The sequence below is a fragment of the Diadema setosum genome, chromosome 18 (genome assembly GCF_964275005.1).
Source record: "Diadema setosum chromosome 18, eeDiaSeto1, whole genome shotgun sequence".
In the NCBI taxonomy this organism is placed as follows: domain Eukaryota; kingdom Metazoa; phylum Echinodermata; class Echinoidea; order Diadematoida; family Diadematidae; genus Diadema; species Diadema setosum.
In genome coordinates, this window is record NC_092702.1 from 6,282,652 (window position 1) to 6,354,740 (window position 72,089).

Genomic DNA, 72,089 nt, shown 5'->3' on the forward strand with positions numbered 1-72,089 from the left:
TATAGTTTAATTTTTCTAGCATAATGAAAGAATCCTTAACTTACCTCGTTAAAAGGCAGAAAGGATCGCGTACCCTTAGCATGTGTTACTGATAACTCGAAGGAAGGAGCTTTTCATTGAAAATTAAAATTTTGTGGAAATAACTTTCCATAAAATAGCGTGTTAGTGATACCATGTATTTCATTATCTATGGTATATCATTTGAAATTGATGTTTGATTTTTGGACATGTGACTTATATACATATATATATATATATATATATATATATATATATATATATATAATTATATAAACTCCTCAAAAAAAGTTTGGAAATCTGACTTCAGTTGTAAATTTCTCCAGTTTGTAAGCACTATACAATACAATGTCATGTTTGATATCAATAGAAAGAAAGATTATTAAATTTTCTTTGAAATGATATCCTACTCATTATGATTATGCTATCAAGTAAAGGGCTGCACTCAATAGTGTCTGATAAAGTCTGCACTGAAAAGTTGCAAAATGAACAAGAACGGTCCTAATGAATGAGAATGGTCGTGAGGATGAAATAGCGAACATGTTCTGTTGTGGTATGTCTTTTGTTCTCAACTGGTCAGCCATGAAGGCAAATTTCAATAGGCATCTTAACTTCACATTCAAGTTTTCAGTGGTGTCATGCCAGGCAATTTTGATAGCTCATCAAGTTTTATGGTTGTACATCATGCCACGTGTAAGCAATGTTCAAAAAGCCCGCGCCATAGGGCAAATTGAAGAGGAGATGCTTCAAAAAGATGACAACGCAAGACCCCATAGAGCGAATCTTGTGCGCAACGTTCTCGAGAGAGAGGGCATCACTAGAATGGACGGGCCTGCATTTGGGATCAACTTTGCCGAGCTTTGCTGAAGAGGTCACAAATGCAACGACACTGGCAGGACCCCGTCAGATACTGGTTGACAAGTGGAACGCCATTCCTCAGTAGCGAATCACGAAGCTAATCAACAGCACGGTGCCAGGAGCAGTCAGTCCGCAGCACCTGATAATTCGCTCGTATTTATTCAACTCGTATGCAAGCCCGCTCTAGGCTTGCATACGTAATGAGCTGCGTAAGGGGATTTTGTCCTTGGGCTTTCGGCAACAAAAATACACCTTATGTTCACAAATTTGGTATCAAATTCAAGGAAAATATGTAAACTATCGTCACATGTTACTCAAATTATTGTAAATGAAAAATATCATAGCGTAATTTAATTGAGCTTGAAAAATGATGAAAAAAGTAATTCGTGCAGTACACGTTCAAGACGTTCAAAAAATACCAAATTCACCTTGCGTCTCAATGAAAATGCTTTATATGGTAGTCCATCTCCAAATCTTTGTATCCATGTAAATATCTTGACAATTTGTTGCTTAATCCGGTCAGGAACCAGTAAAATACACATCGATGTCAGTGCTGATCAGCTTGAAACCGTGCAATCTCAAGAGTAAGCTCTCTCATTGGACAGCGCTTGCATTCAGCGCTTGCATTACGTTATTACGCTGCTACATAACGGTTTCATGCCACTTGTGGTTTCTTGGCACGAGTGTAGTTCAAACCAAGTTCAAGTGCTGGATGCAAGCACTGTCCAATGAGAGAGCTCTCTCGCGCCACTGTACACTTTGTGTGGAGCATACTTCCGGCTTAGGAGTGAATTTTACAGACATTTCAAAACGGAAAAACTAGTATAAATCATGCTTGCGTCTCCTTGACTCCAATATAATACTATGATGAGCATCTAAGTTTCCTCTCTACGAAAAACCCAAAATCAGAAACAACAGTTTCTTAATCCGGTCAGGAACCAAAAGAGAACTTTAGACGACAAAATCTTCAGTGAAAAGCAGGTAAAATTTACGCAAATTCAACTGATTATATAGTCATGATAAGATCCGATGTTATACGCAAATTTAGTATCAAAATAAAGATCAAAGTCTGGAGAACAATTTACCGTGACTTGTAGCCATGACGAATGTATGTACAAGTCGCTACACTGTGAAAACCATAGCCCTATCAAAGTCTCGCAAAACCACGCACGACGAGACACCTTTCGAACGCTAACATCGTCAACGAGAGTGCTGAATAAATCTTGCCGAATCGGCTCATTAGCATATGTGCTGCGGACTGACTGGGAGGTGGTGCAAGCACTTGTTGAGTTGTCCCAACGGCGTAGCCAGGATTTGATTTTAGGGGGGGCGGTTAGTCTGCGAGGGAGCGAAGCGACCGAGCCCGAGCGAGCGGAGCGAGCGAGGGGGGGGAGGGTGTGGGAGGGGGGTGTCCCCCCTCCCACGGTAAGAACTTTTTGCATTTTGATGTTGTAAATGGTGCAATTTGATGCATGTTTTTGCGCGTTTTATCGACGAGAAACAGTCCCACTTGTTTAAGGTAGCAGTATATTTTGATGTAGATTATTATTGAACAATATGCCTATAAAATGGTATAATTTTAAATACACTTCTTGTATTAATTCTTTTCACTGAATATCATGAACGCGACTGAACCCGAGCGAGCGGAGCGAGAGAGGGGGGAGGGGAGGGTGTGGGAGGGGGGGTGTCCCCCCTCCCACGGTAAGAACTTTTTGCATTTTGATGTTGTAAATGGTGCAATTTGATGCATGTTTTTGCACGTTTTATCGACGAGAAACAGTCCCACTTGTTTGAGGTAGCAGTATATTTTGATGTAGATTATTATTGAACAATTTGCCTATCAAATGATACAATTTAAATACACTTCTTGTGTTAATTCTTTTCACTGAATATCATGAACGCGACTGAACCCGAGCGAGCGGAGCGAGAGAGGGGGGAGGGGAGGGTGTGGGAGGGGGGTGTCCCCCCGTCCCACGGTAAGAACTTTTTGCATTTTGATGTTGTAAATGGTGCAATTTGATGCATGTTATTGCGCGTTTTATCGACGAGAAACAGTCTCACTTGTTTAAGGTAGCAGTATATTTTGATGTAGATTATTATTGAACAATTTGCCTATAAAATGGTACAATTAAAATACACTTCCTGTGTTAATTCTTTTCACTGAATATCATGAACGCGACTGAACCCGAGCGAACGGAGCGAGAGAGGGGGGAGGGGAGGGTGTGGGAGGGGGGGGGGGTGTCCCCCCTCCGACGGTAAGAACTTTTTGCATTTTGATGTTGTAAATGGTGCAATTTGATGCATGTTTTTGCACGTTTTATCGACGAGAAACAGTCCCACTTGTTTAAGGTAGCAGTATATTTTGATGTAGATTATTATTGAACAATTTGCCTATCAAATGATACAATTTAAATACACTTCTTGTGTTAATTCTTTTCACTGAATATCATGAACGCGACTGAACCCGAGCGAGCGGAGCGAGAGAGGGGGGAGGGGAGGGTGTGGGAGGGGGGTGTCCCCCCGTCCCACGGTAAGAACTTTTTGCATTTTGATGTTGTAAATGGTGCAATTTGATGCATGTTATTGCGCGTTTTATCGACGAGAAACAGTCTCACTTGTTTAAGGTAGCAGTATATTTTGATGTAGATTATTATTGAACAATTTGCCTATAAAATGGTACAATTAAAATACACTTCCTGTGTTAATTCTTTTCACTGAATATCATGAACGCGACTGAACCCGAGCGAACGGAGCGAGAGAGGGGGGAGGGGAGGGTGTGGGAGGGGGGGGGGGTGTCCCCCCTCCGACGGTAAGAACTTTTTGCATTTTGATGTTGTAAATGGTGCAATTTGATGCATGTTTTTGCACGTTTTATCGACGAGAAACAGTCCCACTTGTTTAAGGTAGCAGTATATTTTGATGTAGATTATTATTGAACAATTTGCCTATCAAATGATACAATTTAAATACACTTCTTGTGTTAATTCTTTTCACTGAATATCATGAACGCGACTGAACCCGAGCGAGCGGAGCGAGAGAGGGGGGAGGGGAGGGTGTGGGAGGGGGGTGTTCCCCCTCCCACGGTAAGAACTTTTTGCATTTTGATGTTGTAAATGGTGCAATTTGATGCATGTTATTGCGCGTTTTATCGACGAGAAACAGTCTCACTTGTTTAAGGTAGCAGTATATTTTGATGTAGATTATTATTGAACAATTTGCCTATAAAATGGTACAATTAAAATACACTTCCTGTGTTAATTCTTTTCACTGAATATCATGAACGCGACTGAACCCGAGCGAACGGAGCGAGAGAGGGGGGAGGGGAGGGTGTGGGAGGGGGGTGTCCCCCCTCCCACGGTAAGAACTTTTTGCATTTTGATGTTGTAAATGGTGCAATTTGATGCATGTTATTGCGCGTTTTATCGACGAGAAACAGTCTCACTTGTTTAAGGTAGCAGTATATTTTGATGTAGATTATTATTGAACAATTTGCCTATAAAATGGTACAATTAAAATACACTTCCTGTGTTAATTCTTTTCACTGAATATCATGAACGCGACTGAACCCGAGCGAACGGAGCGAGAGAGGGGGGAGGGGAGGGTGTGGGAGGGGGGGGGGGTGTCCCCCCTCCGACGGTAAGAACTTTTTGCATTTTGATGTTGTAAATGGTGCAATTTGATGCATGTTTTTGCACGTTTTATCGACGAGAAACAGTCCCACTTGTTTAAGGTAGCAGTATATTTTGATGTAGATTATTATTGAACAATTTGCCTATCAAATGATACAATTTAAATACACTTCTTGTGTTAATTCTTTTCACTGAATATCATGAACGCGACTGAACCCGAGCGAGCGGAGCGAGAGAGGGGGGAGGGGAGGGTGTGGGAGGGGGGTGTCCCCCCTCCCACGGTAAGAACTTTTTGCATGTTGATGTTGTAACTGGTGCAATTTGATGCATGTTATTGCGCGTTTTATCGACGAGAAACAGTCTCACTTGTTCAAGGTAGCAGTATATTTTGATGTAGATTATTATTGAACAATTTGCCTATCAAATGGTACAATTTAAATACACTTCTTGTGTTAATTCTTTTCACTGAATATCATGAACGCGACTGAACCCGAGCGAGCGGAGCGAGAGAGGGGGGAGGGGAGGGTGTGGGAGGGGGGTGTTCCCCCTCCCACGGTAAGAACTTTTTGCATTTTGATGTTGTAAATGGTGCAATTTGATGCATGTTATTGCGCGTTTTATCGACGAGAAACAGTCTCACTTGTTTAAGGTAGCAGTATATTTTGATGTAGATTATTATTGAACAATTTGCCTATAAAATGGTACAATTAAAATACACTTCCTGTGTTAATTCTTTTCACTGAATATCATGAACACGACTGAACCCGAGCGAGCGGAGCGAGCGTAAAGGGGGAGGGGAGGGTGTGGGAGGGGTTTTATCGACGAGAAACAGTCCCACTTGTTTAAGGTAGCAGTATTTTGATGTAGATTATTATTGAACAATTTGCCTATAAAATGGTACAAATATACTTCTTGTGTTAATTCTTTTCACTAAATATCATGAACGCAACTGAACCCGAGCGAGCGGAGCGAGCGTAGGGGGAGGGGAGGGTGTGGGAGGGGGGTGTCCCCCCTCCCACGGTGAGAACCTTTTTGCATTTTGATGTTGCACTTGTTTAAGGTTGCAGTATATTTTAGCGTAGATTATTATTGAACAATTTGCCTATAAAATGGTATATCATTTAAACAATCTTCTTGTATTAATTCTTACACTGAATATCATGAACGCTGTCTGCAGTTCAGCAATCAAACAGAAAAAGCATGCACACGATGGTGTAGATAGGGGCATATCCCCTCCCACACGAAGGTGATTTTGCGTTTTCAGACCTGAAATTCAGCGATCTGGTGCAAATTTTTGGTGCAATACTTTTTCATCGAAGTGTTAAAATTACGGAATTTAGCTCTTATTCCGAATGTGCACCATTGTGTGTATGTATAAAGTCTAGTGAGGTAGAGCTTAGGGGAAGGGGGATTCCCCCTCCCGCTCGCGGAGCTTTTGCGTTTTTAGAATTGAAATAAAGCGATCTGGGTATAGCCACAGTCTACTTCTATGCATGGCGGAAGGGGGGGGGGGGGGTAGGGGCGGGTGAGCAGGGAGAAGGCGTGGGCGAGTGTTATCTCCACCCTTCCCTTCCGATGGAGCTTTTGCCTGAAATTGAGATATCTCGTATACGCATATTTGATGGAATCAACATTTGGGAAATCACCAAAAAAAACCAAAAAACAAACAAACAAACAAACAAAAAACTGATAGGAGGGGGGGGGGGTGAGGGAGGAAAGGGTCGATTAAAAGGGGAAATTCCCCTTATACATGAGGGAACCTTGAGTTTTCGGAATATAAGTGATAAGTCTTGTGCACTCAGAATTATTCATATTTTTTTGTGTGTGTAAATCTAAAAAGTGTACTAAGCTAGGGAAAGAGGCACAGAGGGGGAGGGTTTGGGAGGGGGATACCCCCTCCCAAGCACGAGAGATTTTGCATATTTTGAATTGAAATTCAACGATCTGGTGCACACTTTGAGTGAAATATTAAAAAAAAAATATCTTATTTGATGAAAGGTTGCAGAGGAGACCCGCTTCATGTGCATGCATATATACACGCATTTTTTTTTTCCGCCTCCCAAATCCCCGGTCCAAATCGTAGGGGGGGCGACCGCCCCCATCGCCCCCCCCCCCTGGCTACGCCAGTGAGTTGTCCACCAGATACTGAGCCCCGATCATGTTCATTGACAATATAAAGACAAAGTAAAAATAAAGTAAAGACAAAATAACAACAAAATGAAGACAAAAATAAAGATGAAACTCCAATAAAATGAAGACCATGCCATTTCACTTCTTTATGTCTTTGTTGTGGTTAATGTGGCGAGGTTCTGTGAGATAAAATGGTTTGAGTCATGATCGTTTGTGTTTGTGTGTGTGTGTGTGTGTGTGTGTGTGTGTGTGTATGTGGGTTGGTGATTGTGGGTGTGTTTTAGGTTTTGGTGAATCGGGGGTTGGTGGGATGGGGATTTGATTTGAAGAAGGATAATTATAATTATTGTATGAAAGATATTGGTATAGGATTTAATATTTAGGATAGATGTAGATTTGTTTTGGTTGGGAGGGGAAGGGTTGGTTGGGGGATTTTATGAATGATTTCATACTAGATTTGTATAACAAATTTGTTTTTTTTATGTATATGCCCTTGTAAGTGAGAATGAGTTACATGATTCAATATATTCAAGGGATATAGGTTTGGTACATGTCAATACTTTCTCGTGAAGAAACTGTTAGTAGGGTTGATTTATTATAACCGAGTTATCTATGTTTAAGAGAGATTATTTGCAATATGAATTGACAAATGGATTGTTTGTGTTTTGAATTGCATTTGTACCGTTTTTGTTCATGTTACACCCAGAATGGGTTGATTTATGAATGATTTGAATGAAATCAACAGATATCAAGGAAAAAAAAGTGTGTGCTACATGTCTTTGTACAATGTTTTGTTTCGTTCTCTATTATGTGAATGTGAATTTTGTGGCACTGAACGAAATTCGAATAAAGAATTTTAAAATAAAAGTGTACTGAAAAGTTTTGAGCCAAACATTGGAAAGGATTAAGGTATAAAAACCAAATTTGGTCAATGAAATCTTTTACATAATATTCCTACCCTGCCATCAAATTTCTTGGTCATAGCATATAATTTCCGATTCCCATCCATATGCATAATTATGTATACCTTTAAAAAATTCATTTATTTTGATAATACACTTTTTTGAAATTATTACAAATATGTTCTGTTAATGCACTGTATATAATTTCCCCTGTTTATTTAGTGGAATAGAAAATAAAGTTGAATTGAACTGAATTGATTATAGTAGACTATAACTCTAGATCTTGAAGGGTTGTACCAGAAAGGTGTAACAAAGCCCCTCCCTAGTTTTACTATCAATTGACAATACATTGTACTTTAGACTACTCTGACCCACTGTAAAAGCGCCTATTATGGCGCGAGAACATCAAGAAAAAGAGGGCGAGAACGATCACAAACATTCATTATATATTATTATGGTGGTTGCGATGACAACCATTCGAGACTGTGGCTTCCAATTTGTTCTCCATCACCCACCATATCACCAGACATTTAGTCCCGTCGTATACTTCCACCTCTTCCCGAATCTCAAAAAGGATTTGGCTGACAACGATACACCATGCAGATGAGGAAGTCGAGGCCTTCAATTCCTAACCTGGAGGATCAACCTCCTCAACCATACTCATACATGCTTGTTCCAGATTCTCGGAGACACCCCCTTTAAAGGGAACCCAAACCCAAAGAGCAATGTGAATTGAGTGAAAGCAGCTGGCAACATTAGTAGAACAATGTAGAACATAAGTGCAAGTTTGAAGAAAATCGGACAATCGATGCAAAAGTTAAGAATTTTTAAAGTTTTGGTGTTGGAACCGCTGAATGAGGAGACTACTAGAGGTTGTGACGTATGTGCGGACCACAATATAAAGAAGATGTAAAGAGAATTCCACAAAAATTTATTTTTCATGAATATTACACATTCCATCAACTTGATACTGACATAACTATTATTCCCCCTGCTTTGTGAAAGCGGTTAGTCAAGTGCTCTTTCATTACGCTAGAAAAGTGAATTTTTGTCGAATTCCCTTTATATTTTCTTTATATTGTTGTCCACACATACGTCATAATCTCTAGAGTATAATAGTCTCCTCATTCAGCGGTTCCAACACCAAAACTTTAAAAATTCTTAACTTTTGCATCGATTGTCCGATTGTCCGAAATGAACTGAATTGAATTGAAAGTATCATTTTTGCCTGTACAAATCCGTAGAGATCAGTGATTGTACTACGAACGCACGCGTACGTATGCGTACGTGTACGTATCATTGTGCGTGCTGGGTAGAGTATGCCTTTAACACGTGGGTAGACGGCGATGTCGCAATCACACACGGAGCAAGCTGACCACGAGCTGCACAGGACAGGTGCATAGTCCCACGCATGCAAAAAGTAAAGCGTATGAACTCACTGCTGAGCTGGGTAAACTGTGTGTGTGCTGCATGTTGCTTCTGCGTGTGGAAGTTGCTAGTTGGTTGCTCCGTAGAACGTTCTATATCACAAGCAATTTAACATACTGACTGGGTAAGATCGCATGCAAAATTTTAATTTTATGTATTAGATGTGTACATGCTATAAAATGGGCAAGTTTAAATTCTGGCAGAATGCTGGTGAGGACATAGACAGACAGCTTGGTATTCGCAAAATGGCATTGGCCATTGGCTTGCCATGCCATGGCCCATGCCCATATAAACATGATATGGCATACTTGCCAACTAGTAAGATTTTATCAGATTCAGTAAGATTTTTTACATTGAAAATAGCAAAATCAGATTTTCTGTCAGAGAAATCAGATTTTTAAAAAATATTTAGATGTATCTTTCATGTGTATTTTCTGAAGATTTGACCGAAAGTAAGATTTTTAACTTCAGTTTGCGTAAACGAGCCATGTGTCTATAGTACATTAGTAGGTTCTATAGGGCCTACGATTTTGCAATCCACGAGTAAGATATTTCATCTTGAAATGTTTATTGTTGGCAAGTATGATATGGTTCTCCGTGCACGGCGTCTCGTACGGCGGGCTAAAATGATGGCATAATAATGATCCCGAGCGGACGAGTATGTTTTAGATCTACGACGACGTGGATACACGAACACATTACGCCGACCTAATGTTAGACTTCTAAACGTTTACACCTGAGTGGTACGGTCAGTGGTAGGCGAGTGTCAGCAGTACAATGTAGTAAGTAAGAGTCAGTTTATCTAGCCCGACCAGTGGTCCAGAGGCTGTTACGTGGTTACTGTTAATACGCTGTGCGAATACAGCTGTATGGCTACGTACAGCGACTGGGCTGTGTATATCATGTAATACTAATAGGATGTATATAGTTAGTGTAATTCATATTGTGACAAATATGGACCTATCGCCCCGGAAATTACATTTTTTCATATCTTTAAGTAGCTCTAGGTTACTAACTAGAACTTCTATGTCCTGATTTCGATTGTCATTTGTGCAGTGTTCTTAACACTGATCCTGAACCTAAGTGTAAGATTAAGCACACTGACCTGAAGGAGTATACGAGTAAGAAGAATCTAGATAACCATAACCATTTGGTTGATTGCTCATCACGTGACGCACAGTTAAAAAGGGCAATCATGCACTTTATGGCAGTATATTATCGGTACCTCATTCCCCGTACGCCAAGGTGATATCCCATGAACCACTAACCACATGCAGCCGCTGTCGCGAAGCGACAGCGGCTGCATCTGTACTCCTTCGCAGACGTTATTTTCAGCGGTGGGTGTACGTTTCCTTCATGAATATCTTTATTAATCGTGGAAAACTGAAATATAAGGAATCCCCGTAATGTATGATAATCATTCAAAAATCGGTATGCATATTTTTTTTAATTACGTCAAAAACCCACCAAAATCCGTCCTTAAAATCAGGTCTGTAAGCGGCCATATTGTTTCACTCCTCATCTTCTGCGTGTTATTGAATAGCAATCACTCTCCTATACTACAACGTAGCTAGTCGGAGCGGAAGTGACATCAAATCATGAGAGCAGCACGCGCGGAAATACATGTACGTAGAAGACGACAAGCTTTACGTAACACAAGAAACGCACGGGCGTACGTAAAATGCTACCACGGTACCTCGGGTTGAGCGTTCCTGGTAGTTCGTTGATTTTGTGAATCATCGCACAATCTACTCCGAAAAATTCAACAATAAGGTTTGGATACCAACAAAACACCAAATTCAACTCAACCATCAGCAAAATACGATATATGTGGGTGGTATTACTGTTAAAATCAAACAAAATAAAAGACATTTTTGTGGTCTTGCCGTCAAAAGCAACGGTCGTTTACAACGTTTAAACACTAGTACATGTCAGACTGCTGTTTGCATGCACAGTGGTCTGGTCAGGCTAATGAACCACTAAACACCATGCACTGAGCATGCTGTATGGAATGCTATTTGACAAGTGATAGGGTCACGAAAAGCCCACCTCACTCACTGCGCTTCTAGCTACGTAGCAGACACATCAAACACTGTGTGATAGTGATAACTGATATCTCATGCCTTTGCTCTCCACAGCAGGATTATCGAGCTTTACGTTTGTAATGTTACATTGCAGAAAATTGGCAGTACGTCTGTGATACAATAGCTTCCATTTCTGAACATCCTGGCTAGCCACAACAGTTACGTGTATATTTTTATCCCTCCGACCTCCGTCATCCATTCCAACCCCATCACAAATCGTGCAAGCCACCCACACGGGGGAGGCTTATGTGTGTGATACACAGCCCTGTCGCTGTACACAAGTGTGTGCTTCGCACGGCGTCTGGTTGGGGCCGATTGGGTAACTAAATCGGTAACTGTGTAGACAATATAAACACAACAAACTGACGAATAGGGATAAAATTTTGGATTTTTTTTTCATTATTTCACAGAACAGTTTCGCTTAGGCAGTGGACATAATGTCCTCTGTGGTAGGTTAATTGTTGATCCCCTGCCTAAGATACAACGCAGCATCCATTCATTTAAAATCATGAGTGAAGGACAAAAGTTTACAATGTACCACTGGTTGCATTCTGTTGTGTGCCAATGCACAGCACCTTGTTTGGCTCTTCTCAATCACACCGCGCAGGGAAGGGTGTTCGAGCAACCATGTGGCATACTGTAAGTGCTTTCATTACGCACACACACGTTGACACATACACACACTGCATCCCAACCCGAAATTTTACACACATGCACACAACACAGTACCGGAACACATGCTTTCGAACCCGCGGTGCCTGATACATACTCAAATTCGCACGCACTGCTCGATTAGGGTAAAATCTCATACCGATAATATAGGACTGTAAAGCGCACAATTGCCATTAAAAGTACCACTGCACACTCGCGCTGTTTAGCTGTGCATTTTTGTTTGAGCGAAAATGAATAGCGTATGTCACCAATTTCCATTGAGTCCTTTGTTGAACTTAAAACTCCTGATCAACTTGTAATTTTTGTTCCATTACACAGCTCTGCACTGCACAAGGAGTCATCTCTGCGCTTTCATTCCGAAATTCTTTGCAAGATTCAATGATGCAACAATTAGATTCATGAAATCAACACTTTATCAATGTATTGATTGATCAATCAATTCACCCATTTTATAGTTTGAATAACTAATCCATGCTCCCAAGGAGACAATTTTCTTTCGTTTTTTTTTTTCTGCCGAAAGATACAGGCTACCATGCATACATTTCCTGAAAATTTGCCAAAAATTTCTGCCAGCAAGTGGCACCAGCAACCCGATTGTTTAGCAAAAGCTCTGTGACTTTGCCACTCAATCGCCTTTCAGGAAAAAAAAAAAAAAATGGTTGCCATTTCTGTACTATTAAAGATCAGGAGTCTGTGTGGACCACACCTGTTGGCATCTGAGGTGTTGTATAAGACAGATAGTACAATGGTATATAGTCTTTTATTCTCACGCAGCATGCAGTGGAAAGAGATTTTGCACTCAGTTAAAGATGGGGCGCACTATTCATTTCGTCTTCACCTCGTTTAATAGAGTTCCTCTTACTTTACCCACTGCAAAATTTATACCATCACACTTGTGACCATTGCATTCACAAATTGTATAATAATTACCACGTGGTAATCAGCATGACATGGATGTTAAAGTCTTTGATTTAACCCTAAAAGGGCCGGGGGGGGGGGGGGGGGCGGAATCCGCCCCACCCCCTCGCTATAATTCTGTAACGCGAGAAGGCCTCATCGCGAGGCTTCTTGACTTTCTTCGTTCAAGTCTCGCGCAACTTTTGAGACCAAATTTGCAACGTCCGCGCATACTTTTGCGAAGCCACGCCCATTTTTGTAACGGAATGTCGCTCCAAAACGGGCACAATTTTGTGATTTTGTGTACATTTCCTATGGAAAACAGTGCTCTGTCATGAAAGGCATAAAAACCTGATTATTTTTACAATTAATCACTTTCATTGATTAATTTTGTGCTAATTATGGTAGAAAAGTGGTCAGTGACAATTTCCAATGAAAAAACAAAGAAAAAACAAAAGTTGAAAAACAAAGAAATACATAAGAAATTCTGAAAACAATAAAATACATAAGAATTGAAATGAGTTTTGGAAGTTTTTGTGATGTACAATTGTTGAATATGCTAAAACAGATTTACAGATCAAAAATTAGACTCTGAATGCTTTTAATTAAGCTAAAATATCACCTTGAGCTTAATTTGCATAATTAATTAATTAAAATTAGAAATTGATTGTTTCAAAAAATCTTATAACACAATCTTGTAGATTATGACGCGGGTCTCACGCATGCAAAATTTCATCGCGATCGCACCACCGATGGCCGAGATCTCGGGGGGGGGGCGGAATCCGCCCCCCGGTCTGAGCATAGCCAAAAAAGCCCGGCCCCTTTAGGGTTAAGCAGGCCAATGTCACGCTTGTGCCTGCCATCCATGAATCTTCCCCCTCCCTCCCTCTCTTTCTCTCTCTTTCTCTCTCTTTCTCTTTTTTATTTGTGAATGGCCAATATTAGTAGTAATAGTAGATACCTGGGGATTGGAGAAGGACACTTTGGTCGTAACGACAACAATATTGATCTTTGCAGATTGATTTGAACCTGCCATACAAGATGACGAAAGGACCCGGTCGAGTCAGGCTGACCCGGGGGAGTGCAGGGAAGGGCAAGCGATGGAGAAAAGGCCAGAGCTGTGTCACCAACCCCAAGAAGTCAAAACACCGAGAAGCTGCCAAGCAGAATCGGTTTCTTCCAGGAAATTTCAGGCAGGCTCAGAAACCCGCAGGTGAGAAAGTGTCAGTTGATGCACGATAGTGAAACATCCAACACTTCACGGCGGGATAATGATCATAATGAAAATAACGCATTCATATTTGCCTGTCTTTAAAGGGTACGTAGCATTTGACAAACCGGTACACTATTCCATGTAAGTGTAAAGTGAAATGTTTAATGTGTGCTGCAGGATATGATTTATTTTGAATTGGAGACCTTAGACACTGTATAAAGCCATGCCCAGCAACTGGTGGTCTTTAGGATGGACCAGGGTATCCAAACCATCAAGGAAGGACATCTCCAAGACCTGGATGAGGAGGAACGGGCGTGGGAGAGGAGACGGGACCCAATTTCTGCTGTCGTTTGCCTGCATTGCGGCCGTTTGTGTGCATCTGACTTGAGGCAGTGTTCTCGTCTGCTGCATCACTGACGTCATTGTCATTCATGATAAACCTCGGACACACAACAGATATAAATATTTGCAGAAGAAAAGATACAATACCACGGGATGTAGCTGAGATCATCCATGACAACAGTGGCAGTTGAATCTTGGAAACGTCCCTGCAACCTCCCCAAAGTTCTGTGTCACTTCCCGTATTTTAAATTTTTAAATCTGATACTCTGTTGCTGGCCCACATTCAGCAAAGTGGGGACTATGAAGACAGTGATGGTAATGCTTGTAATTTGTAATTTGAATGACAAGTGTTGAATAACATCATTGTAACAGTCATTTTCATGGGTGCTTTACCAGTTTATATGCACATAACAATGAATAGATGGAAGTATTGGTATCACAGAATTGCATCTGAAATATTTTTAAAAAGAAGTTAATGTGGAATATTTATGGGATTAAAGACAAAATAAATGGAAACAATTTGATGTAGAGCAGAATAACTTCTTGGTCTTGCAAGTTGCAATATCAAACAAAGCTGTTTGACCTGTGTGCAGTTCTTGACTCTTCATTTGTCACTAGCTCCATCCATATGCCAAGCTTCTTAATGTGTTGTGTGATGACTTTTTGAAGTAATGTTGACTTATTCAGCTGTATGTCCCCTTTCTCCAGGCTGATGACCTAAAGATATGGAGTACATATATTTTTCAGAGTAAGAGTTAGTCCTGGAAAAGCCTGTATGATTTTAAGATGTTACTCTCTCTATTGCAAGGAGTGATTTAGATGGCCTGATGTTGTTCAGCTGTAGGAAAGGTAGTTTAAATAGAGATGAAGAAGGTAATTTCTGATAAATTTGAGACTTTCCTCTTTGTGAATTAGATGGAGGGCTGACGGCCAAGGCTCTTGCACAGCACAACGAATCTCAGAGGGATGATGATGTCACAATGGGAGGTGTGGCCTCGGACCAGGTGTCCGTGGGTGGGGAGACATATGGGACCTTCCTCAGTGGAGTGACGGACTGCTCGCAGCCCGCCTTCAGCAGGGTTCGGCGCTACTGGGAGTCCAGCTCCGCCAGCCACAAAGAGGTACTTAGTCTCTCCATTATGCTCCTGATTTATATCGCAGCTTGTGTGTTTTCCCATCAATGCCTGGTACATGACTGTCAATTCATTACGCTTGAAAATGGTCTGTCGTAAAACAAGTCATCAGAGCCTGAATAGTGAATCTTGAATGATTAGTAATGTTCGAAAATACATTGTAGCATAACAATAATCATGCACTGAATAAAAAGGTCTAAGATTTTGAAGGCATCACCACATGCTTCTCATATGTGGAAACTGCCCTCAACTTGACCATTGCAAAGAGAAATCAATCAGTATTCATTCTTTTGATCTAAAAACCTCTTGTCATTGTGAATCAGTTCAATCTTGAAAATGAGAAAATTTTTCTCAGTAACTCTTGCCAGTTTCTCCAGTTGACATCTGTATCGTATATATTGCAATATGCTGTCACTGTGTTTACATTTAATACTGTGTAAGTTGTCCTTTAGACAAGTTTGATTGTCCCGTATAGAATTATAATACATAATACTTGTGGCATGTTTCACTGTTTGGCAGTATGAAAACTTGTTTGCTCAATTTTAGATGATTCAAGGAACTGCTCTGATAATGAATGTATGTTGTTCACTGACATTAAATAGAGCTTTACCATTCTGCAGACTGTAAGTACTATTTCAAGTTCCTGAACAGAGCTTTGATTGGTTACTAAAATTAGCTATTATTTTTTTGACTGCATATGCCTGTTATACATGTTGTGCATTAGGGTGCGTGAGGGTGTATTGATTCTAATAACCATACCCATTTATTTTTATTTTGCCTCTGTTGTAGATCTGTGCAGTCCTAGCTGCAGTGACCGAAATCATCCGGGAGAAGGGTGGAAAGGAATCTGAAACCGAATACTTTGCGACACTTGTGAGTGCATCGTTCTCTTCTTCTGTCTTGATTATGCTTCCCGATTTGTTACTCTGAGTCTGTGCTGCTTCCCAACACCCTGTATTGATCTTCATGTCTATATGTTACAACGTCCCTTGAATTCGTCTTGGAACTAGAACCAATCTTTGTAGCATTTCAAACCTTTTGGATGGTTAATTTAGTATGCTTCATCTCTTGCCAGCAGTCACAATTAATATGCTGGCTATTGTCATCCCCTTTCTTTCTGTCAGCCCATACCATACCCCACCCCTAGAATTGAAAATTTCCTTCTCCATACTTTTTACCTTCATCTCATTTACATATTTTGCTCATTACCCTGAGTCTTTTATCCCTGCCACTGAATCACACATCAAAACCAATGATTAAGAGCTCATGATGATGGCTGTTTTCATGTCATACGATCATTAAATGCCAAATTTCCAGTTTATGTGCATTAGGAGCATACATTTGAATACATCTTGCTTTTTGAGGATTTTTTTTTACCTGTTAGTGTTCTGGAAGAAAAACTTGTAGCCTCTGATATACTGGTATGTGAACATATCACATCAGCACAGAGAGCCTTTGAGAGCTATTTTTTTTTTTTTTTTTTTGACGGGGGGGGGGGGGGGGTGTGGGGGGTTGTTTGTTTTTAAAACCAGAGAAGAGTCCTGTAATAGCACAGGTAGTGATCACCGTTGCACTGTTCTCATTGTTTCTTTCTCCCAGATGACCACTCTGGACACCGTCAACGATTCAGAGTCCGTCTCTGCGGTACTCTTCCTGCTGTCTTTAGTCATTAAACGGTAAAGTTGTAGTAACAAATTTATTTCCTGTCGTTCTCCCTTTTTGACAAGGTAATCTCAGAAGGGAGTTTCTCAAATGCTTAGGTGTTTTCTAAAAAAGAGAAAGAAATATGACTTGTAAAACTTAATAGGAATGCAGGAATATGTAAGTAAAAGATTGTCCAGGATGTGATGTAAATGCATTTCACTTGTCTAAGCCATGCCTGGTACACAGTAATAATTTGATGTCTCAGTATCTAGCTGTATTGCAATATCTCTTTATTTCAATATCTCTGTCTTTTTTGTTTCATCCTCAATGTCTACCAAGTCTTTGCCAAGATATCCATCACAGTCAGGGCCTATGACATTGTTGTGTGATGATTGTGATTCCTGTGTGTTGTTTGTTCAGAGTCCCCTCGCCTGTCTTGAAGCTGAAGTTCTCCTTCTGCTGCCAGACACTAATGAAGATCCTCGCCGAGCAGTCTGCGTCATCCACGGCAACCACCACGGCAGTGGTGCGGTCGACCCTGACCTGCCTGAGCACGATCCTTCGCGTGCAGGACCCAGGGGTGTGGGGAGATGCCTCTACTCTGCAGGTGTACCATGGCATACTGAGCTATACCACCCACTCCAAGCCGAAGGTGAGTCAGCAGCATCTTAGAGAAAGCCGTTCTAAACGTCAGGACGGAGTCTTTTTCATTTTGTTCTTTCAACAAACTTTCATGTAGTAGGTCTCCGAACCTAACAGTGAACGAAGGCAGAATGAGACTTGCTGAAGTAGGTGTGTACTAAGTATTAAGTATCTTCATATTGGTATACCTTTCTTGGAATAGATTTTGCACACACAGAAGAGACATTGTAATTTGTCTTTTATAAAGTATTAATGAAACTGTGTCCTCGGTCTAATTATGCATCAAGGGTAAACCCTGCTGTCATATTATATCTGTCATAATTCTTGTTTTATAAGTACATGTGTCCTATCTTTTTACGGAGAATCTCAGTATATACTCCTAAAGTTGGATTAGTTTGATCATAGGAAGTAAGAAAACAAAAAGTGCATATGTTCTCATAGAATGCCAGCCAAGATTTTTGTATATATGACTCTCAAGAAAAGCTTCAATGAAGGCCCCCTCTATTTTTTTAACAGCCCTATGTGATCCAAAATTCATTAATGACAGTTCTGTCTTCATATATATTAGGAATTCTGTTTTGAAGGTTGATATTCATTTGTCCATCATCAGTGGCGGATCCAGAGGGGGTGCACCGGGTGCGCGCCCCCTCTTTAATTTTTGTTAAAACAAAAGAAATAAAACGAAAAAAAAAGGGGGCTTGTGCGCCCCCCTTTAATATTGTAAAGGCGCCTCCCCTTTACGGAATTCCTGGATCCACCCCTGCATCATTCATGAATCCTGTGTATGATGTTGTTAGCATGTATGTAATTTTTTTTTTCAAATTAAAAACAGTTAGGTGAAGCACAATGAAATCTGACATTATTCTGTGTTTGTGTCCCCCCAAAAACCTCAGGTGCGAAAGGCAGCGCATCATGCTGTTACTGCCATCTTGAGAGGAAGTAAATTCATGACCTGCCCCGACCCGCCTTCCCATCATCCGGCGGCTGGGGCCACAGCCAAGTTCTGTGTACAGCAAATAGAGCAGCATGGAGGTGAGATACTCTGCTATTTTTAATGTGTCTTTTTCTGCCAGTTTGTCTTGGAATGAAGATGACACAAACACATAAAACCTGTTTCTCCTCATTCTGTATGTGACCCTGCACCACAAAACAAACAAAAAGTCGCCCAACATGGATTTTTAGATAAGGACAGATTCTGAAAGAGCAGACTCTAAGCTTTAAAATGACATATAACTCAAATCAAATGGACTCTCATAACCTATCTAAATATTGGAAAGAAAGCACACACTCAGGAAAAGTGTGAACTGAGAAAAAGAGGCTCTGAAGTACAGTGTCTATTCAAGCGCTTAATCTGTACCAAGCCGTGCTGGCTGTGCGATGAATGGGACAAAAAACGGGATGTAAGCCACCGGAGTAACAACAAAGAAGAGATTATCAGATTAAACTGAAATTGAGCATGCCTTACTAACATACTTTTGTCCATAATTAATGCCAACTTTCAAAGCAGTAGCATCGTCCTTTCAAAAGTTATTAGAGTTGAAAGTGAAGAGTGTGTACAAGGTTTTTAAGAAATGAAAGGGGGATTCTAAAGACACGCCAAATCACACTATTCTACAAAAAAAAAAATGTTCGAGATAAACTGCTAAAAAACACACTTTCCTGTTCGTTATATGATCCCAAATTTTAGCATAATGTAGAAGAAGACTTGCTCTTTCAGAAAAAATAAAAAAGTGAAGATTGGCTAGATTGACCCATGTCTATTCAGTCCTTACACAATATCAGTATGTGTGACTTTTTGTTCATTTTTTGATGTACGGTCACATATGTTGTAAGTGTGCTGCATTTGAGGATTTGGGATGTGGCAATATTCTCCTTTAATACTTACAAAACAGGACTGCTCTGTGGCATTTAAAATTTATAAAAATAAAACAAAAAAAAAGGACAATTATAAGTCAGCTTTCAAGAATCTGTGAAATGTGTTTGTTTGAGTTCAACAGTAATATTTTGCATACCAGGTCACAGGTCGTATTCTTAAAGGTAAATGTGAACCCTTTTGGTGCCCTCAGCAAGGCTCCTTGGGAAAACAAACAAAATAAATGTAGTCATCATCTTCCGTCATGTAGCAAGAAGCAACAGGAATAAGCTGTCCTTTGAGTAGTTACCTTTACAAGCAATAGGTGATAGAAGACAAATAGGGCTCCCAAACGGATAGCCAGAATTTAGCCACTGATCTACCCTCAAATTGCATCAGCCACATTTGAGTGCTCAAGAGCAAACCAAAGCAAACCAGTCCAATATTTACCATACTAAATCATGCTAAATTTGGAGTGTGACTTTTTTCTTTGTGGAGAAAACACACTGCTTGAATGATTTTTATAGGGAGTCACAAAGTTTCTAGCAACAGGGTCATGCACCTGGCACACTTAGGCAACTTACATGTGTCCCAAACGAAGGGAATCATCTCCTTGCACGATGACGTATATGTGTGTTACGTGCATTCTTCACATGCCAACTTCTGGTATGGTAATGGTACGATTTTAGAGCTCATCCTTTAAGTGGTCCACATTTGGCTTGGTATAGTGCAGTATGGTATGCTTACTGTGTAGGAATGTTCGAGCACTCCTCTTAGACAGGTATATACGTACAGTACGCTTAAGTTTGTACCTGATTTAATCAGGCTCAATGAGTTTCACATTCCTAGGACTTTTGTCTGTATTTGTCCATGAGGTTTTTACATATGTTTTTCATGGTGTTGTGTTTTATTGGTGTTTGTATAGGTACTGGGGAGGCGAGTACAACCTGCCATGTCTTGACCCTCTTGAAGGACATCCTGGTGACCTTTCCCAGGGTGCACCTGAAGACATCCTGTGAGACCATCCTGAAGGTCATGACCCTCAGCAATGTGGTAAGAACAGAGTGATGGATAAATCAGTGTGTTTGTGCAGCGAGGCTATTTATGCCATATGTTATTTGCTTATTGAATACTATTTTGCAGATGTGCAACAGAAGTACTGTACCGGTATCATGTTTGTATTAAAAGCAGGACTGCACACTAACCTATTAACAGTACTGGTCCAAACCTTAAATTTACTGGTCCTGTACTATTTTCAGCTTGCCCCAACCATGTTATTTTGTTATTTTACCTGTCGTGTCAGACCAGTAAATCTAGCAATCCCTGAAAAGTTGTTGGTCCGACAGTGATTTTTACCAGTTTGGGACCGTCGACCAGCGCCAGAGTGCAGCGTTGTGTAAGGGAATGACCTAAATTTCATATGATTTGATTTTGTCTTGATGGAATTTTACTGGAGTTTAAAGTGATTATAAAATATATGAGTATGTTAATGCTTTTGAGACTGCAGTAAAGATAATGTGAGTCTGAAATTCAAAATGAAGAAAGAAAGGCGTCTTCAGTTACTTGAGCGTATATGTCTTTTGCAGTACTGTAAGCCATCAATGACACACAATATGCATTAATACGTCCGCGTACATAGTCAAAGACAGCAAAGGATTAGATACATAGAAAATTGTATGTTTGCTGCATGTATGAATAATCCAGAATATTTCTATTTTATGTTTGTCTGTCGACAGCTGGTGACGTCAGTCTCAATGAAGGCACTCCACGGCATGTTTGTCATGAAACCATCTGCAGCTAGTCTCCCTCCAGACCTCAACGCCCAGCTGATCAACGCCCTGTACAAGTTCCGGCCAGACGAGGGCGACTCACAGTCTATGCTGGCCTGGCTGGCCGTCATGCAGGAGGCACATCTCAACCTCTTCAGGTGGGCCACTCTACCAATATCATTTAGTGATGATGAATTCTGTTATACAAATAATGAATGTTTATGAGTGCAATGGACAGAATATTTCATGAGGTGAAAGATGAAATGATCCATTCAATGAGGCACAGCCAAGTTGAATGGATATATCATTTCATCTTTCACTGAATGAAATATTCTGTCCATTGCACGAATAAAAGATATTTATTTGTTTTATATAATGCCTAAAATAGGTCCCTGTCATTTGATGTTTTATGAATTCACAAACAAGAGAGAATCTAAGATCGAGCGAGTGTTCACTGAGCGCTTTACACCAGCACACTGTTGCATATACACTGCAAACGCAAGCATTTTACATGCATAGTGTGCCTAGCTCTTGGCGTGCGTGCAATGGAGCAAATCGTGTGGATCCAAGATTGCAAGGTAAATGGAACCACAATTGCACAAATGATGATGTAATTGTAAAATGGGACAAATGATCAGTAGCAAGCAACCAATCAAATGACAAGGATCTATCTAGGTATTATATAAAATCTGATTGCTCAATCAACACACAATATATCTTATATTTCATACATGAGGTCATCTGACATGGGAAATGCCTAAAAGGTGTTGAAACAGAAATTAAGTTTCTACAGCCTCTGTTCAGAGTCAGTCACAGAAAGACATTTACAGTCAAGCCCAAGTGATACCTTTCATTAAAACTTTATTTGGATAGTAATTTGAATGTACATGTATATCAACGTCTCAGCTGCATATCAACATTGTGGAATATGGTAAGGCTGAAAGCTGATGTACCACCTTGGCAAGTCTTCATGCAACTTTACTAAGTTCCTTTAGGCAGCCGAGTTTGGCACATTATAAACAGACTTGATGTTATCAAGGCAGTAAAGTAGGGATGTATGGGAGATAATCATGCCACAGACCAATACGTGCACCCATTGAGGGCTGTCTGCTGGAACCCAACACAGCAAATAATGGGAGGTGGAGGGGTATTTTTGTCCCCGCCGAACGAGTTCGAGCAGGGGACTATGAAACGGGCTCTGTACGTGCGTGCGTCCGTGTGTGATCAAAATGCTACAAAATGCTACTCCTTTGCCATTTCTAACCCAATTTCAATTCCGTTTGCTTTATGTGATGGCACTATGTGAGGGCTTCAAAACTTCTACATAGAATTTTGACCTTTGACCTTGATTTTTGACCTATATTGTACATTTTGCTACAAAATGCTACTCCTTTGCCATTTCTAACCCAATTTCAATTCCGTTTGCTCTATGTGATGGCACTAGGTGAGGGCTTCAAAACTTCTACACAGAATTTTGAACTTTGACTTCTTTGACCTTTGACCTTGATTTTTGACCTATATTGTACATTTTGCTACAAAATGCTACTCCTTCGCCATTTCTAACCCGATTTCGATTCCGTTTGCTTTATGTGATGGCACTAGGTGAGGGCTTCAAAACTTCTACACAGAATTTTGACCTTTGACTTCTTTGACCTTCGACCTTAATTTTTGACCTATATTGTACATTGGCTACAAAATGCTACTCCTTTGCCATTTCTAACCCGATTTCGATTCTGTTTGCTTTATGTGATGTCACTAGGTGAGGGCTTCAAAACTTCTACACAGAATTTTGACCTTTGACTTCTTTGACCTTTGTCCTTGATTTTTGACCTATATTGTACATTTTGCTACAAAATGCTACTTCCAGCGGGGACATATATTATGCACAGCGTAATTTCTACTTTTCCTTGTATTTGTAAGTCTGCTCATGAGATCCTTGCATGAAAACATTATTGAGGTAGTAATTTGCGATGTACATGTCTATCAACATTTCAGTTGCATATCAACATTGTGGAATATGTGAACTATTGACTATGTAATGGAGCTGCTCTCTAAACCTACTAGATATTATGTAGAACCTACATGTAATTAGTTTGTGAGGAATATTAAATGGCATACATGTAGTTGATCTGTGCAATTTTATTGATGTTAATGATATCATTGTATCCCCCCCCCCCCCCAAAAAAAAAAAGTCTTACCTCTCTGTTTCTGTTGTGTGTAGACTGGACAGCCAGCTCTGCCTCGGCCATCTACCTCGTCTCTTCTTGGCGGCCATCAACTCCTTCCTCTCCCACAAGGCCGAGGTCGCAGTCTCTGCAGCAGGAGTAGTGAAGGTAGTGTCCACGGCAGGAAAATGTTATTTACCCCAACAAGTTTCAGAAACCACATTTTTGTGGTTTTTGTACTTTTTTTTTAATAGTACATGTGGAATTTTTACTGTTTGCTGTAAGTATTTCCTGTTAGGCAGAACAAAAAAATATCCCTCTCATTGAAGCCCTGATTTGGTCACATACTGTGGTTTTCCTCAGTTACAGAATTATTGAAGCCTCCAAATCACTGAATTTATAACTTATTCTTAAATTGGCAACACATTTTAGAAGATTTAAGCAAATATATATATATATATATATATATATTTATATATATATATACATATGTTTTTTTTTCAAATTGGCAATTTTTGTACTTTTTCCTGATATTGTGCAGATTTAATTGAAGTAAGGAGTTCAGTTTAGTCTTCCTCCAATGTAAAATAGGCACTAAAATTCCAAGTTGCCAATTTAATAAGGACAAAGCTCAAATTTTTGGTAGGATATTATCCCAGGACTTAATGGGGTAACCAATACCATGCTTTCTTTATCAGTCAGCATGACAGCTAGCACGTGATCCCTTATCAGCATTGTTCATCGATGAGTACAAATGTCCCCAAAATTCACTGTCACTGAAGAGTGATTTGTGGTCGTATCAATCTGTAGTATGTCTCACAATAATGTGTGTGAGATGATCACATTGAAACATACATTTTTTTTTCTCACTAACATTATTACCAAATCAGGTAGGAAATGTAATCATATCTGTGCTTTTACCTCAGTTCATGCTTTAATGGTTGTCTCTGTCACAAACTTCGAAGCTCTAACACCATCACCAGGATGGGCATGTGAAGTTTGTGATTTCAACATCTTTAGATGTAAAATTCATTTGCACTTCTTGATCACCAATTATTAACTTCATCCTCTCTGTACCTCTCACTGATTCATGATGCCATCAGACATTGCTAAGCAACTGCGTCAAGCCGATGAGGGAATGCTTGGCAGCCGATGTGGCTAGCAAGGACTCGACGGTCAGGAAGATGTTCCAGGCCGTCCAGAGAGGTCTTTCATACAAGTACCACTCCTCCTGGGGCCTGATGATGCAAATCCTGGCCGCCTTCTACGAGGTAAGACTAGAAGTTTAGATTTGACTGGACTTGATGTGCATTTTTAGAATCCACATGAAAGTGTCATGTCATTGAAATTTAACTGAAAAAGCTAATTTATTCATTTCAAGAAAATAAGGAAATGCATACTGATCTTTATCAGCTGTCGATGGTGATGTCATGAAATTGCCTTGGCTTGTTCTATTAAAGCGGCCGCTCGTGTGCCTACAATAGTTTGTGAATTGTAGAGGCGACCATATGAGTCAAAGTAACAGAGATTTACACACATTGATTATTTCTCCAGGATTTGCATGGTTTAATTTCATTGATATATTATGCTGTAATGAAAGAGCATAATAACACATATGAGGTTCTTTTATGAATTATATTAATTCTTTATAATGAAAGGTGAAAAAATAACCTTTTCTGATATTGTATATAAAGAAAAAGAAAAAAAAAGTCCCTGTAATTGTGAAAATTGTGCACAGGATAATTGGTACACCTGTATGTCATCTCTTGCAGGCATTTGGCAAGGAAGGTCACAGCTTCATGGCCAAGAATCTGCAGAGCATTTGTGACCTTCGAGGGTCGCAGCACTTTGCCTACAAGCACGAGCTGGACAAGGCCATGGGGGCGGCCATTTTGGCTATGGGGCCTAGACTTGTGCTCCAGGCTGTTCCTCTGCACATCACTGGAGAGGAGTGAGTAGACCTCTTATCTAGAAGAGTGTCATAAATGATCAGTGTAATCCCATGTGCAGAAACTAGTTGTCAACACAACATGTTCTTTAACCCTAATCAGGCGGGGGGGGGGGGGGGGGGGGGGGGGGGTGGGGGGGGCGGAATCCGCCCCCCCCCCTCGACGTTTCGCGCAATATCTTCGCAGCGCGATAAGCTCCCGCCGCGATGTTTCACAACTTTTTTCTTTCAAGTATCGCGCAACTTTTGAGACCAAAATTGTTGCACCCGCGCGTACCGTTTTGACGCGATGCCCGTTCGAAAAAAATTTGTCAACCCCAAAATTACTCCAAAACGTGATTTTGTGTACAAATCCAATGCAAATTGTGTTTTTTCAATTAATTCACATAAAAATTCATATCTTGACTTAGAATGGACGAAATTAATTCATTTTAGCATAATAAAGCTTCGAAAAATGTCTGTGACAAATTTCGGCCAAAAAACAAACAAAAACAAAAGGTCGAAAAACAAAGAAATACATAAGAAAAAAAAACAATCAAATACATAAGAAATTAATTTCGATACAGATTTTTTTTTATCCTATGTCTCAGGAGAATGATACAAGAAACATTTTTAAAAAGAAATTAGCTTAATTAGAGCATTAATAAGTGATTTAGAGCCCAAAACTGATTTTATGCATAAATTACAATAATTAATTAATATAAAATATAAGAAAAATTTTTCGGAGAAAGCAACCATACATTTTGATAGTATACGTCGCGGGCGTCGCGTGTGCCGATTTTCGGCGCGATCACGCGTTCCATAGGCGAGATCTGAAGGGGGGGCGGAATCCGCCCCCCCCCCCCAGATATAGCATAGCCAAAAAAGCCCAGCCTGATTAGGGTTAAACAGTAAAATACACGGTACATCAGAAATATGAGCCAATGAATGTGCAAAGAAATGATTATACCAATGCATGATTAAGGCAAATAAGCAACCAAAATTGGCAAGGAGCTGTCATTAGTATATCAAGTTTTTCTCAGTAATTCTGTACCGATCACATCATTTGCTTTGAAGTTTACTACAAATTGGCAAAGATGCAAATACAAACATATCAGCCACTACTTTGTGCAGATACATGTAGCTAAAGAAGTTCATATCTCCGAAGACTGAAACACAAGCAAGTTCAGTTTCATGCATATTTGTCATAAAAAGCAATGTAACGTCTGTGCAAATTTTTACTGTGATTCCACAGTCTGTTGATAGCTGTATTTTTTTTTTTTTTTTTTTTTGGGGGGGGGGGGGTGTACATTATCAGCTCACACCACCCCCAGTTCAGAAGATGCAACCCCAGAAGAAAAAAAAAAAAAAAGGAAAAAAAAAATACAAAATCAGATGGGTGAAACGCTTTGCTGACACCGGACCTGGGACCCCTCATGAAAAGTAAAACGAAAACAAACCAAAAAGATACAGGAACCAGCATGTAGATGGCATCAATATTCAGCACAAAAATCGTACGCAAAAGAAAAAAAAACAACAACAACAACAACAACTTAACATTAACATAACAATAATAATAACCCAGTCAGAGACAATGAAAAGAGGCTTTCTTTGTTGGTCATGAGAAATTTGACATATTGCCGTTACAAGCAGGCTAGACAAAAATGTATACCAGTGATTCTGTTACCAAGGGAACCATGCATCGCATAGCATCACAGCAGGTCAAAAATTACTTTAGAAATCACAGAGGAATATTTCTCTCAATTACCACCACAGCTACAACTATGTAAGACCACACAGGAATATGTTTGATGGTACTTTTTTAACAGAGACAACTACGACTTCCCCCGGAGCTGGCTAATTCCTGTCATCAGGGACAACGTGGCCAACACAGAGCTCCAGTTCTTCACTGCGTACTTCCTGCCGCTGGCAGCAAAACTCCGGACACGCTGTGAGTTCCACTTTTGTAACTCTGTATCAGTTGTTTTGCTTTCTTTTGTTTTGTTCTCTTCCTGAATTTGTTTGGTTAACAGTGTTGAGTCAGCTGTTTGGCCTTTGGTATACAATGGAGCATGCAGAATATTTGTCGGGGCAATCACCCTTCAAAAACTCATAGGAATTAAACCTATGTGGTAAATGTAGTCAAACAAATTATCAGCCCTTGTATATCAGATCTGTGAAGATCCAGACAAGGCAGTTTAGGCTGAATATACTTGAGTTTTACATGAGCTCTTGTTCATATATTATATGGTATGTTTGATTTGTTCATTAAAGGAAACCAAAGCCAAAATATAAATGTGAACTGAGTGAAAGTAGCATTATTAGGAGAGCACATCAGTGAACGGAAAATCAGACAGTCAGTTCAAAAGTTATGAATTTTCAAAGTTTTGTACCCTCATCACTGGATAAGAAGACTACTGCATCTCATTACATCATTCTGGAGAATCCATCTTCTCAGATGGAAAAATGAATAAACAAGGGTCAATAAATATAAAGAAAATGTATGGAGAATTTCACAAAATATCATTTTTCATGAAAAGTACACATTCCATTGACTTGTTACTGACAAATGTTGATATAGCCAGTTCAGAGTTCCACTTTGTGCATGAGCACAAAAAAGGGCAGGCATGTTGGGTTTTGAATTCACTGAGATTAACATCTGTGATATAAAGATTATTCTTGTAATCCTTGTAAATGGTGCTTGCTAGTACATCCACCTGACAGCAAGCCTGGTATTAAGTAATATCAATAGAAAAAAAAAAATGCTAATGCATTCAGCGCACAACAATGAAATGGATGCTTCTCCTAGTGTCGTTTGACCTTTCTGGTCCATGCAAGTTTATTCTTTCTGTAAACATGAATTTCATAAATTGTCATGTCGTGCAGGCTTACATGTTATGTCACTTTGAAAACGAGAGAAGTGCATAACCAACTGGAAAAACAAAGAAAGATCATTTGTACAAATGTTCACATGAACTACCTCATAGCTTACTCTCTGGACTTCTTACAGCTCTTGAGTTGATGGAGGGTGGACATAAAGTTCAGGGGAAGGCTTACGATGTACTCCAGTCCCAGATTTGGTCTCTCCTACCTGGATTCTGCAAGCATCCAACAGACCTAGCGACATCCTTCAAAGGAATTGCAAAGATCCTCGGCACTGCTCTCAACGAGAGGCCGGACCTCCGGCTGGACGTTTGCACTGGGCTCCGCAATCTCATCACGACAAACCTAGACAATAGTAAGAATGAAACTCAAGTTATGTGAGATTGAACAGCAATAGAGGGTATTCAGTTGCTTTAAACCCAGACCAACATTCTTAAATTGTAGTGAAAATATAAACCAGTGTTCATAATCACCAAGTCCCTAGTTTGTGAAGAGATGTAAAATAAATGTTAGTTAAATTGGCATGTACATTTGTAGTTAATATGGGCACAACTGAAATGCCTGTATTTTATAGCTTCTTGAGTGTTGCTTAGCTGTTGCAATGGCAATTGCATTGAGTGCATAATGCAGTAATGCCTGAATCTGCAAGGGTTTTGCTGACATAATAGTTGAATTTTTGCCCCATGTTGTTTTACACTCAAAGTTATGGCTTGTGTCAACTTGAATGAGACCATAAATGCCTCAAATAGCTATTATTACATTTTTTTTTAAAATTTGTTTTCATGTAGAAGTTAAGATGTTTGTGCTTGATTATTCAGTCTTGCATATCTTCTGGCACATACTCTCTTGACTTTTTTTTTCTGACTCCTGGCTTGACTGCTTTCTTGACTCCTTTCGACTATTTTCGTCTGTCTTCTTGACTCCTCTCAACTGTTTTCTTGACTCTTTATTTTTTTCTGCGCTCCTCTCTTGACTGCTTTCTTGACTCTTCGTGACATGTCTCTTGACTCTTCTATGCCCTCCTCTCTTTACCTTGGCAGAGGAGAACCGGGCGGAGCTGGCCCGCTTTGACAAGAACTACCTGCCCATCCTCTTCAACCTGTACACCAGTGGCAAGTCTAGAGAAAACCCCAGCCTCTATGCAGTCCTGGAGACCATAAAGGTCTACCTCCAGATTGCAGACCGAAAGGTGTGCCAGCTGGTCTCATTATTCATTTTGGCTATAAAATCCACTGAAAGCCTTTGCAGTGTAACATGTGTTGTAAAAGAAAGGTCATCATATTCACTGTTATTAAAGTGATCTTTGTAATTGGCCTTGATGAATCAGCCATAGATAAGGAAATCTGTATATTCACTAGCAAATTTTAAGAGTTACCCAAATCAATGCATTTGCAATGCAATAGGGTAACATAATTGACATATTTGGATCATGAGGGGAGAAATAATAATAATAATAATAATAATTTTAAAAGAAATCTTCAGTGAAGTACATGTACTTAGCATCCTGATTTTTATGCCTCCGCCACGAAGTGGTGCCGGAGGCATTATGTTTTCGGGTTGTCCGTCCGTCCGTCCGTCCGTACGTACGTCCGTACGTCTGTACGTACGTCCGTCCGCATTCGTTTACGCGATAACTTGAGTAATATTGACCGGAATTTTACCAAACTTGGTCCAAGTATAAAGTATGATGGGGCAATTACTTGATTAGATTTTGGGTGAAATCGGCCAAAGGTCAAAGGTCAAAGGTCAAGGTCAAATCATGAAATTGTATTTGTTTGCGCGATAACTCCAGACTGGATGAAGCAGCTTTCACCAGACTTGGTCCAAGGATGATGTATGATGGGGCAACTAGTTGAGTAGATTTAAGTGACATTGGCAAGAGGTCAAAGGTCAAAAGGTCAAGGTCAAATGCTAAAAATGTTGCTATTTCCCCCATATCTATGCAGTGCCCAAAGGTATTTTCTTGAAACTTAGTGTAGACATGTACTACTGTGTAAAGATTCTCCAGAGAGAGTTTCATGTCATAAGGTCAAAGGTCAAAAGGTCAAAGGTTAGGTGAAAATGTTACAATTTCACTTTTCTTGCAAATGGTTCGATGTATTTTCATGGAACTTGGTACATACGCATGTACTGACTGGCAGGGAACTTAGGGGTCATGGGTCAATAGTCAGGGGGTCATAGGTCAAGGTCAACTCCTCAAAACTTTACTATTTCCCTCATTATACTAGTATATTATGCAATGCTTGCATTATTAGTTTTAAAACTTAATATATACATGTATTACCTAATGGAGATTCTCTGCGAAATTTCCAGCCAGAAGGTCAAAGGTTAAGGGTCAAAGGCCAGGTTTAGATGCAAAAAAAAAAAACTATTTTGTACTGTACTTACACTCTTTCTTCATACCTTGAGAATTACTCAATGCATAAACTTATAAAAGGGACGGTCAGAAGTCAAGTAAAAATCCTCAATTCCCCAAATATGTGTACCTGCACTCTTAGACAATTATAGCAAACCCAGTTCAAGGAAAGTGAACATTCAAGATATTTCTGACAAACCTGTCATTTCAATATTTTGCCATTTATGTGAAACTGTCATCACACATTGTGAAGACATTGTACTATGCACCTATTGGGAGAATCATGCATTATGGCGGAGGCATCAGTCGCCATAGCGACATTTCTAGTTTTTTTTTTTTTTTTTTTTTTTTTGTAATTGACAATGTGATAGGTATAACTCAATTCATTATTGCATTTTTTTTTTCTTTTTTTACAGGTACGGCATATGGATATGTGATATACATTGTATGGTGAACTTTTCAAGAGTGTTTTATTATTTCTTGGCTTTTTTTTTTTACAAACCACTGCTCCTGCTCTTTGTTTGTCCTCCATGACAAGTGTCAAAAATGTTTTCACCATACATCTGTCTTCATGGCTGTACTCTATTGAACAGCTGGCCCAAGTAATATTGGAGATGTTCATGCTATTTTGTATTTTCTTCACTTTGCAATCCCTTGATGTTTGGTTCAGTTGATTGCAACCATGGCTGACAAGGCCTGCCAAAAGCTGGACAAAGAATCACCGGACCAGCAGCATGCTGTCATGGACCTGGTTATCGCCATGACACCCCATGTGGACTCTGATCACATGACCAAGCTGTACAAGATGATCACCCCCATGCTACAGGTAAGATTTTAGTCTTACTTCAGACTGAGGGCTGCTTGTTATAGTTGGAAATGGCCAAAAAAACCAAAAACATGTTAATGTGAATTCATGACACTACTTGGTTACAAAATTTAACATTTCTATCATTCTAAATTGTTTGATTTTCCTCACATTTCATTGATGTACATGTATTCTACTTATGTTGCCATATTTTGTAGTTTGTGTTGAATTGATTTGAGTTTATTCTGGGTCCTCTTAGTGTAGTTACTCTGGTTAGCGAGTCTAATTTTTGTAAATTCCAACAATTTTGCGATTGGTTAAATTTGGGGTCATGGAGTAGAGCAATGTATGGAGAAATTGCGAAGAGCACACATCCATGTACAGATTGGGCATGCCTCAAACTGTATTATCACACACCTTGTTCATGCGCTTTGTACTGTGTATCAGTGCATGTACATTGAACATGTACACATCGCATTCGTGTCATAATTTTGCATGTTGTTGAATTTGCCAATAACACGCAACTCTTGAAATTGGGGAAAATAAAACAAACTGTGAAATATATGGTGTTTAATATATGAAATGAAACAGAGAAATGTTTGGGGAATGATCATTTTAACGTTACATCAGGTCATGCCGTAATGGGGGAAAAAAGTTGTTCAGATGTTTTTACACTGATGCCTGTTCCTTTTCACAGAGCACAGATCGGACGATGGAGAAGAAGGCATACAGGGTTCTGGAGGAACTGTGCGAAGGCGTGTCCGAGGCCTCCCTGGAATTCCTCAAGGTCAACCTGGATGACCTGAAGACTGTCCTCCTCAAGTCTCTGTCCAGCTCATCACCATCTTCCAAAGCAGTGAGTTCCCCCCACGACCACTCTCTCTTGCTCAGAAATCTTTGTCAGTTTTGGTGCAAGTGACTGTAAATACCAAAAACTGGAACATTGGAAGGCTCTTCCTTGCAGTCAGAAATGAAGCAGAGATGATATTAGATGGTTGTTGAATATTCTGTCAGTTGTAAAGAACTTAGATTTCGCCCTTTACAAGTTTTTCTTGCATTAGCTTTACCCAGCTGTCATGCAGTATTCATTCTGGTATTTTATTCATAAATCAGAGGACTAAATCTCCACCCGAAATATGATCTAACATATCCTCTCAAAGCAAACATCTTCGTAATGAGCCACGTGTATGAGAAATGTCCCTGTGACCTTTCTTTTTCCCCACCCCTATTCATGTTGTCATCGTTCCCAGCCTCGTCTACGATGTCTGCATCGCATAGTCAAGAGTCTTCCGGCGGAGAACGAGGCATTCCTGGTTGCTGTGCTACCAGAGGTCATCCTCTGTACCAAAGAAATCAACCAGAAGGCACGGGCGTCGGCATTCGGCCTCCTGGTGGAGATTGGGAACACTTTGCTTCAGTGGTCTACGGAACCAAGAGAAGGTTAAAAAAACATCACATCTCATGTTTCCGACAGAATTATGGTTTCACTTAGCCCCTCATGAACATGTTGCAATAAATGTGTTCCTGCTGGGAAAAAGATATCTGTGGTGGTTGTATTCTAAGAGTGGAGCATCTTCTCAAGTTTGGGCCAGCTAAGAAAGGATGAAGATAGTGCATGAAGCTCATACACTGGCTTTGTACGTGCAAAAGATTAAATAAATTAATATGATTGAGTTCATGTAGTGACTGTTTAGGTTGCAATATGAAATAGTATCAGTGATAGACCAGTAACCATACAAAAAGAAAACTTATGAGACAGGAGACCTGGGCTTTTGATCTTAGCAGAATCTTTGTCATCTCTGATTCTGCTTAAAGCGAAAGCACATGCCTCCCTTTGACTCAAGCTTAAACTCGACACAAACTCAAACTCTCATGTTGTACCATGCAGTGTGCGTCAGTATGTACCCAGAGATATTGGCAGCTGGACTGAATTCCGAGCTTTGAGTCTTGAGTGTGAGTTTTAATTTTGTGTGAGAGTGAGTTTGTTTCATTTCAGCATAACTGCTTTATACTCAAAGTCCAACATGATAACTGTAATCGGTCTCCAGCGAACTCAAACTCAAACACAAACTTTTGCCTTCTACCCTGCAGTGTGCGTCAGTAAGTACCTGGAGATGCTGGCAGCTGGACTAGCAGGGTCCCCTCACATGGTCAGTGCCACCGTTCTGGCTCTCACAAGGATTCTCTTTGAGTACAAAGGTAGGTTCAGCATAATTCTGTCTTATGAGTTGGACCGTCAACGTTAGGAGCTAGATTGAAGGCAAGCGGTTTTAACCTCCTTTCCAGTCACATACAGTATCTTTATACATTTCCACATCGTCCACATTGATGTGATAATTGCAACATTTGATAGAATTTGGATGTTTAGCTTGGCTACTTTCTGGCAAGACATGAATAGTGTGTCAAAGGTTTATGCTGTCTTTGGTGAGCAACCTATCCAGCGTGGCTAGACTCAAAATGGCATCACATGATGTCTACTGATACTTAACCGATAGTTCTTCTTTACTCTGTCATCACTGCTGATGGGGTATTCTGCCTGAGATACCAGTAGTGCTGTGGTGTAGCAATCCTTAGGAGGTTAATGACTCCACTATTATGCGGTTGTCAACAGGGCCTTATCTAAATTGATCAGTGAGTTCCTGATTTATATATGTATTTGTTTATTGATTTAGTTTTGTAATTATTTGTGTGTACATTTGATATTTAGTTACCTACTAATTCACACATTTATTCATTTATTTGTATGTTTAGTTTATTTATCTATTTCATTTTAATTAATTGTTTGTTTGTTTGTTTTTGTCCATCAGACATTATGAGAGGAGTTCTGCTGGAGCAGCTGGTTGATGCAGTGGACACACTCATGAAGGCTAAGGGGCGAGAAGTGCTCAAATCGGCCCTGGGCCTTATCAAGGTCATTGCTACGGTGGTTCCGGATGTCGCCCTCGCTCAGCACGTGGAGAAACTGGTGGGCAGACATCTTACGTATATTGTCTGTCTCTGTCTGTCTATTTGTTTGTCTCTCTCTCTCATTTCTCTATCTCTCTTCAGGGAAAGTCTTGTAAGTCAAAAATTTAGATGAAGTAGAGTTCAGCACAATTTTTGGAGTTTATTTCTTTGTTTTGAATCAAATTAGTGAACTGTAGCCACCTAATCCTCTGTAAATTCCAATCAATTTCTTTGTTGGTACAATGTATAGGTATTTCTAAGTGATGAAGGGATTGAATGAATGTTTTAACTGTATGATAGTAATATTGAAGATATTAGAAGTGACTAATGCACATTGATTTTTTTTTAATCTTTTTTTATATTACTGCTGCTCAAGGAAAGCTTCTGAAATAGGACAGTGTTATGGCAAGGAAGTCAGTACTCTGCTTCTCTTTCTATTGAGTGTTACATAATAGTCATAGTGTGTGGAATTGCTTGTGAACTGATGTGATTTTTTTTCATCCCTGACAGATTCAAAGTATGGCAGGCTTGAAGGAATCCAACAGAAGAAATCTCAGAGTTCCAATCAAAGGAATCTACTCCCGCTTTATTCGCAAGTTTGGGTGAGGATTTTGTGTGCTCTAATATTCCTTGGTTTCTATGTTTTATTTGGTTGTTAAAACTCATGGAGATGTGGGACTGATCCCTAGCTTTTTTTGAGATTAACACAAATGCACAAACAAAGAACAGATGAGAAACAGAAACAAAACAATTGCCATTTGATAGTCGGGCTACACAAATACATACAGTTTGTGCCTTATGAAAGTCGTTGTTGACAGAGTATGTCTTCAGGCAGCGTGTGATTATGATTGATGTGAACACTTGACACAGGCTATTCATGGACATGCTCTGTCACCAACTGTATTTAGATATAATTACGTGTAAGGTGTGTCAGTGATGGATATAATGTCTTGGCCTGGACTTATTCCAAATGGACCATTTTTCCCTCGCCTTATGAAAGTCGTTGTTGACAGAGTATGTCTTCAGGCAGCGTGTGATTATGATTGATGTGAACACTTGACACAGGCTATTCATGGACATGCTCTGTCACCAACTGTATTTAGATATAATTACGTGTAAGGTGTGTCAGTGATGGATATAATGTCTTGGCCTGGACTTATTCCAAATGGACCATTTTTCCTCGTCACCGTGGCAACAGGTTCGAGATGATCCGGAAGCTGATCCCGGAGCACCACCTGAAGATGGTGCAGAACATCAAGAAGAAGCAGGACCGCACCAAGAGGCACAAGGCCATGAGGATGGCAGAGAGACAAGGAGGAAAGGAGGAGGAGGAAGATGAAGATGCTGAGGCCTTCGACGCCCTCGTGCCACAGAAACCCAGACCAGAGAGGTGAGATGCAGATCACTGTAAATGTCTTCATTTTTGTTCAATCAGATTTTCACGCTGAGTTGCTCAGAAATGTATTTGCAGGTTCTTAGATTTGCATTGCACGACTGAATTTGATTCACATTTCTACGCCCTCATTCATTCAAGCGTATGGCACAGTGTGTGCCTGGTTGATACCATTTGCTGACTATTGCTAGTCACCCGGGGCGAACCTTGATGGGTCGACATCATTCGCCCGTTTTCTACGCCTGAAAACCAATTACTATTTAAATGCACAACATGTGTACCGATGTTTGTGCATCATGCCTCGCTCTAGAAGATGAGTGCTATACATTATGCATTACACAAGTACCTGAAGTACACACATTTGATGACTGCATATGCACAAACATCCATTAGAGTGTATGGCCAGCACAGAAAGCTACTAGCTACTAGCTGAATGAATACACTCTAAGGTATGACTTGTATTGTACTAGTATTTATCAGGTGACAGGGTGCTCAATTCAATATGTTCAAAATGTGCATTGAAAATAGTGAAGATATTTTCATCAGTTTTAGAATAAGTGCTGTCCAAAAATAGCGTGTAATTAGCAAAATTTAGTGCACTGCAAATATTTGTGATTTTACAGTACTCCCTTGCCAAAGAGTTTGTGATCAAATGGAGCTATCTTAAATTGCATTCAGATGAGACAAATGGCAAGGAAGTGTGGCATTGGAGTTTATCATGGTAATCTTGGAAAAAAAAATTATGGGGGAGTGAGAAAATATTTGAGAGACATATCGATCAGAAAGAGTAGGATCAAGATCGAGAAGCTACGATGACCATGGTATAAGGAGTGTCATCGCAAAATGGCTGAGCACCATTTTTTTACATTTTAAAGTAAATCCATAATCAGGTACAGTAAAATAAAACCCTTCCATTGATACCTGACTTGTAACATTAGGAATATTCTTGAAGTTATGATTAGAATACCTCATATTTTGTTATTTTCTTTGTTTTTTAGCAGCTTTAGATATTTCAACTTAACAAGAATGGATGTAGCTTTTTTATCCTTTTGTGATAGATGCATCACAGAGGAGAGCCAGAATGTAAAATGTTTTCTTGTTGTTTGTTTGTTTTTCAATGTAGCATTGATGAAATCCTGCGAGAGACCGACTCAGAGGATGATGAGAACGACGAGGATGCCAAGGACGCTGCAGCCAGGGTCAAGGGTCAGAGGGCAAAGAAACAGGCCAGTCACCAGCGGGGCAAGGCGTGGCTGAAAGAAGGGGAGCAAGACGACACCCCACTCGACTTCCTGGATCCTAGCATCACAAGGAGAGTTCTTGGTAAGATGGTTGACCCGTCCACATCATTAATTTATGTGTCCCCCCCTTTAAAGAAATACAATTAAGCTAGAAAAGCACTCGGAGAGCGCAAACCTCTGCCAAGCAGCTCATTTCTATTTATACAAGCATGCTGAAAATCACTAAATTTCCCAATATAGTGTATATGCTGTTATTGTCGCATACAGATATTTTCATGTACAGATACTTTCGTGAATGAGGAGGTCACAGTATTTTTCGCGAGATGTTGTTTTTGCGAATTGACACCTATGCCAATTTAAATGTACTATTACTCTAGCGTCTGGCAACATTTTTGTGTGTTGTAAAATTAACGAAATTCGCGAAAATAAAACCCGTGAAAATAACAGCTTATACAGTAGAAGCCCTTTTTATGTCACGCAGCTTCCTGCATGCTGTGCAGCGCCTTGAGCAGAGCACGCACTTAGAGTGCCTAACTAAACCTCAAATATGTGCAGCTTGAACTCCCAAGTTCATTGACCCTATTTGCCAAAAGATCAAAAATCTCATGTGGTGATCTAGTGTTCAGTGTTGTTGAGTTTCTGCCACAGTATCAATAGCAAGTCAAATCCACGGTTGATTAACTGAGTAGACTGTTGCTCATTCTCCGTATACCTGTCATATGGTTTTCTGGACCCCTCGGCAGTGTCTTGTAGGCACTGTTGAGCAGGTCAATCCAGCCGTATTTCAATTAACTTGTATGATTATGATTTGTGTATTTTGTATATTGATTTTATGCAGAAATAAATGCAATACAATACAATCGTGCACTACATTTTGTTTGCTGAGTACATCACTATTGTATCCACATGGTATGCCAGGAAAATTGACTCTTCATATTTTGGGCCTAAGTTGTGTCTCATGGTGATTGTGATGGGAAAAAAAATGAAAATATCAAATTCTAATGGTGCAGGAAGTGTGGTTATTGCAGCATTCACTACTGTAAAAATTATACATTTTCACAAACTATTATATCATTGACAATATACATGTATAACTTTGTTTTTAAATATGCGTAAATTCCATTGATACATTTGATACACAAGTGTGACGTGATTCCCACTAATTTGCATAAATTCCATCGGTACAGCCACCAAGCCGGATGCTTCGAGGGAACCACAGTCAGCCGGACACATCAAGCACAACTTTAAGACCCTCCCTGATGGCAGACTCCTCATCGCTGAGATGGATGACGAGGAACTGGAGAAGAAGGATGGAGGGAAGAAAGAAGGAAAGAGGAAAGGAAGAAAACGTGGTGGAGGACCGGGAGATGATGATGATGATGAAGGAAGGATAGATGACTTGGAGGAAATGATGGACGAAGAATTTGCCAAGGTAAACTCAGAGGATGAATGATAAAAAACATCCCACCACTCAATTTAGACATCGAAGAGTTGTGAGAAATAAAGGGATAATCGGTCAAGTGTACAAGAGGATAGTTTTGGGGTCTAAACAGCAGATCTAGTGTAGAGTGACAGATAGGTATAGAAGTGTTTGTTTTGTGTGTGTGTTTTATTAATATGTAATAAAATTAAAAAAAAGAAATTGGATGTATTCACTTTTTCAGCTTTTTCAGCTCAAAAAAGAGAAACTTGAGAAAGTGTGAATATAGTTATAATATGTATAGTCTTTGGTGCAGTGTGTAGTTATTATTTGCTACTGATCAGAGAACATTTTCTTTTTTTTAATGCACTTCTCTGAGCTGGCATTTTTGTCCCCTTTCTTTTGTGGCCCATGCAAGTCAGAAATTGAAGCATGTGTTTGGATTGTTGTATGAATATATATCTTCCCTTTGTGTCATGTGTGGAAGATACAATGTCATGTGTGGAAGATACAATATGACAGTGAAAAGAGTAATACAGGATTAGAGATGCAACATATGTTTCCAGGAGATGAAATGTATGTTTTTATTTCACCATTGGAGGGGCATTCAGAGTATATATGACATGACAGTAAGATTATTAGTATTACTACAATGATCTTCTATAATCCCTTTGCCTTTTCTGCAGTTCCACAAATCCAAGAAGAGGAAGGTTGAGGACCTGAGTGTGTCGGATGACGAGGATGAGAGTGCCACAAAATACAGAGGTTGGTTTGATTTCCACAAGGTTTTCATTGCTGCCACTTGAGGTTTCCAGACTTTGTATGCACATGGTACTGGTAATGGGAATATTTTTGTGAGATGAACTTCTGTGCTAAACAGCTCAAAAAAGCAGGTTCTTGGATTCACACTACCTACACAAATTGCTTCCTTGTATGTTTTTATCCTATTCACAGAAAAAAAGACTTTATTTGATTTGACATTTTTTTGTGTGAATATTGATATATGTGCTTCCCAATCCATTCAGATGTACTCCCTGCACAGAAACTACTGCAAACACATATATGGTGAAATGAATACCATTGATAGCACTGGGGTACATGTGCACACACATACTCATACCAGGTAGGCACCCCTGACAAACCCATGATCCAAAACCCGTTCAAAAAGTGCAGAGAAAATCACTCAAATATTTTCATGGACTTAGAAATGCAGAAAATTAATGTACCTTGAATATTTCCACATTTACAGTAACAAATGCTCTTGTAGTTGACAGAGTTTTGAGTTTTGCTTTTGTTTTGTTTTGTTTTGTTTTGACAATTAGATGTTTCAGTATAAGACATAATGAATTATAAGTAGAGTGCATTATATTCAGTAAGACAAACAAAATCTTGAAAAGCCTGAGTTTAATTTGAAAAAAAAGAAGAAATCTTCATAGTGGAAATTTGCCACATGTATGTTATATGCAACAGACATCGATGCAAGAACAATGTAATGTGTAATGTGTGTGTGTGTGCGCGCGCACCTTAGTTATACAGGTGTATTTTGGGCAATTAAATAGCCATTAATTCGCTTTGGTTTTATAAGTTTCATTAATGTATTTTCTTCTTTTTTTTTTCTGAACTTTTCATTTTTAGCTGGAGGTAGTGGCATCCACAGACCCATTGGTGCTGCTGGCAAAGAGAAACCAGCATCTAAACCTGGTGCAGAATATTCATCAAAGGTATGTAATGTATACTGGAGCCAGTTAAGACATGTGTCAGATCTATGGAAAATGGAGATTTGTACAATAACTTGAGAAAACTATGGAAATGCTGATGTGTGCTAAAATATGTATCATGATATGTGGGAAATGGATAAAAATTACTATTATTTGCAATCTTGTCTCCCATAGTGTATATATATTTATCAAATTGTCAGGATTGCCACATTTGGAATATGTGGGTGTGTGATGTGTGTGTAAGTTTGTGTAGGCGTATATCATGTATCCATAACATTGTACGTCTGTTTTGTTTTCACAAACATTCTTGGTTTAAAAGCATACTAGTACTTAAATAAACCATTGTGTAAGATGATATATCGTCGCTTGGGTGACAAGACCTTGTATCTGCAATTTTGGTGAAAATGACTTTTTTGGATTAATGGTCAAATAATGGGTTAAGTGATGTCCTGTCCAAATCCCAACTGTCTTACTCCAAAAATGAAGCCACCACGGCATGTCAAAGGAAAGGCTATCCCATTCGCCACTGTGCTTTGGCCACCATGTTTTTTGGCTCTCCTGAACATTTGACATTTTGTAGATACGAGGTCTTGTCGCCCCAGCGACGATATGCATTAGTTAAAAAGAAGTTGTCTTCATCCATTCTACAATGTGAATGTTTTGATACAGTTGTAAAAAAAAAAATGCTAAACTTGACAATGTGGAGGTAATGGAGTAGAATTGGCCATTTGAGGAAGGGCAATGTGTTTATGGCCAGCACTACATGTATGCTGGATTGTGCTGAGTTTTGATCATGGGTATTTAAATATTCTTTGTCATTTTGTCATCTTTGCTATTCCTATTGTAGAAGGCTGGTGGTGATGTGAAGAGGAAAGGAAAGCAAGATCCGTACGCCTACATACCTCTCAGCAGGCAGCAGTTGAACAAAAGGTAACATATTTTATGATATTGCATGGCATTTTATGATATTGCATGACATACATTTCTCAGTGTGGCAATGAGCCAGTTATTTGGTTAAAGCAATGATGCAGAAGAGGAGCTTTTCTTGGATATGTCTGTTTATGCATCTCATTTGCTCAGGCTTGTAGCAAGCTGACTTCTTTAAGTTTTTTCTCTTGGAAACTAGTGAGAAGATGCTTATTTCTGTTAAGGACATAAGGTTTGTATTCTGTCATTTGTAAAGCCAATGTGGAATCTAAATATTCACTTTATTCATGTTTGTTACTTATTTCTCATAATCTTAAGAAGTAAATATGTACTTGCTTTTAGTATTTGTCACACTAGTTATGTTATGTTTGAGCAAGTTTAGATACAAAAGTAAACAGATTCCACAGAAAGCTATAATGGTGTTCCATCATTAGACTTTTCAAATTCTGTTTTAAGTAAAGAAAAGAATGTTGCATCACACGCAACATGTATTTCCCAATGGAATATGAACAGCAGTATAAATCCATGAGTAATGTGAAAGATAATTGTTCATACTAGAGTATAGCTAATTAATTCATTTGTGTAAGTTATCATTTCCTTTATTATTAGTTCTGTTTGCAGGTTAATAGTATATGTCATAGTGATGTCAGTAGTGATGTCAGTGATGGAATGCAGATTGCATTAATATTGTTATGGATTTAGTAGCTCATTGGCTCCCGACTTCTACACTTAAATATATATATATATTTTTTTAATCCCAGTGAAATTTTCTTTTTTGTTTTCTCTACTTCTATCAGGACGAAGAAGAAGGCATCTGGGCAGTGGGCAGCTATGGGCAAGGCGGCAAAGAAAGGTGCCCTCAAAGGGAAGAGAAACAAAAAGAAGCATTGATGAGGACATCTGACTGACCTCTGTGGAGTTGGATGATACTCTGACTTCAAATTATGATACTTTGACTGTTTGAATGAAATGGATCTTCAAACAAAAATGGACGAGTGTGCTCCTGAAAGGTGTTGCACTGAATTTCAAGAAGCAGCGGCTGTGGTGTGAGAGCTACGTAATATTATTCAAACTGATCAGACATCAGTGCCCCATGGCAAGACATTTAATAACATCCCTCTCCCTGTTTTTTATTTAGTTGTTGTTGCTTCCTTGTTTCTTTTAAAATTTTGTTTGAATTCCAGCCAAAACTTACTAACAAGAGAGGAAAGTGACTTTGGACATAACTGCACTTTGTAGGGGGGAAAAAATCTCTGCTGACGGGTATGCATAGTGTATGTTGGTTGATATGTTGCAGTATTTTGATTTTGATTTTTGATCATTTGGTAATAAATGGCATTTTGCTGTACATCATATTTTGGTGTATGTAGAAAATTCGTAGCCATTTGGTCATTTTATGGTAATGTGATGATGTTAAGATATGAGGAAATAACTTCTAAACTCCCAAGTGAAATAGATGACTCAGTATACATTGTACTGCTGTTGGTCAGTTGAGGGATAGTGTGCAATGTTGAAGTGATGTCACAGTAGCTGTTTTAAATAAACGTGAGAACTTTTTTCACTGCCACAGGGGTTTGTAAATGTTTTGGCCAAGGTGATGTCTACTTTCTCCATCAAATCACATCAGAAAGTTGATTCTGAGCAGTCTGCATATTAACCTGCTGTATACTGACATACATTGAATAATGTCTTATGTGCGTGGAAATTTTTAGTCAACACGTTGATTTGAAAATGAAGACATGACAGTCAAATTGCAATATCACTAGAAATCACAATACAATGGACTCCCATTATAACGAACTCCTCAGGACTGGCAGTTTTCTTTCATTTTATCAAAATTTCATTATAACTGAACAAATAAACAATAAAAAAAAAAAATAGAGAGGATATCCTTGCGCCCGTAATTCTTATTTCGTTATAACCGGAATTTGTTTATAACCGTGTTCGTTATAACGGGAGTGCACTGTATAAGCAACGTCACAATGACATCATCAAGCCATGCTTGGGGACAAAAAATGTGTATGGATGGCCCCCGTAAGTAAAAAATGTCATGAATTTGATTTCACCTGTTGTATTCTGACATATAATGAATTATATCTGACGTGCTTGGAAATTTTTTAGTGAACAGGTTGACTTGAAAATGAAGACATGACAAATAAATTGCAATGTCACTAGAAACCACAATATAGACAAGGTTCCAATGATGTCATCAAGCCATGCTGAGGGACAAAAAAAAAAAATGCATATGGGGGCACCCATACACGTTGGCAAGCGCGTAAGCATTACATCCAACGTCCTGCATGGCATGCAATTTTTTAACCCATTGAAGACGGACTGATTTTGCTACAACACGCATTTCCCGTAGACACCTGCCCGAGTATACTCGGGACTCGTCCTTAACGGGTTAATCAGGCCAATCAGGCAGGCTGGTATGTGGTACGCATACCACGCGCTAGAGCTATGCGTTTAATACACATGTGATGTATTTTTGCCCCTCAAGCAACGCGTCATTTGACGTCACGGAACCTCATCTATTGCTTTGTGAAGCAGCAACCAAAAAGATGTCATTTTCTGTGAGTAGGAATGCTGGTTTTGATTAAGCAATACACACTCACACACACATAAAAAAAGAAAAAAAAAAGGAAATGTGCCTCAGGAAATGGAAGAGCTATTTTACTTAACGGGACTAAGAGTGTAGTCGGTACATTGGCAATGTCCATACATTGCCATAATGCTTTTTTTTGTCTAACTTTTGGGGTTGTTCAAAGACTTTCACTGCTCAGGAGTATGCATTTATGTACATAATAAAAAAGAAGAAAGTGTCCTAGCTGCCCTACGCTGTGCACTTGGCTTCAAAAGCTTAGATGGGCTTTCAGCTAGTGATGTGGCCTAATGACACTAATGTTAGGATTTATTTACGTAATTACCAGTATTACTCCTTTGTATGATTATCTGGTTCCATGCAGTGAATAGTCAGCAGTATACTCTTTACCAATGTGGACTACGATAAATGTATACGCATGGAATTACTGCATGTGATTTACACTAATATGAAGTGTAGAATTAAATGTGTTTACATCATTTTACTGGAAGGTTATATTTGTTCCAGTGTAGAACGTAATGCATGGAATATAAAAGCATAAATGTGTACACATACACATCAGTCGGTTGAAGTTTGATAACCTTCGATCAAGATGTGTGCTTTGAGTATTTTGACAGAATTGAATATTTTGTCTATTTCTATTTTGTCCCTGGAAAGCATAGTAGTTTTTCTCTTGTAAATTGTGTATGACGATTTTCAAATAAAATGACAAAGATTTTATGTTCAGAATGTGATTAAGGGTAACATATTGTGACTGATGTATAACTATGTGTGTGTGTGTGTGTATGTGTGTGTGTGTGTGTGTGGGGGGGGGGTGTTTGTGTGAGTGTATTTATTGTGGATGGCAACTCCACTGGGTAAAAACAGGAAGCATGCGATGACACTGTAGATAATTCATGTCTAGACAGTCCTGACCTGGTGATCATTAATGATAACTGTTTTGTCCATTTTTATATAAAAACAAAACTAAAAAAAAAAAAAAATCTGGGATCCAAAACATTGACATCATAAAGATGTCATGTGTACCAGGTTGATTTCATGTGTATAACAAGCAATTTAAGTATTTTTTCCTCTTTTTCTTTTTTTTTTCTGCTAACAGGCCCAAGGTAATTATATCACTCTGAGTCTCTATGATATATGTAATATGAGAAAGATCAGAGTAATCAAAGATCAAAAATTGAATGTGTTGGGGAAACAAACTGCTGAGATGGACTGGGTAGAGGTTCACAGGATTCTCTGTATAACATGTATATGTATTTGCATTTTACGGTTTTGGGTTTTTTTTTCCCCAATGGTAAACAGAGTACCAGAATGTCTCCTTTTATTTGATTTATTATTACTATTTCTTTTTTATGAGAGTCTGTTTTGGCCAACAGCATGACAAAATTTACCTATGTGGTGGAATTGATTAAAGGACAAGTTCACCTTCATTAACATAAGGATTGAGAGAATGTAGCAATATTAGTAGAATACATCATTGAAAGTTTGAGAAAAATCGGACAATCCGTTCGAAAGTTATGAATTTTTGAAGTTTTTGTGCAGTCACCGCTGGATGAGAAGACTACTGCAGTGTATGATGTCACATGCGTACAACAATATAAGGAAAATATAAAGAGAATTTCACAAAATCTCATCTTTTGAAAAAAGTACACATTCCCTTGACTCGTTCTGACATATGTTATGGGTAATATTATTCCCATTGCCTTTAGAAAGAGGCAAGTCAAGTGCTCTTTTATTATGCGAAAAAAGTGAAAATATGTTGAATTTTCTTTACATTTTTGTTATACTGTTGTACTCATATGACATCACAAGCCTCATTAGTCTCCTCATCCAGCGGTTCCAACACAAAAATTTTAAAAATTCATAACTTTTGCATCAATTGTCCAATTTTCCTCAAACTTTCACTGATGTGTTCTACTAATATTGCTGCATGCTCTCAATCCTTATGTTAATGAAGGTGAACTTGTCCTTTAAGGATCATAGAGGGAGAGAGAGAAAGAGAGAAAGGAATGCGTAGCGTAGATGCATGTGTTGAAGTGCAGTGATGATTGCATTTTATGAAATGAGTGATGTTAGTTATTCCAAAGTTAACAGAAAAAATTGATTAAGGTTTATTGATATGAAAGTTTATTTCGAAACACAAATTCTATACACCTAGATGTTTGTTAATCCGAAAATGAAATAAGGTTTGATAATCCACACATTTGTTTCGTCATTCCCAAGGTTTGTTGAGCCAAAAATGAAAAAAAAAAAAAACAGTTCATTATCTTTTAACTTTCAGAAGTACCAGTATTTCGTTTTCTGATTTACGAGCGTCCAGATTAACGAACCTCCGAAATAATGAACTGAAACCAAATGAAACCATAGCAGAGCTTAATGAATAGCAGAGCTTAATGAATATGCCAAATATGAACATGTAGGTACTTAAATACTGAGACAAACAAGGTTGCTTTAAGAAAAAAAAAAAAAGATTGTTGGATGATGATAGAGTGGATGGAAAAGCACTGTCAAGGTGGTGTATATACAGTGTATTCCCATTATAACTTAACACGGTTGTAATAAAAATCTCTTCATAACGAAGTAAAAATCCAATTCCCCAAATTTTAAAGGAATGGTTCAGTTATGGCTGAGATGCATGGAGCTTCAGGTTTCCATCTTCTTTTGACGGTAATTTCTTGAGATAAGAAACCTCTTACGAAATATGAAGGAGCACATATTTCAAGAGGGATTCAAAGTTTCATTTGATCAAAATTGGTCTTAAAATGGCTGAGATATCCAGAACAAAGCGATCCTAATAAAAGGTGGGACCCACCTTTTATTAGGATCGCTTTGTTTTTGGATGCCTCAGCCATTTCAAAACCGATTTTCATTAAATAAACTTTGAATTCCTCTTAGAATTGTATGCTCTTTAACATTTCATAAAGTGGTCATAAAGTATCTCGCAAAAAGTTAAAAGCTTAATCCTCACCTCAACCAATACTATACCACACCTTCAATCTAGATGTAGGTACCCATCTTTATTTTTTACTGTTTGGCTATAACAAAATTTCGACAGAACAAAAGAAAACTGCTGGTCCCGAGCACTTCGTTGTAACGGGAGTATAGCCAGATTTATATCGAGAATGGGACAAAATCAATGACATAAAGGAGAAATGACATGACAATTAAAGCTAGGACAAGAGAAACGTAGGCCTACTCATAATTATTTGTGAGAGCAAGGAAGACGTGACTCCTGTGATCCTTTTTGTGTCAGGGACTTTGCAGTGTGTAGGGCTTACAACACTGGGATTTTCTGCACCAATCGGTGACGCAAAGCAAATAAATAACATAGTACTTTTAGCTCGAGTGTTGCCTCGAACACCTACACAGGGATCGCGGAACTACTGAGGGAGGGCGGGTGTCCCAATGATCACCCCCCCCCCCCACACACACACACACACACACACAGGTGATCTATCACTTGGTCTACTCCCACTTCGTCCAATAGCCATTTAGTCTCAACCCACATGGTCTAATTCCGTTTCGTCTACAACCCGTTCGTCTAATGACCATTAATTTTAGTCCAATTGCCACTTAGGCTCATTTCCATCCAGTTGGTGTACTTTCAGATGGGCTATGCCCATTTCGTCTAATACCCACAGCTTATTAGACAAAATGGGAAAAAGTCAAACTCCACTCAAAAACTCCAAATTTTATTGTCCGAAAATGGAAATTCTTTTTTGCCCAATTGATTGTGGGCCCGGCAGCCACTGAGCAGCGCCAGATCGACGTGTGCTCTAACCTTTTCAACTGTTGAACGGCAAACAAGGTAGCAGCAACTCCCATCTTTTAACGTCTTTTGGTATGACGCGGCCGGGGTTCGAACCCACGACCTCCCGATTGTGAGGCAGCCGCTCTACTAACTGAGCCAACACATCGGAGGAAAAAATTGCAATCAGACCATCTGATCATTAGACGAAATGATGATTAGCCAAACTTGGCTTTATAGACCAAGTGAGAATTGGACCAAACAGAATTAGACAAAATTGATAGTACACTACCAGTTCAGCCGGAGTGGTGGTAGACGAACTGGGAAGGAGGCCGGCCATCTGATAGTAGACCAAGTGTCAATAAACCCATACACACACACACGCATGCACACACACACACACACGCACACACACACACACACACACACACACGAAAAAAAAGTTCCGCGGCTATGCTGTATATATGAACCCTGATGGGTAAAGGGACGGGCGTTGGATACATTCCAGTACAGATCGAATTACAGATGATTATAGATGAATGAAAGTGACATATCGAGAATATATTATATCTGTAGACGACAAAGAAAACGAGGTATTCTCCTGCATTTGATTCGCAAACATTATGGATATACAGAATAATGAGAAGGAGTGGGCTTTGAGAGGTAAGACAGGGATCGGCTTACGGTGGCTCAGGGCCACCAAAAATGATGTCGGGGGCCAGCAAATTTTTGTAAAGGCTACCTTTTGGTGGCCCGATCGGGCAACTAAGATTCAAAACAGAATGTTATGTCTCTGTAGTTTAGGCATATTCATTTTTTAACATTCATTTATTACTATTTATTTCTTTTTATTTATAATTTTATTTATTTATTTATTTATTTATTATTTTTTTTTTTGGGGGGGGGGGGGGGCTACCAAAATTGTCCCGAACGGGGCACCAGAGAGAAAAGAAAAAAAATTGTGTCGAGCCCAGCTGTCGAGCCTATAGGGTAAAAGCGTGGATCTATTATACACTAGTACCTCCATGGTATGAAAGAGTATAACATTTTGATTTCATGAACCCTGTATCGCAACCTTTTTTTTTTATCTTTTTTTCTAATGAGCAAAGGCACGAACTCTAGACTGATTAATCATCGCAAGTTTGTAAAGCGGCGTGTAGCCTACGACGTTCCCATCCTGGTGTCGGGCCTCCCCTTCGAATTGTTTTAGTCCAGACACGTACCTAGCGGTGATTAACCGCGTCTGAAGATCAAGGTGATGCCTGGCTGTCGGAGGTGCATTGTGGGATTGCATTATGTACGGTATGTAATCAGCACAGGGATATCATTTTTACCGGGCGAATACGTGACAAATTTTCTTCTGGAAACCCAAGCACGGGTGTGAAAAAGGACAATGGCAATGGTAATTTAGATAGTTCCAGGCCTACTTGGTCAATTGTGTCTTTTCTGTGCTTTCCTGTCAATATTCATTCCAACTTCACTCTATGTTTTTCTACACCCCGCGACAACAATAACAACAACAACAAAACAGACGACAAAATTTTGGAATACAACCTTAAAAAGAGAGAAAAATAAAACGGAATTACCACCTCATCAATGAAAGAAATCATACAAAACTAAGAGTCACGCCAAGTAGAGAGAATTTTTTTTTTCTCCTCGACATCATTGCGGCAAGTCTTTTTTTTCAAAATTTTTTTTTCATAATAAATTATTGCACATGAGCATGATGAGTGCTGTCCCCGCCCCCTTGAATAATCAGAAGAGCTTTGTTAACCAACGATACTATTCTGCAAGAGCAATAATACCGGGGAGGTGGTCTCACCTCCCTGATAATACAAATATAGGCCTCGGGCTGACATTCATTCATGTCAGAAATGACCAGTTAGTGAACCGCCAGTGGAGGGGAGGAGGAAAAGGGAGGAAAGGGGAAGTCATTATGAAAAAGAATTAACATTCCAGAAAGAGCGCCACTGAGCGGCTGTAAGATGTGGGGCAAGGTTAAGCAAGTTCACATGCAACTAATAATCTGCAATAAAGATCAGAACCACAGACTTTTCAAAGCAGGGATTAATCTCATGATGGGAAGAGCTGTTGAAAACGGCTAAAGTGGTAATTTATCTGCATAATGATTTGTAAGTGTTTCATGAACTATACTTCTGTTCATTTTGTTGAAAGGAATATAATACACATACATACAGTGCATACATACACACATAATGACACAGAGCTCGACACCGGTGACCAGGTGGCCCGGTGGCCTGGTGGCCCTTGGCCGCCAAAAATTGATGTCGGGCCACCAAACTTCCAAAAAGTTTATTCCTTCATGGCCCGAACGGGCCACTATAGAAAAAAAAAAAAAGTTCGCGTCGATACACTATATATGCATGCAATATCATTATACACGCGTAATATAAACTTATGATATTATACACATATATTGCAAATTCATTGTCATTATTATCATTATCATTATTATTATTATTATTATTATTATTATTATTATTATTATTATTATCATTATTATTATTATTATTATCATTATTATTATTATTATTATTATTATCATTAATATTATTATTATTATTGTCATTATCATCATCATTATTGTTATTATCATTACTATTATTTCGTTTGTTATACAGGTTCCGTCAGTAATCTACTGTTTTCTAGGGGGCTTTGTAAACACCATACACACAAGATAACAATCACAACAAATGACATAAACATAACTCAATACATCAAACAGAACAGAACAGTATTTCATGAAAAATGAGAAAATGAGGAATGAGACTAAAAGTAACAGTTTCCAACCAAGATTTAAAAAAAAAAAATCCAACTTAATGACAGAGTTTATAAGAAACTGTGCTCATGTAATTATGGATGGATCCACTGAAAAGCAGAGCTTTTGTATTGTGGACCCCTCAAAAAGAAAATCTGCGATTTAGAAGAAGAAAGTATTGTAAACATAAAGAGTGAGTATATGATATAATCATGTAAAGTCCCTTTGAGGAATATAGCTGTAGACAAAAAAAAAAGAAAAGAAAAGAAAGGATATTAGTATACAGATTCAGAGGCCCCTGCTAGAGAAAGACAAATAACAGTATACTACGCAAACAGAACAGATTATGAAACCAAAACAGGACAATAACAGTGTCCGAAGCTAAAGAAAGAGGTTCTGAAAGAGAAATAAACTGCAAACATTGTTTATTTTTCTACAAAAATATTGTTTGTTTGTTTGTTTGTTTGTCTGTTTTCTACAGGCCTACTATTATCACTTCGGTCAAAGGTTCAATTTCAATAATTAGAGTCCAATCAAAATGTGGCGGCCCAGTTCCCCCAGTATCGATTCATTAATGAATTATTCATCAATCAATCGACAGCAAAGGAGATCCGGGAACGCATAATTATCAGTACAAGCCTTAAATATCACTGTACAAGTATCAAAAAGCACAGCTATATTATATAGTTATAAGATATACACATGCATAGCAACAGGTAGAACAAATTATATTCTGTTCGTATAGTTAAGATTTTTTTTTTCATTTATAATTATGAAGTTAATTCTTCTAAGTTCCATCTTTATTCATTTAGACCTCGCCTACATCTATTTTGGGAATAATATGCCTACTATCAAACTTCTGTAAGCGTAGGCCTATACTTATAAATCAACTAATCATCATCATCATCATCATCGTCATCATCATCATCATCATCAACATCAACATCATCGTCAACTTACCAACATCATCACCATTCCGTTATCATCGCTGGGGCTGTGTACACAGTCAATAACAACAACACAAACATCATCATCGACATCATCATCGACATCATCGTCAACGTCATCATCGCTGGGGCTGTGTTTTACAGTCATTATCTGCACATTCAACATGGCTGATAGAGTGATTTCGTGCAGTTTGATTTGGCACATGACCAAACCAGTACAGGAGGCCGAGGCTCGTGGTTGATATGGGGAGGTTGGTTCCTGCAAACTACAGTACCCCACCCTGCCACACACAAACGTGAAACACGCAGCGAAGACGCACTGGGGTGGGATCACGCAATTTGGGGTCGTCAAATTTTACGGGGGAACCACTCTATTTATAAAATAGTATGTTGCTTATGTAGCTTGACCAGTTTAAACGAGTCATTTCAATCATATAGCACCCAAAATAATCATGATATAATCCATAATCGTATTGTCAATGTGCCAAAAAGTAGAATTGTACGAAATGAATGAAAAGTACGATGATTTGGTGGAAGTTTGAATATCTACATCCTGTCTTGTTAGTGGTCCCCGTGTTTAATACGGAAGCAAAACACGTAACGTCACACGTAAACAATAATCGTCAGACTTTCGGAGATCGAGTGCGAGTGAATCATAACAAAGTGAATATTTCGTCGAAATACAGCGTTTCGAGATGACCACCACACCAAGGAACGAACTTGACGACTCTCTGAATGGTAAGATCACATACTATGTGCCAGAATATTCCTTTTTTCATCTCGCCTTGCCGAATTTTCCAGGCACTTTGAAATTATATCGACATGTTTGCGACCAGCTGGATCTGAACAGGTTTCACCCAGGCGGGCCGCCGGTCGCTCGGCTCCGACAGCGCGGCCGTTTCTGACGTAGACGCCATGTAGCAGCTGCTTCGGTTCATATTCACATCCCATGCACATGATGCATGGGATGGGTACACCACCACTACGACTAGCAACTCCAGTGTCTCAATCAGAGATGATAGAACAAGATATTTTCTGCCAACCTAAATCCACCCAGTATTAAAGAAGGGTCATAATCCAGATGTCAAATGCAGCGTTACGTTTTTAGATCGTTGTACAGTCCTTTTTATCATGCAAGTGAAAGAAAAATTATTGTTTACGTTACACTCAATCTGTATTCTTGGAGCCATAAAAAGTCATTCCTAAGCTATGCTCAAGATGTATCTAACCGTTCCAGAGAGAAATTATTAAATTAATTATTACTTCAAATTTCATGGCATTACAATTGTCGTACTACTGTTTGACAAATTGCTTTATTTGTAGTCTTTTTAATAGCAAAGCACCAGTAGGCTTATATATTTTGTTGATCCCATTAAATGCTTATTGCGTTCCCGAACTGGCCGATGTCTTGACCACTTACAGAACGAGATACATTGTACGTAAAAAAAATAAAAAAAAAAAATCCGCTGAGGTTCAACCTTCGTGTCAAAATTTGACCACAATCTAGGTTTCTACATATGTAGCAGGTGGTCGAGTTTTGGACGGTGTTATGGTCAAATTATGGCCACTGTGCTGGTTTGGTTCTGCTCTTGCATCAGTGGTTAGTATTTATGTTATCAGGGGAAGAGGAAATCTTGATGCTGAAAAGCCATTATATTGGTAGCCTGAGCTGTAACTATACTGTATGCGCCATATATTTTGTGAGTCTAAATTTTTGCAAATCGGGACTTCCCGACAATTTCGTGAGTGGTTAAATTCACGATCGTGGAGTCCTGTCCTGAATGGAGAAATGTATATGCGTACGTCACATTCATGTCGGCATTAGAGTCAAAATTTTCATGTGTTTTTAATTTCGCGAATAGCGGCTGACTCGCAAAATTCGCGAAAATAAAAACCTCACGAAATATTTGGCGTATACAGTAGATTCTGTAACTACGGGTGTATGTAGATGCACACAGGACTCTTTGTGACCAACAAGAAAATTACAATCTAAGAAAGCTGTACACCTTGAAATCAACAGATGTAATGTGCATGTCCTAATTGATGTGAGAAGTACCCACAGAATTAAACAGCTGCAATAAGATGGATTTGTTGACTTCTTTTGTAAAAGTGAATAAAAAAATACAAGTTCTATATCACTTGATACCATGAATTTTATGTTTTTGAGTTGACTCATGCATGTAAGCATGATTATTGTAGACGCCAGTTTTTATTTTAACAAATTTCATGAGTCGAGTATTGTTCGCGAAATTTAATGACACAAAAAAAATATATCAACTCTGATTCCAATATGAATGCATTACTTGTGCACATGTGCATTTCTTTGTCCATTGCTCCATGAGTGTGAAATAACTATGTGTAATATGTGATCGCAAAATTGTCAGGAAGTCCTGATTCGTAAAAAATTGGACTCGCTAAATTTGTTTCCTCTTGAAATAAAGGGCATCTTTATAAGTAATAAGTGTAAGCTTCGACAGCTAGTCATTCCATTGTGTTTGTTCTTTGATGTGTGAATACAAATGATCAATCACAATAAGTGGCCTGAAAATACAATGCTGTAGTTCCTATTTCCTTCCAGTCTACAAAATGGTTGCCACTGTGGAAATGGCTGCGGATGGTATTCATCGATATAACATCCTGGGAATTTTTAGACTTTACTGTAGGTGTCAGGGACCTCAAATGACCGATAGTATGAAATGAAACCTCAGGACTTATCATTATATTAATAAGGTACATTGTAGATGTGAGCAATTCAATTGTGTGCAATGACCGGCAGAGCACACATTTGCTCAATGTAGGACATACAGTGAAAAGAAACAGTGTTGCCTTATATGCCGATAGATGGTCCAATTTATGTCAATCATCAAGAATAAATTTTTCATGCTGCTTTGGTGACTGTGTCATTTGATCTACGTAAGTTATACTATTTATTGATAGTAATTTGGAAGGTATAGTGAAAATTTTTATATTTTGAGCCTCGTGATTGCTAATTTGATTACGGATGCTTTTAGTGATACATTTAAGCAGACCACAGGCCTTTTTTCTGTCACAACTTGTTGATTTCTTTCTAGCAAGATATTTTTGGGCTTCAAATTTTCATGAATTGGAGGCCATTGCCAAATGTTGGCAATTCATGAAAATGCCGAAAAATGGCTGTATCCTCCGATTCATGAAAATTTCATGCTTTAACAGTACTAATTCCTTTATTTGGTATCCGACCTGTTTACAATGTAGAACAGTGGTCTTAATTTTTTATTTTATTTTATTTTTTTTTTTTACACTGTGCAGAGTCGTGGGTTGAGCTCCAGTACGCCCAACACCAAAGCCAGAATGAACCCCTGTTGAGTCTGGGATCGGGCGGGGCCAACGGAGGCTCCAGCACCCCATACAGCACCGGGTCAGGGGGCGGCGGTAGGCACAGCCAGGGCATCCACTTCGGCACCAACATGGAGAAACTCCTGATGGAGGCACAGAGGGAGAGCCGCTCCACCTCCAGGGAGGGTTCACAGGGGGGCAGGTGAGCACCCCTGAATTGTTCACAGTGGGGTTGGAGTCTCCATCCACCATCAGAAGGATTTTTTTTTTTTTTTTTTTTTTTAGAGATGAAAGACAATTTTTTACACCATGTTCAAGTTGAAACATGTGCTTCAGCTTGAGATTAGTAAATGCACAATATTTGATTTCAAATATTTCAGAAACAGAGTAATTTATTTTGCAATGATTTATTATGTGCTGTAGCTAACAATGAAAAAACACATTAAGTATACATGTATGAACTTTGTGTTGAGTTCAATGAGAAAGGAGAGGCCTATTCTTTACATTCATACTCACACACACACCTGAATGTAAAATTTGTACTTTGATCAATAAAGAAACTAAAAGCAGACAAGAGAGAAAATAACAATACCTTGATATGCATCATGTTATGAAATGTTTAGATTTTGACTACTGCCTGATGATTATCAAACAGTGTTTCTTTGTTTTTGTGTACATATACATGTGTGTATGTCCATCTGTTGATAGTTTTCTGACTGGATGTCAGTCACATCTAGAAAAATCTTACATTTGATTATTGAACAAAGAATTGATTTGTTTGTATGTAGATTGATTGAGATGAAAAAAAGACGAAACAAACAAACAAACAAACAAACAAACAAACAAACTCAACTCAGAGCTGGGTTGCTGAAATAATAATGATAAAACAAAAATTACATCTTTTTATGTTGAGGTACAATTTGGGCATTATGTTTATTTTTTTAGATGACATTCCCCAGAATACAGCTGGAGTTATGCTGATGACATGTACAAGTGTCACTTATATTTGATAGACAAGTACACAAAATTTTACGTGGAGGCCATCTGTCTTTTGTCATGGTTGAAGATCATAATACTTTGCTCTTGGCAAGTTGTAGCCCAGTACTTGATTACTTCACTTTTTGTTCCTGCGAATGTCGACAAAAGTGTTCCTCGCTTTATTCCTTGTGAATAGTCCCATCATCAAGTAAAGACAGCTATACAACTTTTGTAGGATGAAGAGAAAACTATCTGTGCTTGCAAGCAATATTATAAGAGTAAAAAATTAGTAATATTGCAGAGTCTAAAACAGAAAACAGCTTACATGTACATGCTCAATTACATAAATTCAATTAAAGAAAATTAGCATAAAATTTGCTAAGTAATTTAATGCTGAGGTACATACATGTAAGCACAAATCAAGGAACTTAAGTGTACTAATGTAAAGTACTGGAAAAAAAAAGGCTGTCATTAAAGGCACAAGTTGTATCATACAATGTACTTGACAGAAATTGGCAGCTGCTGTTGTATTGCATAGAACTTTAATAAACGAAGCATTGTCTTGTTCATTGCTTCTTGGATGAATCAGTGATTATGACCTGAGAAGTTTTACCAGCCTTTTCATGGTGAAAACCATATAGTATTACATATCATTGGCACTAAAAGCAAACCCAGCGCAACAAAACTTGAAGTGCCGCACTATACTGGTACATCATCCAGGGTCCTATATACAAGCGGAGCAGATGGTTGTGGTAAAGCTATGTTGTGGAAGCCGTATACTGGCTATTCAAGTCTGTAGTCTATTGTTCTGACTCACTCACTGTGCACTCGAGATGTTACAATGGCACATCCATTGTGGTACCCACAATCCCAACAGGGCTAGGGCACAATGAGCTGGTAGGTAAAAGGCACTCACTATGGCTTTCACAAAGTATGTGATTACATCAGTTGTTGGTCTTACATTGTTAGAAAGGGGGATGAAAAGGGGGGGGGGGATTGGGATTGAATGGTAGATTGGAGAATTGCTTTCAGAATAAATTTTTTGTTTGGAAAAGATTTAAGCAACCCCAAGTTTGCAGCCATGTTTTCTTTCGTAAAATTCAAACAGCCCTTCTCGATATGGTGTAGAAAGTCATTTTTTACACACACATTCACATTGATGTTCCAGTTAGTTTAAGTACACTTATATGCACACACACACACACACACACACACACACACTAAATGCCCATTTTCTCAGATTTGTATTTTGTAAGGGCACACAAAGCAGTGTAGAATGAAAGCTGCCGAAAACTGGTAATGATTCAAAAGAAACAATCCAGTGAAGTCAAAGGGAGTCAAAAGGGGCCTTTTTAAACTCTCCAGTATTTGAGTTTTCAGTCCTATAGCAGAATCAAAAGCTCAGATTTAATCAGTAATGTTGCCTCTGACAAAGTTTCTGCTGGCATTGAAAGCTCAGATGTACACAAAAAAATTTTAAAATGTGGTAAAATATCTGCCGCATCTGTGACTGAGAGGAGTGAATGTTGGGACCTTTAAAACACTATTAAAGTATCTTGTACCAATCAAGGAAAATGAAAGGATTGTATCCAGCAGTTTTTAAAATCAAATTTTCTGTCGCTATAGTTGATGTATTTTCCTGTTTGTCTCTCATAAAAAGTGTCATATAATTGCCAAATGCTCTAATAGCCTTTCTTTATCTTTGTGTCTGCTGAATGTCAATATTCTTGCAATTTTTACATTGGTTGTTTCCATCCCTAACTCACATGTTAGATCTATTTTGAAGCACTAAATACTGGGTTTTTACTTCCTCTGCAAATGGTAAATTATGCCTTTAAAGGACAAGTTCACCTTCATAAACATAAGGATTGAGAGAATGCAGCAATATTAGCAGAACACATCAGTGAAAGTTTGAGGAAAATTGGACAATCGATGCAAAAGTTATGAATTTTTAAAAAATTTTTGTTGGAACCGCTGGATGAGGAGACTAGTAAGGCTCGTGATGTCATATGAGTACAACATTAGAAAATGTAAAGAAAATTCAACATATTTTCACTTTTTTCGCTTAATAAAAGAGCACTTGACTTGCCTCTTTCTAAAGGCAATTGGAATAATATTACCCGTAACATATGTCAGTAACAAGTCAAGGGAATGTGTACTTTTTTCAAAAGATGAAATTTGTGAAATTGTCTTTATATTTTCCTATATTGTTGTACGCATGTGACATCATACACCGCAGTAGTCTTCTCATCCAGTGGTGACTGCACAAAAACTTCAAAAATTCATAACTTAAAATTTTGAACGGATTGTCTGATTTTCCTCAAACTTTCAATAATGTGTTCTACTAATATTGCTACATTCTCTCAATCCTTATAAATGTTAATGAAGGTGAACTTGTCCTTTAAAGTTCAGTGGCTGGATTACTTTCTAGTACTTCATGCCAAGTAGTACAGTTTAATGTAACTGCCAGCAAAGAGGGGTCCCATAATCTATGCTGTTTCATCATGGCCTTGCCGTGGGAACATTGCATTTGTACATGTACGCCTGAATGAGCTGTCTAAACTAATACACCAAATTCAAGTTTAGGGGGACTTACTGAATGCTTTAAAAAATGGCAAGTTGAAGCTTAGTGCCTGCATGGGCACATAAAGGTCAATGAAGTATGAAGGGGAAAGGAGTGCCTTGGAATGTACACTGTATGTGTGGTGATGGGTGGCCATGCTAAATACTTCTCAGAAACATTTTAATGTCAAGGAGAATGTGAGTGCCTATTAGATGCATGCAAGTCATGCATTTTGGGAAGACTTCAACACATGAGTTCATAACCAGGTTAATGGGAGACCCTTATTACATTAGGCCATATGAGTTCACTGCCAGGTTAGCATTGGACTCCAATTACAAGAGACACGGGGAAACAGTCACCTTTAAGTACCAATGGACCCCAGTTATATTAAAAGCACATAAGCTCATTACCAGATTAACGCTGGACCCCAATTACCTTTAGGAGCATGATGTATTTGCCAAGACGGTGAGCACAGTTTTCACTGTCCTCTTGTTTCACTATGACATGTTGGCATTTGACACTGATTGCTTTCTACCACAAATGGGCACAAGTCAAATTAGCCTCCACAGGTTGACATTGGACCCAGACTGCGGAACCCAGATGAGGACATATGAAAAATGTCTCTTTACCAGATGGAGCGTTGTCAGAGCCCAAGTTGACAGGAGCTGGAATTATCTGCTAGGTGACATTCTAGACGCTCCTCACATCTTCATGGCGGTCATTATCTTGTGATATGTTAATAGACGTGCACTTGTACATACACCTTTCATTTTTAAAGGAACCGTTCTTTAGTCACATTTCAGGGGCGAATCCCGGAATTCTGTAAAGGGGAGGCGCCTTTACAAAATTATTTACAAAATTAAAGGGGGCACATGCACCCCCATTTTTTCTTTTTATTTCTTTTGTTTTAACAAAAAAATAAAGAGGGGGCGCGCACCCGATGCGCCCCCTCTGGATCCGCCGCTGCATTTTGATCACCAATGCAAGGCTGAGAATGCAAGTATTTCCAGGAAGATTTAGAAAGTTATAGTGCTTTTCATACCAAATGCCTTTTGTGCTAAAAAAACAACAACAAACAATTTTTTGAACTGTCAGCATTCTGACCCAGTACTTTGCTTTCAGTGGTACTATGTAAGATGGTCTATGTATGTTGTAGTCCAACAATATAAAGAGAGCCTAAAAATGGGATGACACATTTGATGGGATTAGTTTCACGCATTGATCAGTTTGAAACATGATTCTCTGTGAGTCATGCTACTCGGATCGTCACGTCAGCCAACCGCAGGAGTTTTTGTGAATCCATCAGTGCTCAAGTTCAACGTTCGGGCTAATGATCCATCATTTGATGGTAAAGATAAGACTTTAATTCACAATGATAAAATTGGTCGTCGAGTTTCTAACAAACATACAAACCCCCATCCGGCCCTTCTAGATTGATTGCTATCAGATGTGGGTAATCACACAGTTCATATGTTTCCCCATGCAATTGATCAAGTTTAGAGTGTACTAGCTCGTAAAGAAAGTGGCATACATGTATCCGGATCTTATGAATTAATGATGAATTCCCACCTAGTTGTCCTTTAGAGTGAGGTTCAACCAGAGGAAATGTGGACTCCAGAGGGTGTAACATTACAGCTTCCCAAATGAAAAATTTCACCCTTGCGTGTTGTGATTACGTGCATTTGACAGTTTTGCTGAAGAAACGGTAGACCTCCGTGAGACAAGTAGGCCCTGTAAACATGACTCATTCCCCCCTTTGAGAGGAACTTGGAAAGAGTCCAATGTTTTTCTTGTCCACTGGGCTCAGCCTATGGATTGCAACCAGGGGTACAAGGTTTTCATGATATGACATAATGCTGTTTATAGACCTTACCATAATAAATGTCGGAGACCTCATTTGGGATTATTGGAATTAATTCTATTCATACAATTTAGAGTTGCTGTGTATGATATGGATGTGCCTGTGTGCTTAGATGGCTTATCCATTTTTGTTGTTCTTTTTCTCTATATTTATTTATGTCTGTCTCTCTATTCATGTCTCTCTTTCTTGGTCTCTCTCTCTCTCTCTCTCTCTCTCTTTTGCTGTCTGTTATCTTGCTATTTTTAATCTGGCCTAGCCTATATCTTTTCGGCGACACGCTCTCGAACAACATGTCATGATGGCTTTAAGGGATTGGTAGGGAGAAAAAATTACCCCACAAAGCTAATCTGTGGAAGCAGGTACATCCTGGCCAAATCTGATCCCACAGTTTTAGTCAAATCACATATATTGACAGTACATGTAGGCTTAGCCTTGTTTTTATTGTAATATTGCAAGGGAAATAACCTTGGGTAGAGAACAGAAACATTGAAAACAAAGTGCTTGAGAGCACATTATGCATGTAGTATACTTCTAGGCTCTCATAATACTGTAGTAATGCATGTTTTAACATTTTGATATTCTCAATGATTTTAGCAAAGATGCTATTTCATGAGAATGTTCATCATGAGCGCACAGCTAAAAACGCCTAGACTCTTGTTTTATTTAACATGAAATCATTCTTGCTATTTATGATGTTGTAGGATCTTGGGAATGTCAACAAATCCGAGCTCTTTTTAAGACCCTGTTTACAGTGCGAGGCTTGGCCGCGGCTCCGCAGCCGCAGCCCCGCTTCAGTGTAAATGCGCAAAAGGCCAAATGCGGGGCCAAAATTGGCCTCGCATTTGGCCTCGCTCTGGAGGTGGTCTCGGCCGCGGCCAAGCCGCGGCTGAGCCCGGCCTTTTCTCAGTGTAAATGCAAACTGGGCCAAATGCGCGGCCAATTTTAGTCTGGCTTCCATACCCTCTGCCCGTACAATTTCGCTATTCAGGATATTAACCCCCTCAACGTCATACGCTAGTATAGTTTAAGGTGGTTTTGTCCTGCAAAGGATTTTTCCTTCGACAAAGGCCTTTGCCCGAATGACGACTTTGTCGCCACGGAATCCAGTTGGCAAAGGGTCTGAAAACCAGACTATACCAAATTGCATTTGTTTACAAGCAGAGCGCCACTACAACAAAATATTGAAAGGTTTCAATTAAAAGCGCGGCCGAGCCCAGCAGTGTAAACGGACAAAATTGCGAGGCTCGGCCGCGGCCGAGCCCCCGCACTGTAAACGGGGTCCGAGTTGATAACAGAAGTAGTCTCCAAAGCTTTGTTTTGCTTCAGTTCTTTCCTCAGAATGAATGGCATAATTCCATGAAGTCTGATCATTCCGTGGCTGGTTGAAGTCTTTCTGAAACTCTCGCAGGAATTGCTTGTCATATTTTGATTTAGTTGTTGACATCTGCGCTCTCATTTCGCTAATGGCACAAATTTATTTGTTTTGCAAGCAGGGCATTGAATAGAGTGATGAAATCAGGCTGTGTTTATACTACCCCCCTTTGGGTAAAAATCAGCGTTTTGATACGCATTTAGTTCAAAACATGGTAGCATTCTTTCTCACTTTGCTATTACCGCCGTTTCAAAACGTCGTATCAAACCGCACAAATATGTGCATGTACGATCGGCGTTTCTGACTAATCACGTTTAACGGAGAAGCATAAACGCAACTCACATCACATACCCGTTTAAATGACGTAATCTCCATCACCTTTCCGGTTCACGTGAAATTGCGCACACCAGGCCAGCCGACCTTTCGATTACTGTGTTGCGCAACACAATTTGCAGCACAATTTGCAACACAATTTTCATGTCTACCCTGTTTATACAGTGAGTGAAAGGGCCAGGCTCAGCCATGGCCGAGCCTGGCCTTCATTACACTGTAAACGCACAAAAGACCAAATGCAGTACCAAAATCGGCCGCGCATTTGGCCATGCTCTGGAGGTACTGTAGTCTTGGCCGCGGCTGAGCCGTGGCCGAGCCCGGCCTTTTCTCACTGTAAATGCAAACTGGGCCAAATGAGGTACCAAATTTGGTCTGGCTTCCAGACCCTCTGCCCATACTATTTCGCTATTCAAGATATCAACGCCCTCAACGTCGAAAACTAGTGTAGTTTATTAAAGGTGGTTTTGTCCTGCAGAGACCTTTGCCTTTGGTAAAGGCAGTGACTTTCGCTGCGGACTCCAGTTGGCAAAGGGTCTAAAAAACCAGACTATACCACATTACAACCGGCGCCCTCCCAATAATAGTGTTTGTTTACAAGCAGAGCGCCACTATGACAAAATATTGAAAGGTTTGAATTAAAAGCCCGGGCTGAGCCCGGCACTGTAAATGGACAAAATTGCCAGGCCGAGTACCGCAATTGAGGCCGGGCTCGGCTGCGGCTCGGCCGCGGCTCGGCTGCGGCTTGGCCCGGCCCTGCACTGTAAACGGGGTCTAGATCAGTAGTGCTTTTTTTTTGGTTGGGGGAGGCATGGTATCTGCAGTATGAAGGATCCAACAAAAAGTGACATTTTGACAAGTCTTTGTTAAACATTTTTGTTTCCTTGATTTTTCTTCGTTTATAACAAGTATGGAAAGTAAGAAAAGATTAAATAGGCAAATATGGATGGAATGTAGCTCAGGCAAAAAGAAGAAAACAAAACAAGGAAAAGAGAGAAAAAACACCTGTAAACCCAACTTCTTCATCAGGGGGGCTGGATGTCAATATCCATACAGTGTGCAAATGTTGGAGCATCATTTACAGTATTTACATTCTGAACATATTTTTGGTTAAAAATGCGTATTCAATGACATATATATATGTAAACACATGTTTGGGTTAGATAGTTCAGCTGTTGCAAACCACAGTGATGTCATTTCCAGACATGTAAATGTCAGCTGGTCACTGCTGAAAAATCGCTTCATGACTGAATAGAAACAGTCTCACTCAAATCTCCCTGACTTAACTACCCATGACCCGTGCAAATGTGCTTACGTGCCTTATGGTGCACGAGTCGTGGCTCGCCGGCAGGAGTGTACCGAGTGAGTGAGGGAGGTCACAGGAGTATACATCTTGTTTCCTTGACTGCACCCTTACACATACACTCAGTCAACCGAAGATTACATTAGCCACGAATGTTCTGCACGAACCCAATCTCCTGCTGATTAGGACGGCACGACGGCAAGCCAAATAGAGCGCAAGGTTGTCTGGGCAAATTTTGACAAGCAGGGAGGGACCCTTATAGACCCCAGTCCCATACACTGCTTCCTCTTTTGTGGCGTCTTGAAGCTAGCTGGCCAGCCACATTCTTCATCTAGGTTTATTATGTGACCTTGTTGTCTTCACCTATTGGTAAAGTCTTTAAAGTTGAAGGTGTGTGAGGCCAGTCACACAGAATGATACTTTGTCTCATCTCTGAAGAATTAAGAGGCAGCAATGTAGTATTACAGGCATCTTTAGTTAAACATATATGAATATACACTTTGGGATCTGTTCAGTATTCATTGTTAAAAAGAAATAGAAATAACAAATATATATATCTATATATATATATATATATATATATATATATATATATATATATATATATATATATAATTAATAATTATTAGAAGAAAGAGTCTCAAGTACGCCATGGATCCAACGATTACACAAAAATTTTTGTGTATATTATGATACACAAATTTTTGGTACATTATGATGTAAGTTGAGCCAGTAAACAGTACAGTGTATATTTTTTGTAATAAAAAATTTTTGTGTAATCGTTGGATCCATGGCGTACTTGAGACTCTTTCTTCTAATAATTACAACATTCGAAGTCCAACACGTGGAAAATTCCAAGATATATATATATATATATATATATATTATATGTATATATATATGTACACATGTATCTGTCTATATCCTGTATATATACATGTATATATGAATAAATATGTAAAATAATTATGATAATCCCACTTTCTAATTATTGTCACTCTTCTCTAATTGTATGTTATGTTTAATAAAGTACATAAAATGTAAATTGGAGATTTTGACACTTTGCTAGGAAGGATGGTTTGTTACCCTCAGCATAGAATGTAAATGAACATTTTAAAAAAATAAATGAAAAAAAGTGAATATATTTTCTTTCTATTTTATAGTTGTTGTTGTTTTAATGTGTGTACATGTAGTTCTATCACCTCTTGCTGTGCACATTCGAGTTTATGATCTCCCAACTAGATAGACGTAATAAACATGATGTTCGCCATATCTGTGTCAATGACTTTACCAGCTTGTATCACTACAAACACGTATGCCCAGTTCACACTTTGGTCTAATTTGACAGCAGCATGGAGCAGGTTGGTACATTATGATGTAAGTTGAGCCAGTAAACAGTACAGTGTATATGGGCTGTGACTTACATTGTATAGCACTTCAATACCATTACAATATGGAAAAGAAAACAGTAAGCAGTATTAATAGGCTGTGATTTACTGTTTCATAATTATATTTTTTTCAGAATCATATTTTTCTTCCTGTGGTATACATTGTATGAGCTCCCCTAAGGAGACATTTATTATTATGAGCTCCCTCATGGAGACACTGTAATGGCACAAAGTTTGAAGAATGATAATGTTTGATTTGTTTATAATATATATGGCTTTATCTGATCTCAGTAAATTGCCTCAAGCGGCAAATTGTTTTTCAGTAGGGCCCCATTTATTTATTTTTTTTCCATAACAACAACAACAACAGGCTATGATTATCGAGAGGCCCATTTGCATAATTTGAAAACAAGGCAATATAAGTAATCATCAGATATGACCTTCTGTTCATACACTGCAATAGAAAATTGTGGTGTTGCGGCACCAAAGAAATATTGTGAGTTTTTTATCTTGGTGATATACAAATATAATGGGTTCAACAGTCGTGCACACATTTAAGACTTTTGATATTAACAATACATGTAGGGCCTACCAGGTAGATTAATAGGCTAACTGCTCAATTTGTGTATGGTTGTGGGATCATATGGTATTCAAAGAGAGCTCTCTTTCCAAATTTGTTCCAACAATTTTCATGCAAAGTTATAAAAATTGCTCTCTTTTGTGTGATGTTTTGGGTGATCAATGCTTTTGATAGCTTTTATGGCACAGTTGCCTTTAATACAACTTTCAACAAACATGCTCTTTTCTAAAATCTTGACTTTCCACTGGCAGTTTTAATTCAGAGATTGACCTGAGATATGTAAAGATTGAAGAAGTTTGAACTTTAGTGCATACTTTTGTTGTAGCACAAAACATACAATTATTCCATATCAACGAAATCATATAACATACATGAGTACCTTTACAAAGAGTCTATGGGCGGGACATTTTTTTTTCCAAGTGGTGATGTTGAACTGTGGGAACATACAGTGTTAACTGAAGAAGTGAGGCACCGACTGTGTCTAGCAGTTCAAATTTAGCCCCCAACGCCCCCCCCCCCCCCACAACTTCAAAAACAAAACAAAAACAAAACAAAAATGGATGTGTATACTATGGGCCTTGATGCTCCCCTAGCCAGGGTTAAGCTGAAGTGCCTTGCTGATTCTATGAAGCCCTGAGTCATCCGTGAACCCATTTCAAAAGCTGCAGGGTTAAACGTACTGCACGTAGAACATGTAACCCACGGAGGAGCATTAGTTCTGCACTCTTTGTTGTGATCAGTGCTGCTCTCTTTTCATATTACATGTATGGCTCATGTTCGGGGTCAATATAGGCCATGTATGGTATGTTGACTATCAAATACAAATTGTGTGTTGTTAGAGGTTGGAGAACACTTGTAAAAAAAAAAAAAATACAAAAACCAAGTGCACTAGTAGGCCTATATCACATTGTCATCTCGATCCCACCTGACTCAACCAACTTTTTCTTGTGCATATTGTCAAAATTGTAAAACTATAGTCACATACAAGTTGAAGTATTCATTTTAGGCTATTTCATATTTTTAGGGGGGGGGGAGTAGTAGATTCGAAGGGAACAGACTGTTGCTGCAAAGTGGCCCCCCCCCCCCCCAAAAAAAAAAAAAAAAAAAAAAAAAAAATCGAGGATGTTTCTCTTTTTCACAGGCAGGTATACAATTAAACCATGTTATTCACCTGCTTCCCCCCCCCCCCCCCCATTTAAGTTCCTTTCTAGGCGGAAATTCACTTCCACATTCATTAGTTGTCGTTAGGTGGGACAAGTCTTCATTCCAGCAAACTTTGTGCATGTGGGTTAAGGTAATCTGTTGGAAATATACATAGAATATGAATACATTACAGGTATGGTTTATATTGAAGAACACAAGGTTCTAAAACTTATTTTTGTGACTGTTTGTAAATCTAATCTTGTCAGCTGCAGAACTGCTTTGAGTATTAAAGTAGTGTACACTGCATGTTACTTTTTGTAGCAGTCTCAGTTATGCACAAGTGGAAAACTACTGTAAGCAAACCAGAAAAAAAAAATGATATCATAAGTGCCAGGCACTAGTAATCAAGGCTTGCCCTATAATTAGAGATATATACAATGTATGCTACAAGCTTGTTCTTTTGTTTTGTTTTTACGATAGCATGATGCGCGATTCATTTTTCTCAGGTCTGTTTGCAACCCCATCAACTTAGTAAGAAAATGGTCAAACAGGGTGCTAAAAGAGTCTAGGTGGCAAGGCAGCACACAGCGATTGAAGATTAGAAGTATGCTGTTGTGTATTGGAGGACTACAAAATATATGATAGCTATAAATAGTGCAGTCACAATGCACATGGAAAACAAAAATATAGATATAATCTAGTGCAGTCACCAAAGAACGCATACAGAGCAATATATATGAGGTTGCATTTAATACTTCCCCAGGTCTTGTGCAGGTTTGTTGTCTATAGCCTTGACCTCATCACCCTATTGTAATGTGATACAGAAAATAGGCAAATAAAGGAGTTTACCAGCACCACAGCACTACCACACACAAAAGAAAAACCTGTTGTGTTTATAGGTCTGTTGTGTATCAAAGTAGTGTGTACAATAAATCTTATCGTTTCAGTGACATGAATTTTAATATTTTACTTTACCTATAATGTGTTAGACTTGCAGATTGATTATTAAAGGAAAATATCATTGTGATACTAATCTGACCTGACCTGATAATGTTTATTTTTTTTTTCATATTGTATTGCATGTCTCTGATTAAAAAAAAAAAAAAAAGAAGAAAAAAAAAATGTCTGTAGCCAGTGTAGGCTTATTAAATTCCTCTTCTTTTTTTTTTTTTCTTTTTTTTTTTTGGGGGGGGGGGGAGGGAGGGAGATGATATTCTTTTCTTGCACTGTAATGAAGTTAATATCACTGTTGAGCATAGATCTGTGTTTGACACAAAAATGTGTAATTGACTTCCATATTTACATCCATGCATTATTATGAAGAACACAGTTACACAAATACACTGTACATGAACCCAATATAAACACATACTTGTATGTGTAACATATATGCATAATACATGTATTTGTACATGATGTGCATGTAGTATGTTGTGTATATGTCGGTGATCATCTGCATGTTTTGCATTTGTAACATGTTTTTTATATTTTACATCAATATTTCACTTGAAAACTGCAGTCCTAAAGGGCCACCAAGTCCGGTTCTCAGTTCCAACCAGGGCTCAGCCCCAGGATCGGTGTACAGCAATGGATCTGGGGAAAAATACCAGGTAAGTCTGCAAATATGAGACTATACATCAGTGGGAACATTTTTTTTTCCTTAGGAAGAAATGAATACAAACTCCTGGACAGTACACTCTATCAAAGACTATTGTTTATAATCCCAATGCAAACACCTTTAGTTACAGGTCACTTGAAGTTAAGTTGAAATATCAACATACAGCATCCCAAAAGCAGGGATTTTCCGGTCTTTTTGCTTCATCGTTGCTCTCCTAGTTGTGATAATGCCAGAATGTCCTGAAGAGAGGTTGCCTTTGAACTTCATTTCATTTGTGTGAATATAATACTGTTATATAGGTAGGTCTAAAAAAAGAAAGAAAGATTGAAGGCCCCTATGCAGTATGTTAACTGCTTGATATGAGGTGCATGATTTATCGTGTCAAAACATAACCTTTGATCTGCCTTATATAATCACTTAGTGACTTAATTACATTTCATTACAACTGAAAGCTTGACAAATGCTCGTAATAGTTTACAGTATGTTTGTGGCTTAATTGTTTGCTTTGATAATTACTGTAAAGGCGGGGGATACTGTCTGTTACATGAGAAAAGTTGGAATAAGAGCATCCTACTTTTTGGCTGCGGTACCTATTCATTATGTAAGATACAGTAGTTGTTCTGTGGTATTCTTCTGCCTTTTATTTATTTATTTATTTTTTTTCAATGTATGGCCCCAAGATCTTGATGACAAAGCCTTGCGCAATATGCCCTCATTCGTCATGGCAACTCAAAACTGTCAGTCAGCGTAATGGGGCACCTACCAAGTCATTTCCCAAGTTACTTCCTGACTAGACCATTGTAATTCTTTGTTGAATGGTTGTACAGCTGACACTGTAAGTGGCTTGTGTAAGCTTCAAAATAAGGAAGTTTGTTCTGTTGATAATAACAGTGGTGGATCCAGGGGGGTGGGATGCATGGGCACCCCCCTTTTATTAGCTCACCTGAGCCAAAGGCTCAAGTGAGCTATTGCGATCGCCCTTCGTCCGGCGTCCGTTGTGCGTCGTGCGTAAACTTTTTACATTTCCATCTTCTTCTTGAAAACCCCAAGACCGATTTTCATCAAACTTGGCAGGTAGCACCCGTAGGGGGTCAGGATCTCAATTTATCAAAATGGGCACCATGCCACACCCAGAGGGCCCCAGGGGGCCCCAATCCCCCCCCCCCAAATTAAGGAATCTTAAAAAATTTGGGCCCTTATTGTACATTTTCATCTTCTACTTGAGAATGCCTGGTCAAATTTTAGTAGAGCTGTGAATAATTTAGATTAGTGACTGCGTGAAAGGTGAACTTGCGATACTCAGGTGAGCGCTAGACCCGCGGGTCTCTTGTTGTTTGTTTCTTTTTCTTTTTTCTTTTTAATACTAAAAGTATGCATGAAATCACACGATGGCCAACATAAATATTTTAAAAGTCTCCCTACCGTGGGAGAAGGAACACCCCCACCCCCCCCCCCCCTGGCTCCGCCCTTTTATGGAATTCCTGGATCTGCACCTGAATGATCCAGTGTATACATTAAAAAAAAAAAAGAAATACACATACATATAATACACACTCACAACTCATTCCTTTGACGAATTACATTGATGGCTGCACCTTAATGACTATATCAAGTTACACCTGTGTGTAAAGTCACTTACTTGTAGTATTCATATCTTCGTAATCAAGCTCCCAGTTACTTACAAAAACTACAGATACTCATTCCTGTGTTTAATACAAACATACCTCCATGTACCACCAAATAAACAACCAAATGTGTAGGGATCGAACCATGCGGTCCTTTCTTTTGCTCCTGAAATTTGGCATGCTGTACCCTCTTAATTTCTCTCATCACCATATCTCATGGTGGCTTTTATGAAACTGACGAAATCACAATTGTTTTTTGAGTTAAATTGTATTGTGGTGTTATGGTGGAATTACGTATGTAAAAAAAAAAAAAAAAAAAAAAAAAAAAAAACATTTCTGTGTGTTTTTCTTGTTCATGCATAGTCCCCATGTCATTTCTTCATCATGCAGAAAGGAGCTGATATACAATACTGTATTATGGGTCAAGTGTGCAGGGACAATATCATACATTATATATCAACACTTGACATCCCCACAGGAGTTGTATGTGTCCCCCAAGAGATTACATTTTGAGGGAAGATTTGTATGTTGAGGGGAAAAGAAATAACTCCCAAGGGTCAATCCATCCAGTGTTACATTATGACGATAAGCAAAGAAATCTGTTGTACTCTACAATCTACATACAATCGTAAATACACATCATTTTACTGTAGTGTGCTATTCACAGCCAGTCAAATTCTCAAATTATATTACCTGAACTTATGTCACTGCTCGCAATATAACGGTTGTGATCCTCACTGCATTATTCACATGATTTTGTTATTACCAATCACTGACCAGTATTTATGTAGACCATTTTCTTATAGAATAAGAATTTAAACAAAATGCTAAGAATGTCATACCATGTTCTGGTAATTTCTGTTGTTGTTCTTGCAGGGTATGCCAGGGCTGATGGCTGCAGCGGAAGGGACCACCGGAAGAGGCGAGAACTGGATCTGGGACTGGTCGTCCAGGCCGGAGCCGCTTCCTCCCAAGTTAGTATTCAACCCATATGGGGGTCAATGGCATGCTGACCAGTGGGTCATGCCTCGGTCATTGTTGAGCAAGGTCAATGGGACATCATTACTGATTGATGATATTCTATGATACAGAGGAATCTTCAAGTGTGAGTCTGAGAATAGTCTCAAACAGAACGGTATTCTAAAATTGAGACATTTAACCACATTTCTTTTTAAATCAAAAAGTGATTTATAATTTTCTTCTGTGATGTAATGTCTGAATATATTTCAAATTTTACTTCTAAGTGATGCAGAAAGTTTAGAAGAATTAAAAGGAAAAATTATGAGTTGTTTAAGAGTTGCACACTTGGTGAAATGATATCACAATTGCAAAGTGAAATGATTTTTCCATGTTTATGGAATTACATACAAGAACAAAAATGTTGTTGTAGAGTAAGTAAGGTAAATGATGCTTGCCTTTTATGAATAAAGCGAACAACATCAATTCACACAACATAATCGTCGGTTTTGTTTTCACTTTCAATATGCAAAGATCAAGATTTTTCATGAGGCATGGATGGTACTTGTAGTTGTATCTAAGAAAAAAGAAGAAAGCTATAGTTTTGACATGTCTGAAAAACAAATGACATAGTACAGTGGCGGATCCAGAGGGGAGCGCACCGGGCACGCACCCCTCTTTATTTTTGGTTAAAACAAAAGAAATAAAAAGAAAAAATGGGGGGTGCCTGCGCCCCCCCCCCCCCTTTAATTTTGCAAAGGCGCCTCCCCTTTACGGAATTCCTGGATCTGCCCCTGTAGTATGTCAAGTTGAATTATGGGATTAAAAAAGGACAAATACACACATGAGAGTTTCCCAAAACATGAAGCTGTACTGATTTTCACATCATAGTGTGTATGGTGAGAGTTAACTATTATTTGGGTCCACACTCAAGAATCAATGGTTTTTCACATTGTGTTGCAAAAGCCAACTTTCAAAAGCCATTAATTTTGGGTGTGTGGGAATCAAATGTCAAAAAATATCAAATGTCACAGCGTAAATCTTCCCTGTTATGTTCTCATCACAGAGAGTTCCGCTTCAAGCACCCAGACAAGAACAGGTTGAGCATCCGTAAGACCAAGGCCATGCGTAGTGACTTCTTCTCAGCTGAAATCCTCTCCATCTTCATTCCATCCCTCCTCCTCACCAACCTCTTCGCTCTGGGCATGGGGTGAGTTGTGGGCCGCCATCTTCTTTTTTAAAGGGATGGTACAGTTTTTGTTGGTATGGGGTACAGGTTTCTAATGTCTTCTGATGATGAATTTTTGAGATAATGAAAAACCTCTTATGAAATATGAAAGGGCAAATAATTCTAAGAGGGATTCAAAGTTTATTTGATAAAAATTAGTTTTGAAATGGCTGAGATATCCAAAACAAAGCAATGCTAATAACAGGTGGGACCCACCTTTTATTAGGATCACTTTATTTTACTTGGTTTTAGATAATTCAGCTACTTCAAAACCAATTTTCAACAAGTAAACTTTGAATCCCTCTTAGAATTATTTGCCCTTTCATATTTCATAAGAGGTTTTTTTCACTATCTCAAAAATTCATCATCAGAAAATATTGAATGAACTTTGAATTTCCATAGGATTGTATGCTCTTTTACATTTCATTAAGGGGTTTCTAAGTATCATGCAAAAAGTTAAAGGCTGAATCCTCTCCTCAACCAATACTATACCATCCCTTTAAACATTCTCTCTTGAGTAGGGACCTACGGTATATCATTTGATTGATGTCCCATTTGTCCCTTCATTTGGAAGAAGTGCGTTGTGATTTCTTCACACATTGAGGAGCATTTTATTCATTGCTAGCCAAAGTGTATTTGTGACAGTTACTGAGACTTTTTCACTGACTTTCTTTATTGAAAACCTCAAGTCCACACAATCCCTTTGTTTTACCTGACTATGGCTGAATTTTGTTTTAAAAAATAAAAATCTATTCTGC

General features: G+C 38.9%; 2 protein-coding genes across 2 annotated transcripts in view; both read left to right on the plus strand.

The window, feature by feature from the left end:
• The first annotated feature begins 13,639 nt into the window (after positions 1 to 13,639).
• On the plus strand, positions 13,640 to 44,330 carry LOC140241606 (RRP12-like protein). The gene is made up of 27 exons (XM_072321340.1): positions 13,640 to 13,831; positions 15,089 to 15,294; positions 16,096 to 16,179; positions 16,906 to 16,982; positions 17,371 to 17,602; positions 18,486 to 18,624; positions 20,370 to 20,497; positions 21,181 to 21,371; positions 23,435 to 23,546; positions 24,482 to 24,649; positions 25,151 to 25,329; positions 27,135 to 27,256; positions 28,316 to 28,543; positions 29,229 to 29,377; positions 31,215 to 31,370; positions 32,047 to 32,205; positions 32,600 to 32,789; positions 33,441 to 33,548; positions 34,157 to 34,314; positions 34,806 to 34,897; positions 35,494 to 35,685; positions 36,812 to 37,011; positions 38,117 to 38,361; positions 39,036 to 39,114; positions 39,985 to 40,070; positions 40,915 to 40,997; positions 41,792 to 44,330. The coding sequence occupies exons 1-27, from the start codon at positions 13,660 to 13,662 to the stop codon at positions 41,883 to 41,885; spliced, it is 4,029 nt and encodes a 1,342-aa protein (XP_072177441.1). The 5' UTR covers positions 13,640 to 13,659; the 3' UTR covers positions 41,886 to 44,330.
• A 7,354-nt stretch (positions 44,331 to 51,684) lies between these two features.
• The window catches only part of LOC140241856 (BCL2/adenovirus E1B 19 kDa protein-interacting protein 3-like), a 22,875-nt gene continuing 2,470 nt past the window's right edge, over positions 51,685 to 72,089 (plus strand). Inside the window, exons 1-5 of the mRNA XM_072321607.1 lie at positions 51,685 to 51,808; positions 54,359 to 54,587; positions 67,423 to 67,513; positions 70,023 to 70,120; positions 71,170 to 71,313. Of these exons, the coding sequence (XP_072177708.1) occupies positions 51,766 to 51,808; positions 54,359 to 54,587; positions 67,423 to 67,513; positions 70,023 to 70,120; positions 71,170 to 71,313 (605 nt within the window). The 5' untranslated portion in view covers positions 51,685 to 51,765. The remainder of the gene's footprint in view (positions 51,809 to 54,358; positions 54,588 to 67,422; positions 67,514 to 70,022; positions 70,121 to 71,169; positions 71,314 to 72,089) is intronic.

Coding starts and splice junctions, on each gene's coding strand:
- LOC140241606 (XM_072321340.1), top strand. CDS start 13,660: ATGACGAAAGGACCCGGTCGAGTCAGGCTGACCCGGGGGAGTGCAGGG. Junction 20,498..21,180: donor TCATGACCCTCAGCAATGTG/GTAAGAACAGAG, acceptor GTCTGTCGACAG/CTGGTGACGTCAGTCTCAAT. Junction 34,898..35,493: donor CGCTTTATTCGCAAGTTTGG/GTGAGGATTTTG, acceptor CCGTGGCAACAG/GTTCGAGATGATCCGGAAGC.